We start from the raw sequence: 72,089 nt of genomic DNA on the forward strand, positions 1-72,089 counted from the left end.
GTTATTCAACACCGAGCACACAGCAAATGTCAGCTGATTGGTATGACTAATGTCTGGCGTAGAATCAACACTGAAGGAAAAGTACTTAGTCAATTTTAGCTCATCCACAATGTCCTGCTTTACTTTGTCAGCCATGAATTTGATGAACTCTTCACAGATTGTTGATGATGGATATGAAGTTGTGCCATGACCAGCATTCCCATACTTGTCAATGTGGCAGGCCAGGAAAGGGTCATACTCTGCTAAGAACTCTAAGCACCCAAGGAAGGTGCTATTATTAAGATTGCCAAAGGTTTCATTAGTCCCTTTAAACGCCAGACTTCATGTTGTCAGAAATTTTATTGCTGATATGACTCACTTCAATACTTCTGTCCAGTAATTTTTTTCTTTAATATATCCATCTGCTATATGTTGATCAAGGGTTTGAATCTTCGATAAACACATTATGTAAGTGGTGAGAGCTTGTCGGTGCTCAGTAGAACTTTCATGGTCACCAAGTCTGCCAATGTGATCCCATGAATCAAATCTTCTCTTGGCTAGTGCAGATGTGCTGTTCGGAGAAAACACTTTGCACACAAAACAGAAGACATAGCCAGTCGATGGTGAGTGTATGAGCGAGGGCCTTTCAATAGTTTCACCATTTGGGGACACTTGATTGAAGGCTGTATCACAGAGTTTCCTAAAATAACAATACTTTTTAATATTAACGCATACACTTTGTGATGAATATAGGCACACTTGTGGCACATTAAGAGAGTAAGCAGCTCATAGTGTAGTAGTGAACAACCTAGAATGCACATTTTTACATTTAGACAATAAAAATATGTTTATTTCAATTGTCTCACAAAATTAATAGTTGTCAACTCTTGCTGGAAAAAGTTGATCTTCTAAAACTCAAGTAATGTATAAAGAAAAAGCGTAAAAAAGTTATGATTACCTTGTTCTGTCCTTATCTTGTCTTGATGACATTGCATATTTTCCATCACGATTTTGTCAGAAATTGGGGCCCATGTCTACGTAGTACTGTTGGGTGAGCGCATCAACAGTCCACAGGGCAGCATCGAAGCAAGGTAATGGTACTGGTGTGTTTTGCGGCAGCAGGTTATCACTGTGTTCTTTATTTGGCAAAAGGATTTCATCAGAAGAATCAGCATGTTCTTCAGAGCCATGATCAATGTAGACTGGACCTGCTGCCATACTAGTATCATCAACTACACGCTCATCATCATTACTAATACTACTGGTAGTATTAGTAGTATCACCAGGAGTCTCTCTATGGTTATTAATGAAGTAACTGCTCAAGCGACGCAGTTTTGCATTCTGATCTTTAACTTCTGCTTTATGCCTCTGTTTCTGAGTGCCACTTCAGTGTTTTTACATCATTATTTTCTTTACCACTTGGACTTCTTCGTTCTCCTGTGTTTATAGTCTCTCGCTCTGCACCTCACCCGTGCCTTCAGTAGACTGCAGTGCGTGCACACACACACGCCACTGACAGTGTGACACCATGAGTCTTACTGTCAATGACTTCAGTGCAGAAATAAAATGAAAGGGCTGGGCTGGCAAGGGGCTACGGGTTGGGAGTGGGGGCACTGGCAAAGTGTTGGGGGAGCTCAGGGCTGGGCTAGCAGGGGGATGTGGGTCTGCAGTGAGGGGCACCGGCAGCACTGCATGGGAGCCCAAGGCTGGGTTTTAAGGGGGCTGCGCAAATCAGTCCCCGGAGTGTGGCAGGGCCAGGGAGAAGCACAGTGGGGTGGGGGGAGGATTGGTCCCCAGCTGGAGAGAGGCAGGGGCCAGGGACAAGAACACAGCAGGTTGGGGCGGTCAGCCCCATAGCAGTGCCACTGACAGCACCTCCTTTGTCAGCCTTTGTCCTAAGGAACAACTCTGACATCATAATCAAAAAGGCGGACAAAGGAGGTGCTGTCGTCATCATGAATAAGTTGGAATATGAACAAGAGGCTGTCAGGCAGCTCTCTAACTCCACATTCTACAGGCCATTATCCTCTGATCCCACTGACGATTACCAAAAGAAACTACACCATCTGCTCCAGAAACTCCCTGAAAAAGCACAGGAACAGATCTGTACAGACACATGCCTAGAACCCCGACCAGGGGTATTCTATTTGCTACCCAAGGTCCATAAACCTGGAAATCCTGGACGCCCCATCATCTCAGGCATCGGCACCCTAACAGCAGGATTGTCTGTCTATGTGGACTCTCTCCTCAGGCCCTACGCTACCAGCACTCCTAGCTATCTTCGAGACACCACTGACTTCCTGAGGAAACTTCAATCCATCGGTGACCTTCCTGATAACACCATCCTGGCCACTATGGATGTAGAAGCCCTCTACACCAACATTCCACACAAAGATGGACTACAAGCCATCAGGAACAGTATCCCCGATAATGTCACGGCAAACCTGATGGCTGAACTTTGTGACTGTGTCCCCACCCACAACTATTTCACATTTGGGGACAATATATACCTTCAAGTCAGCGGCACTGCTATGGGTACCCGCATGGCCCCACACTATGCCAACATTTTTATGGCTGACTTAGAACAACGCTTCTTTAGCTCTCGTCCCCTAATGCCCCTACTCTACCTGCGCTACACACTGATGACATCTGCATCCTCTGGACCCATGGAAAAGAAGCCCTTGAGGAATTCCACCATGATTTCAACAATTTCCATCCCACCATCAACCTCAGCCGAGACCAGTCCACACAAGCGGTCAATTTCCTGGACACTACTGAGCTAATAAGCGACTGTCCCATAACCACCACCCTATACTGGAAACCTACTGACTGCTATACTTACCTACATGCCTCCAGCTTCCATCCAGGACACACCACACGATCCATTGTCTACAGCCAAGCTCTAAGATACAACTGCATTTGCCCCAATCCCTCAGACAGAGACAAATACCTACAAGACCTCTATCAAGCATTCTTAAAACTACAATACCCACCTGCTGAAGTGAAAAAACAGTTTGACAGAGCCAGAAGAGTACCCAGAAGTCACCTACTACAGGACAGGCCCAACAAAGAAAATAACAGAACGCCACTAGCCGTCACCTTCAGCCCCCAACTAAATCCTCTCCAGCACATCAAAGATCTACAACCTATCCTGAAAGATGATCCCTCACTCTCACAGATCTTGGGAGACAGACCAGTCCCCACTTACAGACAGCTCCCCAACCTGAAGCAAATACTCACCAGCAACCACACAACAAAAACACTAACCCAGGAACCTATCCTTGCAACAAAGCCCTATGCCAGCTCTGTCCACATATCTATTCAAGTGACACCACCATAGGACCAATCACATCAGCCACACCATCAGGGGCTCGTTCACCTGTACATCTACCAATGTGAAATATGCCATCATGTGCCAGCAATGCCCCTCTGCCATGTACATTGGCCAAACTGGACAGTCTCTATGCAAAAGAATAAACGGACACAAATCTGACATCAGGAATCATAACATCCAAAAACCAGTAGAACACTTCAACCTCTCTAATCACTCAGTGACAGACTTAAAGGTGGCAATTTTGCAACAGAAAAGCTTCAAAAACAGACTCCAACAAGAAGCTGCTGAACTGGAATTAATATGCAAACTAGATACCATTAACTTAGGTTTGAACAGAGACTGGCCATGGCTCAGTCATTACACTAATTGAATCTATTTCCCCATGTTAAGTATCCTCACACCTTTGTGACAACTGTGCGAAATGGGCCATCTTGATTATCACTTCAAAAGTTTTTTTCCCCCCTGCTGATAATAGCTCCTCTTAATTAATTAGCCTCTTACAGCTGGTATGGGTACTTCCTCCTTTTCATGTTCTCTGTATGTATAAATATCTTCTTACTATATGTTCTACTGCATGCATCTGATGAAGTGGGCTGTAGCCCACGAAAGCTTATGCTCAAATAAATTTGTTAGTCTCTAAGATGCCACAAGTACTCCTGTTCTTTTTATAAACAGAGGCGGGGTAATTAAGATAACAAAAGGCTTGTCATTAAATTAAATTAAGGATCTTTAGATGATCCTGAAAGCATTCCCAGGCACCCCAGTTACATGATAGGAAACAAAGGGTAGGAATAAATGGTCCATTTTCAGAATGAAGAGAAGTAAATGGTATTGTTCCCCAGGGGTCTGTACTGGGACCAGTGCTGTTCAACATATTCATAAATGATCTGCAAAAAGGGGTAAACAGTGAGGTGCCAAAATTTGCAGATGATACAAAATTACTCAAGGTAGTTAAGTCCAAAGCAGACTGCAAAGAGCTACAAAGGGATCTCACAAAACTGGGTGACTTGGCAAAAAAATGGCAGACGAAATTCAATGTTAAATGCAAAGTAATGCACATGGCAAACTATAATCCCAACTATACGTGTAAAATGATGGGGCCTAAACTAGCTGTTACCCATCAAGAAACAGATCTTGGAGTGCTTGCCCCTGCCTCACTCCAGGGACCGACCCCCGCTCCCACCCTACTGTGCTCTTGCCACCTCGGGCCCCTGACTTGCTCTGGCCAAGTTTCCTACAGCAGTGGGAGAAACAAGGCAGCTCTGCCAAGGAACCTACAGCGGAGGATTGCAGAACACCTACAGGAAAGTTTCCTAGAGATCTCTATGGAGGGCTCTCGAGACATCCTCATGTACATTAACAAACTTTTCTGCTGGACCCTCACTATGTAGCTGCACAGGCTCTGTTGTTAATTTCTGTCCCTTATCCCGCCTCTACCATATAACAAAGTACATGAGAGCTCAATCTCTTCTCACTATGCAGTATCAAAGAAAAATGAGCACTCACCAGAGCTCCCCTCTCCTGCTTCATACTGTTATACCAATAAAATAAAAACCAGCAGGATCTTATTAAACGGGAAAAGGCAAAATACCACATTTATTGTGAATACAGAAAGAATCATAGTAAGCAGTTAGTTATAGTTATAACATTCCATTCATTCATACAAACACACACACACACAGGTTCTGCAAGGTTGTTATCATAGTTACCAGCCTTAGAGTTGCTCATGCCAAGCCACTGGCCAGGTGGCCTGGACATGAGGAGGGAGCAGGGCCTTGTCAGATGCTCATCTGATGCTCCTGGAAGTTGGTTTGCAGAATCAGACCCCAAAGTTCTCACTTTTTAGAGTCTATTTTTATAGGAATTTCTTCCTATGCCAGTCTATGGGAATTGCTTCATCATGCTGTTGCTGAATCAATCAGCAGATAGCACATTCCTGACGGCTCCAAGATGTTATCTTGTTCTTTGGTTCTTTGGTTTGGTTTATTTCCACTTGACGCCTTCTTCAGTCGATGGACACTGGATTCTTAGGCTGGCACCTCCCTGATCATTCACTTATTATCCACACCAAGCATCCACCCACATACATCCTCTATCTCTATTTTAATCACAATTGTTAATACAACAAAAGGGCATGAAAGTCTCTGCGTGCTGTTTCTGTTGTTAGAGTATTGCTTTGAGTCTCTCTCTCTGTGAATTGCTTTGAGAACAGACTCTGTCTTAGAATGTACTAACACAATTAGCAGCTTGCAAGTTTCACACATAGAGGGAGAGAAACAGTACCAAAAACCAAGAGACCTCTTAATTAGTAATACCCTGGAATTTAAACTCTGGGGAATCAAACTCATTTGTGATTTTAATACAGAACTTCTTTAATATGATCCAACAATACGTGCTGGAGCTGAAGGGCTGGGACCGGCTAGACTCCTCTGGAGTCAAAAAGAGGTCCTAACTTGCTGTGCCACTGGACGATCCTGTCGTGTGTGCCACATCGTCCTCCAGCTCCACTTCCTCATCCACCACTTCGCCCTCGGGGTTGAGTCTGCTGCCTCCAGCCCACTGAAGTAGCCATGGGTCTCTTGGTGGTGTAGGTGGGGTCACCACCGAGGATGGCATGCAGCTCCTTATAGAAGCAGCATGTCTTTGGCATTACACCAGAGCGATGACTGGCCTCCCTTGCCTTCTGGTACACCTGCCTCAGCTCATTGATCTTAGCATGGCACTGCTGTGTGTCCCTTTCATGCCCCTCCAAGCCACTAACAATCTGCTCGTGGGCATCAAAGTTCCTACCCTGGAGTGAAGCTGCAACTGCACAGCCTCCTCTCCCCACAGACCCAGCAGATCCAACAGCTCCAGTATACTCTGTGCAGGAGTGCGTCTGCTGCAGAAAAAAGGCATGGTCAGCTGGGAAGATGCTGTGTGAACTCTGCAAGCTGAGCAAACAGGAAGAGGAATTTCAAAAATTCCCAGGCCTTTAAATGGGGGAGAGGCGCATACCTGTGTACCTTCAAGGCAGCAGAGTTCAAATGGCTGACCAGAGTGGTCAGGATGGGCATTGTGGGACATCTCCCAGAGGCGAATTAGCACAACATAACCGAGCGCCGTGTCTACACTGATGCTGCGTTGCTCTGACTACGTTGCAAAAAGCCCTATGCCTCTCGTCAAGGTGGTTTTATTATATCAGAGTAGCAGGGGAGTTACACCGGAGGGAGGAGCATTTCAGTGTGTACATCTCCACTGCTGACTTTTGTTGACAAAAGTGTGTAGTGTAGACAAGGCCTAATGGTGCTGGGATTGCTGCCATACCCCCAGACTTGAAGTGGTTTCCATCACATACAGGGTTTAAAGTCTGGTTCAATGGCTCTCAGCACCCCCACAATGCACATTTTTCCAGCACTCCTAATGCTACCACAGCACCTGCACTCACAGTCCCTGCCAAGTATAACTATGAATACAGTAGAGAGCTTACAGTGGTGCAGCTGCATCGATGCAGCTGCACAGCTGTAAGGTCTCTAATGTAGCCACTCTAAGCTGACAGGAGAGAGTTCTCCCATCAGCTTAGTTACTCCAGCCCCCTGAGCAGTGGTAGCTATGTCAGCAGGAGAACCTCTCCCGCCAACATAGCACTGTCCACACTGGCACTTAGGTCAGTGTAACATATGTCGCTAAGGTGGGTGGCTTTTTCACACCCCTGAGCGACACAAGTTATACCAACATAAGCAGTAGTGTAGACATACTTACCACCTGCCCTTTCTATATTAGGATGGGTGGCTTTATCTTGTGTCCTGATAAAGCACCAGGGGGTATTACCTATTCAGTAAACGATCTGGAATGGAAATAAAAGGCATCATATTGTTTCACAACATGACACGATTTCAGAATGCCATCACATGGCATAGTAAGGGTGAGATGTTACATCACACTGTCAGATTTGCATTTCAGGACAAACTGAAGTTGGTGGCAGCCTCAAGACCTGACCCACGTAGAGAGATGCCAAGCAGGAGAAATGGTGCTAGGTCCAATGACTGAGCATGTTGATCTTTTAGTATCAACACCTACAAGCACTCTGTAAACTTGGCGAGGAGAAAAACCCATTTGGAAATGTTCAAGACTTCTTTAGTATGGTAGATACTTGAGAAAGAATTACAATATTTTTCATCATCATCATCATCATCATCACCACCACCTCCCCACTTACCTGATTTTTCTTCCAGAAACAGTTGTTGTTTCTTTCACTTTCAAGTTCAGCACTCATTTCACTTCTGTCGAGCAGAGAATGATGCAAAGGGATTAGATTTAATAAAATATCCATAAAGTAATAACATCTACAAAAGTTAAAGCCCCTTCCAAAATTCTTAGTCAGCCTTCCAGAAAAAAAAACCTAAACAGCCAAGATTTATATGGCTAAAAACATATCTGCTTGCCCTGATGGCTCAGAGATCACTGCTCTGCCGTGCCATGTGGGAGACCTGTGATGATCTTAGCCACCCTCTCTCTGTCCCTTTCTGTAGGACTCAGGAATGGTGCCAAGGCAGAGCACTGAGCCTCTGGAGACAAAGAGGGCCACATATTGTCCCTCTAGCCAAAGAAGGGGCTGGTGTCTCAATAAAGGGCAAGGAGGACAAATGACAAGAATGATGTGAACCTCAGGGATCCATTAGGAACACGAACAACTGTTTGGCCCCAGAGGTAGGGTGTGAAATGGAATAAAATTTCATATCACCAAACTTATCTGAGTTTGTCTTCCACAGCTTTCACCTGTTGTTCCATCTTGGTTCCATCCAAATTTGTGAGCTTGCCCTGTGCAGCCTCACTTTCAATGGCACAGAGCTATTGGGGATGACCGATAACTCATTAGAAGTCTTTCCAACGTAAGAGTGACAACACTGACACCACCTTCTACCCAATAAACCAGTGGTCCCCAAACTGATGCACAGCGGTGCCAGGGCAAGCCCCCACAGGGAACAGGGAGGGAGCACCATGCTTTCAGCCCCTCTCTGCCCCCAGACCAGCTCCGTCCCCAGCCTCGCTCCTCCTCCAACCCCATTCAGCGCCCCATCCTGCTCTGCCTCCAGGCCAAGCTCTGCCCTCACTCTGTCTCCACCCCCACACCAGCTCCCACCCCATCTACAGCTTCACACCATCCCCTGCTCTGAACCCAGCCCAGCCCTCATTCCCTCACCATCCCCAGACCAGCTCCGCTGCTAGCCCCAGCTCCTCCCCTATCCCCAGTTCTGCCCCCAGTCCAAGCTCCACTGCTGAGGAATTCTTAGCTGAGCAGCTGGGGCGGGGAGAAGGGGGGATTGGACAGATTCTATTAATGGTAAGGTGGGGGGGCATAACTGAAAAAGTTGGAGCACCACTGCAATAAACCCATACCATCAAAGAAAAAAAAACAAACAGGACATTAATAAAAACTAATTAAATCAAATCAAAAAAACCTATCGTAAGCAGAGCTTTTATCCCAAAAAGAAAGAAGTGCCAGAGACTCCATGAATCCACATGAGACTTCACTATTGCTACTGATTTTATGTGGAAGGTGCTCAGATATTACTGTATATAAAACCCTAAGATTGAAAGATAAATGATAGCAATAATCACTGGGGAACTGAGCAAGATAAAATAAGAACTCACTACACAAAACTTAAACTGAATCTAAAAACATTTCAGATGTTGGGAAAAAAATCTAGCTAGTTATTTTACTTAAAGCAGATTCATTTTTTAAACATACTTTTATTATGAAGAGTCCCAGTTAGAGAAGGAGAAAGAAGGAAATAGGTTGTAGCATCATAAAGATGTTTTTTCAGTTTCATGGATACTTCAGTGTTTCCCAAACCTCCTGATCCGAACACCCCCGAATTTTAGGGAAGTCCAGCTTTGGAGCTAAACTGCGCAGCTCCGCTCCATCCATAGTTAAGACTTACTGCACAAACACATGTGCTGGCCAAGCTTTTGCAGCTGACCATGAGATGATTCAGGATGCACATGTGTGACACTGCGGGTGAACTTGAATGAGCAGAAAAGGTCAAGTTCAGCAGTGGTCAGTAAAAAAGCAAATACTATTCTCCCCTTGCAGTATGTGGGGGGGAGAAGGGCGGATTTTTTTTTTTTTTGCAGTGAAACCACTTTACACAAAAATGGAAGAACTCTGCATGAGAGTTTCACAACTATTTTTAAACAGAAGCTTAGGGCTTGTCATAAATATAAAGGGAAGGGTAAATCCCTTTGAAATCCCTCCTGGCCAGGGGAAAGCTCCTCTCACCTGTAAAGGGTTAAGAAGCTAAAGGTAACCTCGCTGGCACCTGACCAAAATGACCAATGAGGAGACAAGATACTTTCAAAAGCTGGGAGGAGGGAGAGAAACAAAGGGTCTGTGTGTCTGTCTCTATGCTGGTTTCTGCCGGGGATAGACCAGGAATGGAGTCTTAGAACTTTTAGTAAGTAATCTAGCTAGGTATGTGTTAGATTATGATTTCTTTAAATGGCTGAGAAAAGAATTGTGCTGAATAGAATAACTATTTCTGTCTGTGTATCTTTTTTGTAACTTATGGTTTTGCCTAGAGGGGTTCTCTATGTTTTTGAATCTAATTACCCTGTAAGATATCTACCATCTTAATTTTACAGGGGGGATTTCTTTATTTCTATTTACTTCTATTTTTATTAAAAGTCTTCTTGTAAGAAAACTGAATGCTTTTTCATTGTTCTCAGATCCAAGGGTTTGGGTCTGTGGTCACCTATGCAAATTGGTGAGGCTTTTTATCCAACATTTCCCAGAAAAGTGTGGGGGTGCAAGTGTTGGGAGGATTGTTCATTGTTCTTAAGATCCAAGGGTCTGGGTCTGTAGTCACCTAGGCAAATTGGTGAGGCTTTTTACCAAACCTTGTCCAGGAAGTGGGGTGCAAGGTTTTGGGAAGTATTTTGGGGGGCGTCCAAACAGCTCTTCCCCAGTAACCAGTATTAGTTTGGTGGTGGTAGCGGCCAGTCCAAGGACAACGGGTGGAATATTTTGTACCTTGGGGAAGTTTTGACCTAAGCTGGTAAAGATAAGCTTAGGAGGTTTTTCATGCAGGTCCCCACATCTGTACCCTAGAGTTCAGAGTGGGGGAGGAACCTTGACAGGGCTTGTCTACACTGGCAAGTTTTGTCGATGAAACTAATATCAACAAGGAAAAAAAATCTTAACTATGGATGGAACGGAGCTGCGCAGTTTAGCTCCAAAGCTGGACAACCTTACAAAATTCCAGGAGCTTGCAAGGGGGAGGGGCGGGTTGGCTGCAGGGCAGCGGAGTTCAAACCACTTACCAGAGTGGCAGCATGGGAATTGTGGGATACTTTCTGGAGGCCAATAAAATAAAAAAGCTGTGGTGTCTACACTGGCGGCTTGTCGACAATAAAGGAAGGGGCAAACACAAACGTCTCTTGCAGGCGTGGAAGGTTTTTTTTTGCCAAATCTAGGCATTTTTTTTCAAAAAAAGTCACATTGCAGTGTGTATGTTATTGCTGTTTTGTTGTCAAAAGGCAGTTTTTGGCAACAAAACTTGCCAGTGTAGACAAGCCCTTAGAGCTTCTACTAAACATGTTCTGATTACCCACTGACTTCCCATTGCCCAGCATACCTGCTGATGTCTTCTGAAGCCCTCCTTCTGTCACCTAGCTCCTTGCACTGTGAAACCTCTGGCCGAGCTGTGCCTGGCTTAAGCAAAGTGCTTTGCTCCATGCTTCTATTAAAGTAGCAAATGTTTCTTCCAAACTTTCCACACCGAATACAAAACTAATTTCTTTGACTTCACTTTCTTACGATAGTCTATTTGTACAGTGCCCTCCTGCACCCACTCACACTTCCCCACTCTATAAACAGTTTAATGCAGATCTCCTGCAGGCTGAAAAAGAGACCATTATTGCTATTTATAGTTTTAAATATGTGGGAGGTGTTTAAATGCATTGATGGTATCCAGAGAAGTGGACAGACCAAATCTATTTTCAAAAACAGAGTAGAAGGCCAAGAGATTTGCTGCCCTGGCAGTGGAACCTTGATTTCGGACACGATCCAATTTCCACTGAAGTAAATGGGAGTCTTCATAGTAGAGCCAGGTGAAAAATGCATTTTTTGGCTTGTGGGAAATTTCACAATTAAAAAAATTGTTCCAGTTCAAAATGAAATTCTTCAACATTTTCAGCAAATTGAAAATTCAAAGATAAACCAATAAAAAGTAAATTTCATTTTGGCTCCATTGAAATGTTTTGTTTCAACAAAATCAAAATGTTTTATTTTGATTTGAACTTTTACATTTAAAAATAAAATTAAATGAAACAAAGTTGTTTCAAACTAATCCATCAGAATTCTTTGGTTAGAAAATATTAATACACTCCATTTGGAATTTTTGAGCTTGATTTAAAAAATTCAAAATTAAAGTGGCAAAATTCACATGTATTCGCAAATGTTTGGCTGTTGCCAAATTTTTTTGTTTATTGCCCCTGTAGTGGGGTGGGACTCACCCCTACGGTGTCTCCTGCTGGATGTACAGGGAATTAGCTCACCAGCCATCGGAGCACCCTCTGCTGGTCGCCGTACCGCTTGCCACTGGCCCTGTGTCCCTTCCAGACCCCCGGTGCCTCTTTATCCTGGGGTTCTGCCCCAGCAGTATCCTCGCAGTCTCTGGGTCTCCCCTCCCCAGGGAACCTCCAACCCACTATCCCCACCTTGCTTCAGTCCACGGCTACTGCCAGTCAGCATCAAGCCCCCGCTCCCTGGGACAGACTGCAGTGTAAAAGCCAGTCATCATAGGCAAGGGAGGTTCTGGACCTGCTGCCTTACCCAGTACCTTTTTAGGCCTTGCTATCAGGCTGCAGCCTGGTAGGTCACCAGGCCTGAGCTCCATACCTCAGCCTGCTCCTTTCCCAGCATTGCTCTACCCTCAGCTTTCAGGCAGCAAGGACCATCTCCCTCCAGAGATGGAGGAGTCTCCCTCTAACTCCTGGCGGACAGCCCTTTCTAGGGCCCACTGTGGCCTGATTGGGGTGTGGCCAAGCTGCGGCTGCTTCCCCAATCAGCCATCCCCAGCCACAGCCCTCTCCAGGGCTGCTTTTAACCTCTTCTATTTTAGGAGTGGGGTTAGCCACCCCACTCCTAAAATAGAAGAGGTTAAAAAAAAAGTTTCCAAAAAAAAAAAAAAGTTTCCTGTGAAAATTTGCTCTGTTCCACATACAACACTGCTCCTCAGTCACACCCACCAACACAAGCAAGCCAACAAACACAAAGCCTACAAGATGATCTTGCTTTTTTCTCCTACAGCTAGGAAAAGAAGAGAGAGAGATTATTATTGCTATTTCTAGTTTACAATACTCAGGAAACACTCAGATACTATGGTGATAGGAGCTAGATAAGTAGTGACCCAGACAGAGGGCAAATCAACACTACAAATTAAATCGACCTAAGTTAGGTTGACATACAGCCACCACAGTAATTACTGTGGTTTTTCATGTCCACACTATGCCCCTTCTGTTGGTGGTGCATGTCTTCACCAGGAACACTTCCACTGACTTAACTGTGTGGGGCATTGTAGGGCACTGACAGCTGGAGACCCACAGCTCCTAGGCTGACAGGCAGAGCTGTCAATCTCATGCAGTGCTCACAGGTGGAGACCCCCCCACCCCCGTTGGTCTGACAGTCGACAACCTATGTAAGTAATGCAGTGTCTATACAGACACTGCCTTGCCCTAACTACATTGTGCTAAGCACTACGCCTCTCATGGAGATGGAGTTATTAAGTCGAGGTAGTGGGCAACTTACATTGGTGGGAACTACCTTTTAGAGGCTTACAGAGTTAGGTCAACATAAGCTGCCTTACATCGATGTAACTCTGTAGTGTAGACTAGGCCAGAATTTAGTTGTAATACTAGAGAAGTGGGCAGCCAAGAGTTTTGGTGATCTGGGCTCAGAATCTGTCCTGACTTCACCCACCGACAGACATGGGCCCATTATAGGGACAACTAATTTAGGGCCTGGTCTGTCTTGCATTTAAGTGTATGGAAATCTTCACACTGACGGCAATGGGAGCTGAATTGGGACCTTACAACCTTGGCCAGTGGTGACACTTACAGGGTTTAATGCAGTAAAAGATTTGGTTTTAATACTGCCTGTTTTTTTTACTTTAATAAACTTGGCAGAGTTTGGGTACCATGTAGAGGCCGTCCACAGTGAGCTATGGAAGCCAAGAGGAATGGGTATCTTGGTTACATGCACCCTGACAGATAGCCAGCCCCACCCAGACAATAACAATCCCAGTAGTAATTGGAAAGTGGGTTCATGGCATAGGTGGGAAACTTATCACAGGATGTCAAGCCTGTGTCATAGAATGGGGATTAATTTTGTCATGCTAGTTTGGAGAGAAGAAGTCATGGAGGAGCTTGGGATGGCAACACCCATCCTTACCTGCACAAGAACATTAGAGGCTCCAGAAGCCCAATTTATTTTCCCTCCCCTTCCAGCAAATAGAGTAAAATAATGAGCTAACACTGTGAACAACCACCACTGCACCTTGTGTGGAGAGTCCCTCCTCTCACAAATCCTCAGCTGGTTCAAGTCATCTCCTGGTCTTCATCCAGCTCCTCCATTAGGCTGCTGCTTCTAGGATTCCAGCTATGAGTGTTTATGCATCTGTGTAGGGGTTGACCTCCAAAATTACCTATGTTATGTTACTATCTACCCAGGTGCGAGCTCAGGACAGGGCTGCAGGCTAATTTACTCATATACTAATAGAAATCAAAGGCGTGTCAAAGGTATTGTAGTGTAATCAGGCCAGTTCACTTGTGTGTGACTATCAAAGAAATGTTACGTGTAATAGTATGTATAGACTAATTCACCATGTGTTAATAGGTTTTCCCAATCTATATCCTATTGTTTGCTCTTACATATACCCTGTAATTAGATAACTCTAGATCAAAGTGCATATAAATGAAGAGTGTATTCAGGTGGTGAGAACTTCATGAAAACTAATGGAATGTTACTTGTATTATTCTCACTTTATCTATTCCTATTATAATGTAATGGCAGGCATTTACATGATGTATATCCCTGAAATAAGAAATGCTAATTTCAAAGCAAGAGGCCAGCGCATGAGTAAAAATACTGGTCAGATTGTTATCTGAGGAAAGATGATATAAATACTGATTCAATGGAATGATCCTTCATCTCTGGACTTTTTGGATTCTAACAGGGTGGAATATCTGAACAAGAAGACTGAGTCGGAGATCCCCAGAGTCATTCTGGGTAACCTTGGAAAACTAGCAGATGACTACATCTCTGCTATCATTTTGGACTTACAAAATTTTACTCACCTGTTAATGTATTTTAGCTGCTTTAACCTCTCATTTCTTTTTCTTAGCTGATAAATCTTCAGTTAGTTTACTAGAAAATTGGCTGCCAGCATTCTTTTGGGTAAGATCCAGAGTACCAATTTGTCTGGGGTAAGTGACTGATCCTTTGGGATTGGGAATAAACTAATGTGATGTGATATTTGGTATAGTGACCATTATCACGAAGTCCAGTTTGTCTAGGTGGCAAGATAGGCTGGAGAGTCTAAGGGGATTTTCTATGACTCCGTGGTAAGATTAATATAGTGATCCAGGAGTTCACGTTTGTTACTGGATTAATGAAATCTGGTTATAAATAAACCACCAGTTTGGGGTGTCTGCCCTGTTTCTGACAGTCTGACCTGAGATTTGGCGCTCACAGTTGCTATGCCTTTGTATCGAGTTGGCCTCCCAAACTGCCTATGGACCATGTGATCTCAGGGGCCCAACAATTCCCAGAGGTCCCCCAATGGAAGGAGGATGTAGAGTGAAATAACGAAGTGTGCACAGCTTTATGGAAGGTGCCAAAGCCCCTGCTTTGACATTTTCTGGGTATGCTACCTTGCCTAAGTGGCTCCGTCATCCCCTTCCTCAAGCACTCATCCCAGCCATTAATGGTGAATTCAGAGAGCCAACATTTGAGTCTTGGCTCCTAACCATAAAATAGGTTAATCTGTCAAACTTAATCTGAACTCAAATTATGAATTTCCCCAGCAGTGGAAATTCCCCAAACTGTAAACATTAACATTTCCTCCTCTGGTGTTTTCTCTTCAGAAACACAGTTTCAGGGAAAAGGAAAGCAAAAGTAGTGCTGGGCTTTGGCAGAGGAGAGGGTTGGAAACTCCCATGTTTCGGGGCAAGGCAGTCAGTAAACTTCCATTTTAGGAAGAAACAAAGCAACTGTTTATTCAGCCTTCATTAAACACTGAAATGTCAAATTTCTGACATGTTTCATAGACATGTTTGGAAACGGACCCCCCTTCCCAGGCCTTGTACTTACTCACCAGACTTGTGGCTTGGCAAGAGTCTTCTCCATAGTTAAAATAGAGATTTTTAAGGTGATTCTTTCTCTCTCTTACAAACCCAGGGGCAGCTACAAACCAAACAAAAAACAAAACAGTCTGAGTTAGCCAACATGAAATGGGAATAATCCACTTCCGGATTATCGGCCTTGTTTGGGAGACAAATGTTTCCAAACAGTGATTGGGAAACTTCCAACTCCCAGGGATTGAGCAAATGCCCAGACTGGGGCATGGGGTTCGAAGGAGGTTTCTATCTCTTGTAAGTGCATTCCAGCCAGTCAATGACAGGATTAGTGTCTCTCAGTCATGTGACCTACCACACTACATATGACTCAGCCATTCTCCTGTCACACCAGATACAAACATAAAGGAATCACAGTTCTCCCCTCTGCTCTACCTGTCGCACACAGCTCACAATTTAGCTCAGATTATTTCCATTGTAGCTGCCTGTCTACGTTAGGGCTTCCAGCATCGCTCCCACTGGTGGAGCTGAAACAGCTTTTGCAACTGTGGGACACTTGAGATATTTCCCTCTTGTGCATAAGGCTGTAGAGAGGTGACGGATCAGAACAGGTTACCCAGCTTCCAAGTCCTACTGTGCTGTAATGTTAAATACCTGTTGGCTGTCAAAGAGGCTTGTGGTTTCCTTTGAAAATGAAATCTCAAGGAGTTCAAAAATTCGCTCCAGTCTTTGTGACAGCTCTTCTTCACATATGGAAAACACAGTCTGCAGTGCAAAGTAACAACAGAGCACTGTAAATTCTGATGAGGAACAAATTAGAAGCATGGTGCAATACATATAAGATGTATGCCTCATGTGCAATAGAGAGATCAATCAATGGTAACATCCCTCAACTGACAGAAATGCCCCTTGAATCCACCTGCAAAAATGCTTAAACAGTCAGGGATTGAAATTATCTCAGTAATTTCTAGAGATTAAACCCTCAAATCAGTGATTGCTAGGGTGGGCACCTCCCACTGCACAATCGGTGCAGACATTTCTGACAGCAGTCACTGCATTTCTGTGCACCTGTGCTGTCCTCTTAATTATAAATAGATGATTTTTTTCTCCAATACACCCAGACTCGGAGCAAAAATTAGAAATCAAAGCTAGATCTCCTATGTGGCACAGCAGAGCACTAGTCACAAGGAAACCAGACAAGATGCTGCAACACTCTCAGCTGATGCCTAGTTGGATTGAGAAATGGCAACGAGGAATTGAACCTGCTCATCTGAATGCCAGGACTGTGCAGCACCATTAGGTTAGTCTCCATGGCATTCCATAGGCCATGCTGGGCTGGAAGATAAGAGCTAACAACTGAGTAAAGCCGACCCAAGTGTGACACTCCCAAAGGTTACCCAGGCATCTCACTTACCACCTGCACTTAGTGTGAGGACGTCTTGTCTGTGCCTGCTGTGGGTCAGCTCCCCGACTCCACCAGACTCTGGCAACAGAAGCTCTGCCTTCCAGGCCTCCTTAGGCCTCGCTTCTCTGTACAGGTTAGCAAGAGGCAAATACCAACCCCCAAGTCTTCCAAGCATCCCTCTGGAGCGTCCAGCCTCTAATTCACTGAACACTCTTAGAATTCTCAATTCTCTGCTCCCAGGACACACCAGCTTACTAGAGTCAACTCAGGATCATCAATCTGCTGAACACACAGCGCTTAGATACATGGATAATGAAACAAGAATATGTATTTTTATCAAAACACAGACAAGTAAGAATATTGGAAACAAATAATTACATAGAAAACAAAAACATAACATGCCTGCTAGAGCCTAAATTAAACTCACTTTATATCTGACCTATCTGTCCTCAGCTTCACGGAAACCTGCACAACGCTTTCAAAAGATGAGCCTGGGAGCTTAAATTCATAACTTTGCTAGACAGTAAAAATCATGGACTGAATAGAGACACTGAATTTATGGCTTATTAGAACAACCTATAACCCATTAACAACTATCAACAGTTGCTTCCATCCCCTTTTCTCCCTTATGATTGAAGGGGTGTTAACGGGCCATTTTACCTTGAATGGTCCCTTGAAATATGTGTTAACTACTTATATTAAACAATCTGTTCCATTTTGTATTTAGAGGCGACACTCTGAATAAGTTTTCCTGATCTGAAGAAGAGCTCTGTGTAAGCTCAAAACCTCGTCTTACTCACCAGCAGAAGTTGGTCCAATAAAAGATATTACCTCACCCACCTTCTCTCTCTAATATACTGGAATCGTCTTGGCTACACAACACTGCAGAAGACATTCCCCTGTCTCTTACAGAATAGCTTCCTCCAAGTCCTTTTCCCAGCATTTTCAACCACGATGGCTGAGATCCCCCTTTCATAAGATCAAGCCAGCTGGCAGCTTCTCTTCACAGACTGAAGGATGCCAGAGCATCCCTCTGCACCTCCAGATATATCAGGCCAGACCTTTGATCTTCATGTGAAAACAGAGCTCTCCCCGCTGTTTCTCTCTGTCAATCTCCTTCTGACGTTTCTGCAAACTCTTAATGAGCATTTGACTCAGTATGTGAATAGAATTCTATTTTAAGACACACAATGGTCTACCAGAGAGATAAGTATCTCTCTCCACCCGTCTGGAGAGTTTGTCTCAAGGTGTACTGCCTTTGAGTGACCAGCCTTCAACTACAAGTTCTACAGAAACTAATTTTCAGCAGATATACTTAACTCCTCACATATTCTCCATACAGTCCTTTTACAATGATTATTATGAAAAGTGTGCCATAGGCTTTCATTAGAGACCATACATAATATTATTTTAATGAAGCAGGGGAGCCCTGTACCCAGATTCCCTCTCCCAGTTGGCATCAAGAGGTCCTTGGGTCACACCTAGTTTCCTGCTTGATCAAGTACTAAATGGCAGGTCATTAGATTGGCTCTGACAGTGCTACTATTTTTTCCATACTTTATATATTTGAGTTGTAGGATATGAATATGCCAAACCTTAATTATGGTGCTACTATTTTCATATGTCATTGGGAAGGCGAAGCTACGTGGAGTACATCTGAATTTCTCTCACTCATGTGTCCTGGGCCTGTCGTACATCTCCAGCACAGCTGATTCTTGATAGGGGTCATTCTCAGAGAACTTATGGCTTCTCACTGCATTGGCCAAGATATTCTCCAGTCTAGGGCCAGAAGAGGGGTTTAAAAAAGTTCATTTTAAAAGGGAAAGAGCTAGATACAAAGGAAAAACACAAAGAATAATGGGACTTTAGTTCATAAAGGGACAATCAATAATAACCCAGAAATACGTTACGAATTGCCATGCAGTTCACAAGCACACAACCTCCACTCTGCACTTCCCAACCCCAAACTGATTTCCCCCTGACCAGTAAGCATCTGGGTGTGCCAGCTTCTGTCTGGAAAAATATCACTTTCACAGCAATATTCCACAAGTAGCACCTTGTATGATCTAAACAGCACTTGGACTTTTCCTTAAGAGCTTGCCTCTTTCATCTGCACTTGGATACTGGGAAAGACACAGAGCTGCCATAGTTCCCTTCCTAGGATCACATTACCCAGCTCACAGTGGTCAGTAGTACACCTGCCCCATGGAGGCTGAGAATCTGGGAAGGGGATACTCCAGCTGCTGAGATGGCATAGAAGGGTTACAGTGTTGGGAGAAGGATCAGGCTCTTTGTAGAAAGATAAGCTCTATAGGAAATATTTACAAATACCCTACCTTTCCTCTAAGAGTCTTTTCTCTTTCTTCAGCTTTTCACACTCTTCTTTCTTCTGATGAATTTGTTCTGCCCTGACCAGTCTGGAAAGCTCCCTAAAACAGATTCATGAACAAAATAAATATCATCCACCATGCAAAGATGCACAATGCAAGACGAGGGTTAGCCACCCATTCCAGAAGTTATGAGACAGTCACAGCTTCTCACAGGTCTATTCTGCAAGCCCAACTCACAGGACAGTTATTGTCCCAGATGTATTTATGGTCTTGCAACATTGTGATGCTGCTGCTGCCAAATGCAGTGTTGTTGCATTGTGGTGGGAGGATGCAATGTGGTCATACAATGATGCAATGTCATGACATGATTATTTATCCCACAGGTTGAATACATAAAGGCACTAGACGGGATTCATTTAGATAGTGCAGAGATTCGCTAGCCCATATATATATACTTAGGAGAAAGATCATGTGTATTGCAAACTATGGTCTGATCCAGCATCCACTGACGTCAATATCAAAACTCCTGTTGACTTTAATAAGAGCAGGTTCAGGTCCCGTGTATCAAAATCTTAGGTAATAAACGTCTTTTGAAGGAGAAGCAACACTGCTTGTCCCTCTCTCCTGACAATCCCCTTTTCCCTCAGCACCGAAGCATGGGCTACTATCTTCACACACCTTTATGTTTTTTGCTAGAAATGTTGTGTCTGTAGAGTCCCAAAAAGTTCAAAGGTGACAGATGTACTGTATAGATGGCAGAAGGGTGACTGGCCCCAGGTGAAGAATAGCAACACAACAGCAACAAAAATACACAACACTCACTTCTGAGTGAAGCTCTGACTCTTGTTGGTGGCCTCCTGTGTTCTGGAACCACAGTACAGACAGCCCTCAGATTTATGACACAATTAGTTCCTTACAATTGCATCATAAATCGGAACATTGTATCTCAGAACCACAAATCTACTCCATTGTGGGACCGAGCATTGTAAACTCGAAACCTACAGTCGTAAGTCGAATCAGGGAGTCAATCTAGAAGCATCATAAGTGCCATTCGACTTAAGTGGAACATCATAAGTCTGAGGACTACCTGTAATTGATCCTGCTTGCTGCTTCCTGACTAGAGATGGGACAAACCAATTTGGATAAAAGAAACACAGATGGGAACAAATCAAAACCCAGAAATCTGAACTGTGGAGAAGTTCAGATCCAGATCTAGATCTGGCCTTTGCAGCTAGCCTATTGTACTTGGTTGAACAAAATCTCTGGATTCAAACTGACCTGCATTGGGGGTAAAATTTGGATCTAGCTCTAATCTCTGTATCATGGATCACTTTCTAGTCCTATATCACTTTGTCCTATATCAACCAAGTCTCGAGTTTGAAAAAAAAAATCTAAGAAAAACGTTTCAGGTTTGAAAAAGGTTGATTAGCTATTTCCAGTCATCCCCCCTCCTCTGCCCCCTCCCACCATCCTGGCTGCCTCTGTAATTCCTGTGTCTAGCTGGGATTGGAAGCTCCAAAATGCCACGGATACAGGCTGCTGTCATTGTAATCCCATTATGACCAGCAGCAGAAATTGCAGGAAATCTCACACTAAAGCCTGTTCTCATCGAATTTCCAGCCCAGTTATATGAAGTTCAGATGAGGCTGAAAAAAATAACTTTACTTTTGGAACCAAACTGTTTGAAATTTGCTCATCGCTATTCTTGATCTTTTAGGAGAATTCATTTTAGCGTTTATCCAGGTAAATTGCATCTTTAGGGTACTTCTTCTTTTGTCTCCCCCCACACTTTACCCCTTTCCATGCTCATCAGCATCCCAGCTGCCACCCTTCCCTGTCAGAGCTTGTCATTGCCACCCCTTAATTAGTTGTTAAGAGGTCACTGTTAAGAGAGGCAAGCTTCTCCCTTCCCTCTAGCTGCAGGAACAGAGTATGCTACCCTGGCAGCTGCACTCACAGTCTCTGCCAAATATAAGTTTACCACCTGCCCTTTCTGTATCAAGATGGGTGACTTTATCCTCTGTCCTGCTGATGTGCAAGGGGGTATTACCTATTCAGAAAATTATTTGGAAAGGAAAATAGAGTTATCATATTGTTTCACCTTACTTATATGGTTAAAAACATATCTGCTTTGCCTGGTGGCTTAGAGCCCACTGCTCTGCCCTGCCATATGGGAGACCTGTGATGATCTTAGTCACTCTCTCCTTCTCTTTTTCTAGGACTCAGGAATGGTGCAAAGGCAGACATCTGGAGACAAGGAGGGCCACACATTGTCCCTCTAGCCAAAAAAAGATGCTGGTGTCTGAATCAAAGGCAAGGAGGACAAAAGACAATAAGGTGCAATCCTCAGGGATCCGTTAGGAAAATGAACAACTGTTTGGTCTCAGGGGTAGGGGTCTAAAATGGAATAAAATTTCAGATCACCAAACTTACTCAAATTTGTCTTCCACATATTTCACCAATGGGTCCATATCGGTTCCATTCAAATTTGTGAGCTTGCCCTGTGGAGCCTCAATTTCACCTCTGTGGGGCACAGAGCTTTTAGGGAGGAGAGATAACTCATTAGAAGCTTTTCCAACATAACAGCAACAATACTGATACCTTCTTCTACCCAGTAAACCCATATCAAAGAAAAAAAGGAAATAAATAAAAACTAAAAAATTCAAAACAAAAATCCTACCCCAACCAGAGCTTTTACCCCAAAGAGAGTCATGTGCCAGAGACTCCATTAAATCCACTCAAGACTTCACTACTGCTACTGATTTTATGTGAAAGGTGCTCAGGCACAGCCATGATGGGTGGCAGTATAAAACCCTAAGACTGAAAGATAAATGATAGTAATAATCACTGGGGAAGGATGAACTAGGCAAGATAAAATAAGAACTCACTACACAAAACTCAAACTGAACCTAAAACCATTTCAGAGGCTGGAAAAAATCTAGCTAGTTATTTTGCTTAAACCAGCTTTCATTTTTTTTAAAAGACACTTTTATTTTGGAGCATCCCAGTTACAGAAGGAGAAAGAAGAAATCAGGCTGTAACATTATAAACATATTTTTCAGTTTCATGGGTGCTTCTGTATTTCCTGGTTCTTCCCGGGACCATACATGACAAATATTGTTCTGGAGAGACTTCCAGCTGAGTTGTGTAGGTTCAAGATGTTCAATTCAATTAATGACTGAGGAAGGATCTGACACCCCTTCCCCTCAGATGAAGGATGCAGGAGCCAAGGGCCAGTGGTAACCACAAGTCCATAATTCTCTTCTAGGGTCGGAGATGATGAAATAAACTACAAAGATGAAACCCATGATACCCTTCAGTGAGACTGTAGCTTCAACACCACCACTGGCTTATGAATTGCTGTTTAATATTAGCAGAAGGAGCAGTTCTCTGGCTCTTTACTGGGTATCACTACTGTTGAAAACCTCCCTTCTGAAACTGAAACAGGATCCAAACTGTGCAGCTTGAGCTTGCTCCATCTGTACAATGATCGGACCCAAAACTCCAGATCCAAATATCCCCAGATTTTAGGGAAGTCCAGCTATGGAGCCGAACTGTGCAGCTTCGCTCCATCTGTAGTTAACACTTACTGCACAAACACATACTGGCCAAGCTTTTACAGCTGACCATGGGATGATTCAGGGTGCATGTGTGTGTGGCTGCGGGTGAACTCAAATGAGCAGAAAAGGTCAAGTTCAGCAGTGGTCAGTGAAAAAGCAAACCCTGTTCTCCCCTCGCAGTATGTGCGGGAACAATCATTTTGCACTTGAAACAAAAACGGCAATTTTCCAACAGGGGCAAAATCAAGGAACTTTAAAATTTCATAAAGGGGGAGGGTAAGGGAAGTGCAGTATCTTGTCATTTTGGTTGCAAATATCAGCGTTAGTCATTCTGGACTGAAATTTGCAAATATTAGTAAAAAAAAAAAAAAGATGCAGTTTCTGGCTGCAAATACTGGCAACAGGAAGAACTCTGCATGAGAGTTTCACAACTATTTTTAAACAGAAACTTAGAGCTGCTATTAAACTGCTGTGATTACCCACTGAGTTCCCGCTACTCGTCGTATCTGCAGGTCTCTTCTGAGATCTAGTGAAGTGTTTGGCCAAGCTCTGCCAGGCTTAGGCAAAGTGCTTTGCTCCATGCTTTTATTAAAATAGCAAATGTCTCTTCCAAACAGGAGGGGACAGAAGAGAGAGGGGTTGAGTGGAAGCTGATCTACAGGACTTGTCTGGGGAACTGCTCCAAGTATCAAGCACTTTCTTGCTTGCACAAACAAGTAGGGAAAGCAGCCCTAACTATGGAGTTGGTGCCTTCAAGATCCATTGTAGCTCAAAACCTCAATAGAGTGAGGCTGTCCCCTCCTTGGAGAATTTATGCAGAGAGCCCTGGCTCTCCCCCTCCCCCACATCAGAGTCTGCAGTGATCACCCAGCCAATTAAGAAGGAGGGGCAGGTTTTCATCTGCAGAGTTAACTGTAAAACCGTTTCACTTTCAGTAGTCTGTTCTAACAAGCTGTGTAGAAGTCTCTCCCTCTCTCAAGTTCATGAGCATGGCAAGCAAGTCCTTGTTCATTGTTGCCATTGATTTCGGCACATCTTATAGTGGCTACTGCTTTTCTCTTGCGAAACACACAGATCAAATCCGGCAGGTGTTCTGGGGACATGAGCACGGGCTCAACACTGTGAAGACCCCAACGTGCATCCTCTTCAATGAAAAGCGTGAGTTTATGAAGTTTGGCTATGATGCTGTCATGAAGTACCACACGCTCCCCTCCAGACAAGCTCACAAATGGTACTACTTCCACCACTTCAAGATGAAGCTATACAACAAGGTAAATGAAATCTCTTGGTAAGAGCAGCCAATTCAGAAACGGGCAGGGAACGTGCTTAATAAGGTTGTCACCTTTCTAAGGGCCGGTAACCGGACCACTGAGATGCCACTCTCTGCCTTGCCTCTTCCCCCAAAGGCCCTGCCCTGTCTCTTCCCCCAAGACCCCACCCCTTCACTGTCTCTTCCCGAAGCCCCTGCATGCCCTGTGCCGCCATGAGCCGCCTGGCCCTGGAGGCAGCAGCAGCTATTGTTGCTGTGCTGCCTCCTTCCTTCCACTTAGAGTTGCCAAAGACCCAAAAACCAGCCATCAGGGCTTGTCAAATGGCCCCCGGACACACAAGCTGAAACCTCGACTGTCTGGGTGAAAACCGGATGGGTGGGAACCCTAGTGCTTAACGAGCTGGGGATTGATTTATGAGGGAGGATTAAGGAACGTGAGTAGGCTGGTTAAAGCAGTGGTTCTCAACCAGGGGTACGTGTACCCTGGGGAGTACGCACAGGTCTTCCAGGCGTATATCAACTCATCTAGATATTTGCCTAGTTTTACAACAGGCTACATAAAAAGCACAAGCAAAGTCAGTACAAACTAAAATTGCACACAGGCAATGACTTTATACTGCTCTATGTACTCTACACTGAAATGTAAGTACAAGATTTATATTCCAATCGATTTTATAATTATATGGTAAAAATGAAAAAGCAAAGAATTTTTCAGTAACAGTGTGGCTGTGACACTTTTGTATTTTTATGTCTGATTTTATAAGCAAGTAGATTTTAAGTGAGGTGAAACTTGGGAGTGCACAAAACAAATCAGACTCCTGAAAGGGGTACAGTAGTCTGGAAAGGTTGAGAGCCACTAGGTTAAAGGCAACTTAATAAATTACCTAGAAGTATCTGTGAAGACCAAGGAGGGAGGAGAGTTGCTTAGGATGGCTCAAGGGCTAAAACTAAAGCCTGGTCTGTATTAGGAAATTGAGTCAGCACTGAAAAATGTGCAGCAGGTCCCCTTCTGAGCTAGTATTGAAAGTATTTAAATGCTAATGTAGTCAGGACATGGGCATTTTCAACACCATTTCTGAAAGCATGACTGAGACTTACCAACAGTTATTGTGAAAACAGGCCTATACTGCAGCATTCAGTTTTTCTTGTTTTTTTTTAAGTATGAAGAATGAGCGAGAAGTAGGGTGACCAGATGTCCTGATTTTATATGGACAGTCCCGATATTTGGGGCTTTTGCTTATACAGTCACCTATTACCCCCTACCCCCGTCCCGATTTTTCACACTTGGTATCCGGTCACCCTAGCGAGAAGTCATGGAAGAGAGACATGGATTTTAGTTGAACCCCAGGCTCTGTCTCTGCACATGTGCTGAGAACAGGGCAGGGCAATTTTACATAGAAGGACTCAGAGACACCTAGAGGAGAGGCAGTTACTAGACATGTTCAGTAGCTGATTCGGAAGCTGTACAGAAAGTTTCCATTAAGGACCAGCTGTGTTGCAGGTTCCACACATTTACCATAGGAAAGCTGAGCCAAGAAACGGAGCTCAAAGGAAAGAGATTATAAATATGGGAGGCAACTCTGGGGATTCAGCAACTAATGATGCAGAACCAAGATATGTGTCTGATGTTAAGGCTGCATCGCAATACTTGCACCTCTTAGATATGGGCTATAGATTCCTCTTCTCACTAGAAATTCAGACAGTCAGCTATTGGCTCAGAGACTGGAACTGCTGCTGGCTGTAAGGAGCTTCAGAATCTCCTCAGAAAAATCAGTGGTCCCAAGAGTTTGGAGGGGAATGGAGAGGAGGCCATTCTCCTCAGGCTTTGCAGAATCTAAGTGACAAACTATGTACATTAAAAGGCCACACCGTAGAGCCTGAGAAATTATCTCTGAGAGAAGATTAGTGGTGAATGTTTGTGTATGTGCGTGCCAAAGTATAAAAGGGTATAAAAAGATATACTGTCTGTTAAAACCGGGCACTGAATTGTAAGTATGTAACAGCAACAAAGTGGGGAAGCCTGTACAAAGAATACCAATAGTTTTACTGCCTAACAGTTTTGTTTAAGATGTTATTCAAAAGTATGCATAATACAGGTTGCAAATGTTTGTGTATATATTAAATGTGTATTAACTAAGAAATAAATTGTATGCTGGTTCTCTCTCAGGCTGACTGGCACCAGTTCTCTTGCAGCGGGCTTTGGGAATTTTGGGGGTTTGTATAAAATGTGTGTAAAGTTGCCTTCAGTGATTCAAGAATGTGAGTACCAACCTCAGGACACTGTCCTGAAGCAGGGCATAAATCCCAAACTGGCTGTGAGTTCTACACTTCGATTTCACCGGCCTATTTTAACTAACACACCGGTGAGCCAGAGTGATTCAGCTGTGTGTCTGTCAGTGTTCAGTTGAGACATGTGGACCTTGGTATGAGCTGGCAACTGGTCTGCCAGCATCGCAGTTTGGCTCAGGGGAAACAGTTTGCTCTAATAGCCACGTTAATATTTGACTTACAAAGTCATTCACAGATTTGAGGCAGCTGGCAGTCATAGGCTTTTTGAGCCTCTGCACCTCCTAGACCTAGAGTGCAGTGATCTATGCTCCAGAGTTCTTCTGCCTGCTTACTTAGATTACTGCATCTTGGGGGGGTTGGGGGGGGGGTGAGCAGGGACCATCATTTTGTTCTGTTTGCACAGTACCAAGCACAAAGGAACCCTGGTCCATGACTATGGCTCCTAGGGCGCTACTGTACCCCACTGATGAGTGTGTTACAGGTTCTCCTCTGCACCAATCCCCAGAAGCTGAGTGGTTATCGACCCCAGTTACAGAGAAGCTGTTCTTGTGCTTTGGCTCTGGAGGTCCCCAGTTCAATTCTCAGTGAGCTGGCAGCAGGAAGGGGAACCTGTAACAAACCCAGCAGTGGGTTATGCTACCACAATAAAAATAATTCATTGTTTTTTCTCACTTCTAGAAAATCACTTCTAACATGGAACTGGAAACAGATAATGGAGAGAAGTTTCCAGCCCTAAAAGTATTCTCAGAAAGTCTGCGGTACATGAAGGACCATGCTCTGAACACTATACGGGAGGCCTCATACCAAACTGTCTATGTCACTGAGGATGTCACCTGGGTCATTACTGTTCCAGCCATATGGGATGCTTCTGCCAGGCAGTTCATGCGACTGGCTGCTAAAGAGGTAAAGTGAGTAATAGCTTGATTGCCTCTGAGATTCTCTCTAGAATTTTCACTGCACAACAGTGCAGAAGGATTGTTCAACATTTAAACAAACCTTATTTTAACACTTGCTCTACCATGGAGTGGGTTGGGGTTGAAGATTTTTTTTTTTTTTCTACATCCAGTGTTCTCAACCTGGGGGTCACAGCTGCTCTGCCCTTTCTATACCGCTAAATTAGAGGAGGATCCTGACTAGATCTTGCCTAGACTGGAGAAGTGTTACAGTACAGAAAAGGTTGAGGACCATTGTTTTGCTTGCTTCACATTACTACAAGAAGTGACAAAATTAACTACTGGCTGAGAGGCTTCTCTGAATGAGAATAGCATCTGCAGTGAGAGTAGTTGGAACAGAAATTACAGGGACTATGGATCTTCATAAGTCATGGCATACACTAATGCTGGCTGGAATCAGGTAGAAATTCCCCTCCCATCACACACACAGTTACAGTATTGCACATAAATTGTCCATGAGCGCAGGGTGGGGGTTTCACCTTCCTCTGACTCATCTGGCTCTAGTCAGAGCTGAAAACAGACTAGATGGAACAGACAGACCATTATTCCTGATAGGCCATCCCAACTGTGATACATGTTGGGGGGAGGGAGGGAGAGAGTAGCTCCCTTTGATGGGCACCCAGCCAGCCAGCTAGCTGTAAAATTCCTCTTGGTCTGTTCTCTGCTTGTGTTACCTGTAAAGGGTTAACAAGCCCACATGTAAAAGAAAAGGAGTGGGCACCTGACCAAAAGAGCCAATGGGAAGGTAGAACTTTTTAAAATTGGGAAAGAAACTTTCCCTTTGTCTGTTGTTTTCTGGGCTGGAGGGACACGGAGCAGCAATGCTATAAGCAGGCAATGCTATAAGCAGGAATGCTGTGTAAGGTTTGAACCAGGTATGAAAAAGTATCTTCCATACCCAGAAGAAATTAGGATAGGGAATGTTTAGTTACACACAATCAGGTTTATTTCTTATTTTGACTTGTGGATCTCCTTTGTGCTAACCTCTGATGCTTTTGTTTGCTTGTAACCTTTAAGCTGAACCCCCCAAAAAGCTAGTTTGGGTGCTTAATTTTTTGGAATTGTTTCTTTTAAGATCTAGCAAAAAGTCTAAGTTCCAGATATAATTTTTCCTTTTTGTTTTTAATAAAAATTACCTTTTTAAAGAACAAGTTTGGATTTTTGGTGTCCTAAGAGGTTTGTGCATGTTGTTTGATTAGCTGGTAGCCACAGCTAATTTCCTTTGTTTTCTTCTCAGCTCTCCCCCGGAGCAGGGGTGAAAGGGCTTGAGGGTACCCCACAGGGAGGAATTTCCAAGTGCTCCTTCCTGGGTTCAAAGGGGTGGGGTTTTTTTGCATTTGGGTGGTGGCAACGTTTACCAAGCCAAGGTCAGAGAAAAGCTGTAACCTTGGGAGTGTAATACAAGCCTGGAGTGGCCAGTGTTAATTTTTAAAATCCTTGCGGGCCCCCACCTTCTGCACTCAAAGTGACAGAGTTGGGATTCAGCCTTGACACCAACATTCCCAAGATTAAAAGAACCTGGCCAACATACTGTGCTCATGGTGCATCCCAGAGATGGGAAGCCAGGATCCCGTCACCACTCCTGTTACGATCACTTTCTCTTCTGATTTTAGGCAGGACTCATCAGTGACATGTTTTCTGAGAAGCTCATCATCGCCTTAGAACCAGAGGCTGCCTCAGTCTGGTGCAAGCAGCTCCCACAAGAAGGGTTTGTGGCAGAAGGTGGTGATAGACAAAAGTTTGAAGAGTCACCTGGGACCCAGTATGTTGTCGTTGACGTGGAGGTAACTTTCCCCCTTAAATAGGTATAATCTCTGCTACGTTCAGAGTTTGTCTATTCAGCAGCTGCAGACCCTTCTGGCATAGAGAGCAAGGGACTGAGCTCTATACTGAACTCGGATCCCCCAGGCTGTGCTTGCTCTGGGTTCTTTAATTTCTACCTGAAAGAGCAGGCACCTGACGGCTTGTCTACATGATGGGGGAAGGGGTTAGTCTGTACTAAGTTGAGTTAGTGTGGGTTAAAAAACCTTGGCACACGATGCAAACCCCTACAGCGCACTAACTCCCTACTTACAGCACATTCTGGAGTCCTCTTTCAAAGTGTACTAAGTTCGATGCAAATTGAGTTAGTTCAGTCCACAGCTCTGTGGTCAAGTTGACGAGATGTCCCCTCTGCTGTTTAAAAACTGATGCAGAGCCAGGATCAGCCCATTTGCTCCTGGATCCAAATATATCAGCTTTGCTGCAATATTAGTTCAGCAGCCTTACAACATGCTTCAAGCAGCCATGGTGAGATCCTTGATCTCGTCATCATCTGGGGAGAAGTGATGGTACAGGCAGCTCTTGTGGCCAGCTATCTCATAAGAAATTGTCCAAGGAGATCTCAAAGCAGATGACTGAAAAGGGTCACAACTGCATGCCTGGCAGTGCTGTACAAAAAGCAAATGACTAAAAAAATGTACGGAGGAACCGGGGACGACAGAAGAAAGTCTGGCACTGCCCATTTGACCTGTCCATTTTAGGAGCAGCTGGACAGGATTTTTAGTTGGCATGCCACTGCAGAAAGAGGAATGAAAGGAGAGCCCCTTTAAGGGCCTGATCCAAACCCCATTGAAGTCAATAGGATTCTGTTGTCTTCAATTGACTTTGATCAGATCCTAGCAGTGCAAGTTGCTGTCATCAGAGCCACGCCACTCCACTGTACACTGTCCTGCTACGTCAGCAATAGGTACACACCCATTTCCTGTTGTGTAGCTTGAATCCATAACCTCCTGCTGTAGAAGCAAGAGTGTTGCCACACAGCTTCTTTAGTTTCTTGCTATTGTTTTGGCATAACATGTGAACTTAGTGCTGAGGACAGACTGACATCCCTGGGAGACAGAAGTCTGTGTTTCTCGCAGAACAAATTCAGGATGGGCAGCAGCAGTGGAAGCTTCCTACAGACACCCTATGCTCAGCATTGTGCCCCAACTTGGCCAGAGAGTGTGGGTATCACAAGATGTCAGTTTTCACACACATTCAGTTCTGACATCTCAGCAGACTACTCAGAAGGGACTTAGCATCAACTGGGATGTGGACACTTGGCCATTGGGTACTAGACTGAGACCTACCAACTCATTTCCTACAGGCCGCTGAACTTCCAGCAGATAGTAATATCTCGCAGCTATTACCAACTTTGGACTGGGTTTGAGTAAACTATTTATTGGACACCAACAGTGTGCTTGGTATTGTATCAACTCATCTAGGCATTTGCCTAGTTTTACAACAGGCTACATCAAAAGCACTAGCAAAGTCAGTACAAACTAAAATTTCGTACAGACAAAATGAGAAAGGAAGCAATTTTTCAGTAACAGTGTGGCTGTGACACTTCTGTATTTGTGTGTCTGATTTTGTAAGCAAGTCATTTTTAAGTGAGAAGAAACTTGGGGTATGCAAGACAAATCTGACTCTTGAAAGGGGTACAGTAGTGTGGAAAGGCTGAGAACCACTGCTGCACAGCATGCAGAAATTAAGGCTGTGTCTACACTAGGGACCTTACAGCGGCACAGCTGTACCGCCACAACTGTGCTGCTCTAAGGTCTCCTGTGGAGCCACTCTTTGTCAGCAGGAGAGAGCTCTCCTGCCAGCATAATTAAACCACCCCCAAAGAGCAGCGTTAGCTATGCGGGCAGAAGAGCCTCTCCTGCTGACATAGTGCTGTCCCCACCAACACTTTTGCCAGTGAAACTTACGTCAGTCAGGGGGAGGTGTTGTTTTTCACATCCCTGACTGACAAAAAGTTTACCAACAAAAGTGGTAGTGTAGACAAAGACTAAGAATCTGTGGGCAAGGAAAGTTTATAAGCTAAAGAACGGGCAGCTCTGTATCCCAATTTGCAGAGCACATTTGCCAATTGTGAGATTTTTTTTTTACTTTTGTAAAGATAAGGACTCTCTTTAGAAAGCAGCCTTTTATTCAGCTAAAGTGAGGGCAATAACTTCTTTTTAAAAATTAACTAATTTTACTCATTTTGGGGGCTTAGGTGGTACCATAGACATCACAGTACATGAAATCCAAGAGAACCAATCCCTGAAAGAATTACATAAGGCATCAGGAGGAGGATGGGGAGGCGATACAGTGGATGAAAAGTTCAAAGAGTTCCTGAAGGAGATCTTCCAAGATGGAGTATGGGAGGAATATGCACAGAATCACCCAGCAGAATGCCATAAAATGATGTACGACTTTGGCCTTCAGAAATGCTCTTCCAGCAGAGAAGAGGTCTACATGCGTTGCTATCACAACCTAACAAAAGTGGTAGAACACAAGAAAAAGGACATCGCCCTCTTCTTTGACGGTATAAAGGGAGTTCTGTGGTGCGATGGGACTATCATGATTACATATGAGAAAATGAAGAGCTTTTTTGCCTACAGTGTCAGACAAACCATTGGTGCCTTGCAGGAAATCCTCAACAAGCCTGAGATGGCCAAAGTCCAATATATTTTACTGGTTGGGGGCTTTGCTTCCAGCATTATCCTGAGGGACGAGATCTATCAGACCTTTAGGAAGTACCGTATCCTGTGTCCACAGGAATCTCAGGCAGCTATTATAAAGGGAGCCATTTTATTTGGGCAGAATCCACAAATTGTTGCCTCGAGAATCAGCGCTCTGACATATGGAGTAAAGATATCTGAGGCATTTGATATTGCTGTCCATGATGTACAGAAAAAGAGAGTCTCAAAAGCTGATAATTATGTATATTGCACAGATCTCTTCAAGAAGTTGGTGGGAATTGGGGATTTGGTTGAGGTAGATGAGGTTGCCAGTTATACTTTCACTCCCACAGAACCAGATCAGACAAGTGTGATTTTTAGTTTCTCTTGCACAGAAAAGGATGATGCAAAATACATAGATGAGGAAGGACTGAAGATGCTCGGCTCCTGTACTGTGCCAACACCAAACACAGAGCTGGGGAAAAACCGCCAACTGAGACTGGATATTAAATTTGGGCTAACGGAATTTAAAGCCACAGGTACTGATGTTACGTCTGGTGAAAGTCGGACGGTTATGATAGATTTTTTAACCGCGTAAAGATTCCACAATTCAAGGACACGTAAGAAGAGCATCAGACTTGGATGATTCAAGGGACTATAGGGCTCAATTAGGAGAATATATGAGCTGTCACAATGGAATAGCCAAGTGGACCATACAGTCCAGTAACTCACTTCCTGCCACACTGGAACAAACCAATAGTCTGTCTAGTCTGATAATCCTGCCTCTTCCCAGACTAGTCACCCATTTAGTCTGATATTCTGCTACCTGCCATTCCTGACTGGACCAACACAATTTGTCTAGTTCAGTATTCCGCCCCCTCTCATGCTAGATTAGACCAATGGTGCAATATCTAGTCCAGCATCCTGCATGCTACACTACTGGATCTGAACACAGTGGTCCATGTAGTCCAGTATAATTATCTATATCCCACTAGATCAGATTTATCGCCATCTAGCCTGGTATCCTGTTTGCTGCCAGACCAGGCCAATGGTCTCTCTAGTCCAGTATTTTTCCTGCAGCTGTATTTTCTTATGCTATCATCTTGTCAGACATCATTTTCTAAAGACTGAAGTTAATTCTGCTTGCTGTGATTTTATTGTATTATGACAAATATTCAAATATATGATTTTATTTTTTTTTAAAAATCAGAGAAAGTGTAAACACGTAATATTTTGCAACAGTGAAATTATGTTAAAGAAATCATAGAATTGTAGGACTGGAAGGGATCTCGAGGTGTCATCTAGACCAGTCCCCTGCACTCCTGGCAGGACTAAGTATTATCTTGAATTAAATATCTTAAGTATTTAGACAGGTTGAAAGACAAAAAAAACCTCTGAACCATCGTACATGGACAATTACAAAACGTTATGAATTTTGGGGCGTTTAGATATGAAATTGTGAGAGTGTGGTGATAATTTAACTACATCATTTAAGCAAATTGGCATCATTAATTGAATAGATATTCATGTGCAGATTGTACCACACAGCTCTGAATAATAATGCTGCTGCAAACCCACTTTGGGGCACTAGCAGTCTCTGTTTAGGGGAGTACAGGGACTCTCAGCTGTCTCAGGCTCCTCTGTGCACAGGCCAAGCAGTCTGGCTCTAACTAATCTGGTTACTAAGAAAGAGTTGGTTACAATCTAAGGCTCTGATCCTGCTGTCTGATCTGTGTGAGAAGACCCCCTACACCAGTTTACTTTAATAGGGTTTTGCATGGACAGAAGGATCTGCCTACACAGATCCATTGCAGAATCAGGGCCTAATTAACTATTATTGAGGTCCTGTATTGTACATTTCTACACTCTCAGAAGTGAAAATTACCATGTCAAAATACAAACTGTTACCTAGGTTGATACACTGTATTAGAATTAGCTCTTGGGATATTTTACATTAGATTTCTGTCCCCTGCCCTAGAGTGATCACTTTAATTTTACTAGCTGTCCCTGGCATATGAAAAGTAGCATTCAAACAAATAAATTGTCACCTTTTTTGGTTGCCTTACCGCGTATAAAGGTTTGAAAGATTTTTTTTTTTAAAAGAAAAAATGTTGATGGTTTTTACATTCAAAATTGTGTCTACAACAAAAGGTTTTGCTGCAGGACTCTGGACAATTGGATTGTCTCTTATGCTGGTTGTTACAAATTACACCTGGTAGGACACGCACACAAGTGCTACGAATTACACCTGGTAGGACACGCACACAAGTGCTACGAATTACACCTGGTAGGACATGCACACAAATGCTGCTAATTATACCTGATAGGACACGCACACCAGTGCTGCGAATTATACCTGATAGGTCATGCACAGTTCGAATCTAGGCTGAGGCACAGAAACAAAGTCCACAACTGCAGAGTTCCCAAAAGACACTAAGTTTATTACGCTCGAGCGTGGTGCCCCCCTGCTAGCCAGGAGGGGACCCTGAATGCAGATTATACAAAGATTATATACCTTTTAGCAAAGCATGTTGCCCTCGTGCATCGGAAACCTTAGCCAATAAACAAACCCTTGTTTTATCTACCACCTATCCCTGCTTGGTGAATTCCTCGTGCTATACCAGTATGTTAATTACACAGCATGGTCCTAAAGCCATGCATCAGTAACTTTTATTATCAGGATGGGAGGCCTCACATCAAGGCCCAGAAACCGGGAGTTAAAGACTGACAGAAACCAGATACTGGGAGACAAGGCAGGCTGGAGACAAGGAGGAGGATTTTCACAGGGATTCAATATCTAAGGATTACTCCTCCTGGTGTATGATGTGCTGGCATTTAAACAATGGTGGGCCCCAAACCAAAATGGAGTCACATGTGCTAACTTTTCCTTAACATGGTTGACTGGAGCCAATGCAAGGGCCATTCTGGGAGCTTGGGATCAGCAAGGTGCAGCAGTAACCTGCTCATAGCTCCTTTTGTTTGCCATGCCCCCTACCCTGGGGGCTAGATAGGGGGTGGCATATAAACCCCTGTATAAAGCGATCTTCCACTGGCCAGGTATGCCAGCTTTTGTGTTTGTTTTGTGTCACTGGAGAGACAAGGCAGAGTCAATGGGTGTCACATAATCTCCCCTTTTTTATTCTTTAAGAAAGGAATTTGTATTTACACCCTTGCAAAGCACAACAGTTCCCCTGCCTCTACTGATCTGTATGTTGTTCTCTTACAATGAAGGAAGTCCAATCTGATCACAGGACTGGAAGCTAGGTACTCTCGAATTCTAACTCCAACTCTGCCACTGATTTGCTATTTGACCTTGGACAAGTCATTTAGGGTATGTCTACACGACGAAATTAGGTTGAATTTATAGAAGTCGGTTTTGTAGAAAGCGTTTTTATACAGTCGATTGTGTGCGTCCCCACACAAATGCTCTAAGTGCATGTAGTCGGCGGAGTGTGTCCACAGTACCGAGGCCACCGTCAACTTCCGGAGCATTGCACCATGGGTGGCTATCCCACAGTTCCCTCAGTCTCCGCCGCCCATTTGAATTCTGGGTAGAAATCCCAGTGCCTGATGGGGCTAAAACATTGTCATGGGTGGTTCTGGGTACATATCGTCAAGCCCCCGTTCCCTCCCTCCCTCCGTGAAAGCAAGGGCAGACAATCATTTTGCGCCTTTTTACTTGAGTTACCTGTGCAGACGCCATACCACGGCAAGCCTGGAGCCCGCTCAGCTCACCGTCACCGTATGTCTCCTGGGTGCTGGCAGACGTGGTACTGCATTGCTACACAGTAGCAGTTAATTGCCTTTTGGCAGCAGACAGTGCAGTATGACTGGTAGCCGTCATCGACGTAGTCCTGGGTGCTCTTTTAATTGGGCACCTGGGCAAACATAGGAGTGACTCAGCCAGGTCATTTCCCTTGTTTCGTCTCATGGCGATTCAGTCCTACTGGCAGTGCGCTGTCTTTTAACCTCCAGCCAGCAGAAGATGATGGCTAGTCGTCATACTGCACTGTCTTCTGCCAAGCACCCAGGAGATGATGATGGCTAGCAGTCGTACTGCACAGTCTGCTGCCAGCAAGATGTATAAAGATAGATGAAGTGGCTCAAAACAAGAAATAGACCAGATTTGTTTTATATTCATTTTCTCCTCCTTCCCTCTGTGAAATCAGCAGCCTGCTAAACCCAGTTTTGAGTTCTATCCTTGAGGTTTTGAGTTCTATCCTTGAGGGGGCCATTCAGTTTCTCACAAAGCCACCCCCTTTGTTGATTTTAATTCCCTGTAAGCCAACCCTGTAAGCCATGTCGTCAGTCGCCCCTCCCTCTGTCAGGGCAATGGCAGACAATCGTTCCGCGCCTTTTTTCTGTGCAGACGCCATACCACGGCAAGCATGGGGCATGCTCAGATCACTTATGCAATTAGGAGCACATTAAACACCACGCGCATTATCCAGCAGTATATGCAGCACCAGAACCTGGAAAAGCGATACCGGGTGAGTAGGCGACATCAGCGCAGTGACATGAGTGATGAGGACATGGACACAGACTTCTCTCAAAGCATGGGCCCTGGCAATGTGGGCATCATGGTGCTAATGGGGCAGGTTCATGTAGTGGAACGCCGATTCTGGGCTCGGGAAACAAGCACAGACGGGTGGGACCGCATAGTGTTGCAGGTCTGGGACGATTCCCAATGGTTGAGAAACTTTCGCATGTGTAAGGGCACTTTCATGGAACTTTGTGACTTGCTTTCCCCTGCCCTGAGGCGCAAGAATATCAAGATAAGAGCAGCCCTCACAGTTGAGAAGCGAGTGGCGATAGCCTTGTGGAAGCTTGTAACGCCAGACAGCTACTGGTCAGTCGGGAATCAATTTGGAGTGGGCAAATCTACTGTGGGGGCTGCTGTGATGCAAGTAGCCCACACAATCAAAGATCTGCTGATATCAAGGGTAATGACCCTGGGAAATGTGCAGGTCATAGTGGATGGCTTTGCTGTAATGGGATTGCCTAACTGTGGTGGGGCCATAGACGGAACCCATATCCCTATCTTGGCGCCGGCGAGTATATAAACCTTAAGGGGTACTTTTCAATAGTGCTGCAAGCACTGGTGGATCACAAGGGACGTTTCACCAACATAAACATGGGATGGCCGGGAAAGGTACATGATGCTCGTATCTTCAGGAACTCTGGTCTGTTTCAAAAGCTGCAGGAAGGGACTTTATTCCCAGACCAGAAAATAACTGTTGGGGATGTTGAAATGCCTATATGTATCCTTGGGGACCCAGCCTACCCCTTAATGCCCTGGCTCATGAAGCCGTACACAGGCAGCCTGGACAGTAGTCAGGAGCTGTTCAACTACAGGCTGAGCAAGTGCAGAATGGTGGTAGAATGTGCATTTGGACGTTTAAAGGCGCGCTGGCGAATTTTACTGACTCTGTCAGACCTCAGCGAAACCAATATTCCCACTGTTATTACTGCTTGCTGTGCACTCTACAATATCTGTGAGAGTAAGTGGGAGACGTTTATGGCGGGGTGGGAGGTTGAGGCAAATCGCCTGGCTGCTGGTTTCGCACAGCTAGACACCAGCGCGGTTAGAAGAGCACAGGAGGGCGCGGTGCGCATCAGAGAAGCTTTGAAAATGAGTTTCATGACTGGACTAGGCTACGGTATGAAAGTTCTGTTTGTTTCTCCTTGATGAAACCCACCGTCCCTTGGTTCACTCTACTTCCCTGTAAGCTAACCACCCTCCCCTCCTCCCTTCAATCACCGCTTGCAGAGGCAATAAAGTCATTGTTGCTTCACATTCATGCATTCTTTACTCATTCATCACACAAATAGGGGGATAACTACCAAGGTAGCCCAGGAGGGGTGGTGGAGGAGAGAAGCACCAGGAGGGGTGGTGGAGGAGGGAAGGAAAAGGCCACACAGCACTTTAAAAGTTTAAAACTTATTGAATGCCAGCCTTCTGTTGCTTGGGAAATCCTCTGGAATGGAGTAGCCGGGTGGCCGGAGGCCCCCCCACCGCGTTCTTGGGCGTCTGGGTGAGGAAGCTATGGAACTTGGGGAGGAGGGCGGTTGGTTACAGAGGGGCTGTAGCGGCGATCTGTGCTCCTGCTGCCTTTCCTGCAGCTCAACCATACGCTGGAGCATACTGGTTTGATCCTCCAGCAGCCTCAGCATTGAATCCTGCCTCCTCTCACGCTGCCGCCACCTTTCAGCTTCAGCCCTCTCTTCAGCCCGCCATCTCTCCTCCCGGTTATATTGTGCTTTCCTGCACTCTGACATTGTCTGCCTCCACGCATTTGTCTGTGCTATGTCAGTGTGGGAGGACAGCATGAGCTCAGAGAACATTTCATCACGAGTGCGTTTTTTTTGCCTTCTAATCTTCATTAGCCTCTGGGAAGGAGAAGATTCTGTGATCCTTGAAACACATGCAGCTGGTGGAGGAAAAAAAAGAGGCAGTGGTATTTAAAAAGACACATTTTCTAGAACAATGGCTATACTCTTTCACGGTAAACCTTGCTGTTAACATTACATACACAGCACATGTGCTTTTGTTCCAAGGTCGCGTTTTGCCTCCCCCCCCACGTGGCTAGCCCCTCACCCCCCCAACCCCCATGGCTAACAGCGGGGAACGTTTCTGTTCAGCCACAGGCAAACAGCCCAGCAGGAATGGGCACTTCTGAATGTCCCCTTAAGAAAAGCACACTATTTCAACCAGGTGACCATGAATGATATCACTCTCCTGAGGATAACACAGAGAGATAAAGAACGGATGTTGTTTGAATGCCAGCAAACATACACTGCAATGCTTTGCTTTACAATGATTCCCGAGTACGTGCTACTGGCCTGGTGTGGTAAAGTGTCCTACCATGGTGAGTGGAATAAGGCTGCCCTCCCCAGAAACCTTTTGCAAAGGCTTTGGGAGTACATCCAGGAGAGCCGCAAATGCCAGGGCAAATTAATCATTAAATATGCTTGCTTTTAAACCATGTATAGTATTTTAAAAGGTACACTCATCAGAGGTCCCTTCTCCACCTGGCCCCAATGTAATTTTAGCCCAGACGGACTCTGTCTTATCCATTCCATCACTTCTTATTTCTTTACATTCTACCTCATCATTGATATACAATGCTACTCCACCACCTTTACTTCGGTCTTTCCTAAACAGCACATACCCTTCAATACCTGTAGTCCAGTCATGACTACTATTCCACCATGTTTCTGTTATCCCTATAATATCTGGTTTCACTTCCTACACCAGTAGCTCTAGTTCCTCCATTTTATTACCTAGGCTCCTTGCATTGGTGTACAAACATCTTAATTTGTGCTGTTTGGCCTCGCTCACATTCTGTACCCTATTAGGCACAGTCATTCTACAGCCAGTATAACCTATTAGACTGGTATCCACACTGCCCTTCCTCCTTATATACATTCTCCTACTCACGGCTGTATCCTTTCTTACTTCGTTTTCTTCCCTCTCAATGCTAAAATCTGGCATGGAGATTACCTGGACATCTCCCAATCATCTCCCCCAAATTCCTAGTTTAAAGCTCTCTTAATCAATTGTGCCAGCCTCCATCCTAGAAGTCTATTTCCTTCCCTACTCAGATGAAGTCCATCCCGAGAGAACTGTCCTCTGTCCATGAATGCCTCCCAGTGGCCATACATCCCAAAGCCCTCCTTATAGCACCACTGTCTAAGCCATCTGTTGATAGTCATAATCTTGTCACACCTTTGTTGTCCTTCTCTAGGAACAGGCAGAATCCCACTAAAGATTACCTGAGCCTCGATTTCCTTAAGCATCTTCCCCAGCCTAGCATAGTCTCCCTTTATTAATACTTTCCAGCGAGAATCTAGCCGTATAATTTGTTCCCACATAAAGGATAATTAGGGGATTCTTTCCTGCTCCCTTTAGGATCCTTTTCAACCTCAGGTCTACATCCCGTACCTTAGCACCTGGAAGACAGCATACCCTTCTATTCTCTGGATCAGCTCTGGTTACAGGCCTGTCTATTCTTCTTAGTAAAGAGTCCCCGATCACAAAGACCTGCCTTTTCCTGGTGACGGTGCTATTCTCCAGTCTATCCCGTTCCCTCTGGCTGCAAGTTCTTTCCATTCCTATTCTCCCTTGTAATCCTCTTCAACCAATCCTGTATCCTCTGGGGCTCATATTTGGTGTAGTCTCCATTGACTCTTCCCCTTTTCCTATAGGACTAGCCGCTCTTCTCTTCTTCCTTGCCCTTCCACCTTCAGTGACTACCTGCTGAGCCCCTTCTTTATTTTCCAACTCTGCAAACCTGTTCTTGAGCTCTATTTCTCCTTCACTAGCCTCTCTTTTCCTCTGCCTGGTTCTTTTAGTCACATGCTTCCACTGACCACTTTCCTCACCCAGTCTCCCCTCTCCTCAGTCCTGCTTCCATCTGCAAGTCTGAGCTTTCCCCTTCAGATACCTCATGTCTTTGCTCCATAATCTGCTCAAACCCCTTCCTAAACTTAACCGGACTTTCCACCTGCATCTCCAAACCTCGGATCTTTTCCTCCATCAACTCTATCAGACGGCATTTCATGCAGACAAAACTCTTACCAGGTATCCCCTCCAGGATCATGTACATACAACAGCTTCCACATCCAGTCATCTTCATTGTGTCTTCCACTATATGAGTCACTCCCACTGCTGCCTCTGTATCTGTCATAGCCTTCCCACCTAAATCCTGTTAATCTGGGAAACACAAACCACACCAAAACACCACCCCCCACAGCAAACACAAACCCCAAACAAGCACCACAAGACAAACTCCCCTTCCAAACTCCCACTCAAACTCCCCCGTTTACAGCTCTGTTTGCTGGCTCCTGTGCCACTGCAGCTGTCTGCAATCTCCCCAAGATTTTTCCAGTCCAGTTTCAAATAACCCAAGTGATATAGGAGACTATTCCACAATCCACTAAATCTCACTGTTAGGAAATATTGGTTTACATTCAGCAGAAATTATCCTTTGCTCAATTTCCTCAACAAACATGCTGTTAGATAAAGACACAGAAGTGAAAGTTTCTATTTCTCAGAAACCCAAGACGAGGAGGGAAGTCAGCAACAAAGAGGATGTGTCTACGATTAAGCAAGAAACACTTACTGGCTATTCAGTTTTAACACCCCTTGAGTGCCAGGCTCTCAGCACTTTTCTCTTTTAACCTCTGGAGACTCGGTAAGCTATCCAAGGTACTACGAGGGGCTGCCTGCCTTTCAGTAGATATGAGTTCCCTCTAAATGTCAGGGTGAGGGATCTCAGGAAAGAAGGGAAAGTTCCAAAGTCCCTGTGTGTGTCATACCAATTATAGGTTTCCTTTCCATGATCGTCCAGAAGAGGGCAGCAACAGGGATCAGTATTTCTCTCTCAGTGGAGAGTCAACAGATGCAAACCAGTTATCTAACCATGAGAGATCACCCAGGAAGCTAACAGCCTTCCCAGTGCTCCCACCCCTTTACTGGCATGGGAGTGAGGGAACTGAATTTAGATACCCCGTTACACCCACAGGGAGAATGCCTGGCTGGCCTTCCTATAGCTTAGCGTTAATCATAGGAATTGCCACACCAGAACAAGCCAATGGCCCAGTGAAGTCCAGTATCCCTTCTCAGGCAATAATTAACATATGCTACTTCAGAGGAAGGTGCAATAAACTCTCCATAATGCACTTACTCTATACTGTGATAGATTAAGTGGGAGAGGGGAGATATTCTCCTGATCCCAGTTGATCAATGCTACCATAAAACAGGATTGTTGGATCATATTAAAGAAGTTCTGTATTAAAATCACATATGAGTTTGATTCCCCATAGTTTAAATTCCAGGGTATTACTAATTAAGAGGTCTCCTGGTTTTTGGTACTGTTTCTCTCCCTCTATGTGTGAAACTTGCAAGCTGCAAAATTGCGTTAGTATATTCTAAGACAGAGTCTGTTCTCAAAGCAATTCACACAGAGAGAGACTCAAAGCAATACTCTGTAACAACAGAAACAGCACCCAGATACTCCCCGCCCTTTTGTTGTATTAACAATTGTGATTAAAATAGAGATAGAGGATGTATGTGGATGGATGCTTGGTGTGGATAATAACTGAATGATCAGGGAGGTGCCAGCCTAAGAATCAAGTGTCCATCGGCTGAAGAAGGCGTCAAGTGGAAATAACCAGAGGACCCCCGGAGGGCAGACTGGAATCCACCCAACAGCCTCAAGAATGGGAGAATCAAAGAACAAAATAACATCTAGCAGCACGGAGCCATCAGGAATGTGCTATCTGCTGATTGATTCAGCAACAGCATGATGAAGCAATTCCCATAGACTGGCATAAGAAGAAACTCCTATAAAAATGGACTCTAGAAAGTGAGAACTTTGGGGTCTGATTCTGCAACCCAACTTCCAGGAGCATCAGATGTGCATCTGACAAGGCCCTGCTCCCTCCTCATGTCCAAGCCACCTGGCCAGTGGCTTGGCGTGAGCAACTCTAAGGCTGGTAACTATGATAACTACCTTGCAGTGTGTGTGTGTGGGTGTGTGTGTGTGTGAATGTATGAATAAATATGAGATTGAATGGAATGTTATAGCTATAACTAACTGCTTACTATGATTCTTTCTGTATTCACAATAAATGTGGCATTTTGCCTTTTCCCCTTTAATAAGATCCTGCTGGTTTTTATTTTATTGGTATAACAGGATGAGCACCAGTACGATTAAGTGTCATCCTAGCTAGAGTAATGGCAGAAGTTATTTTTTTTCATAAACGTGTCTAGCGTATATGAGATACCATTATCTCAGAAATCTCAGCTTCTGACCTCCCAGTAGTATAGGGTTGCCAGGTGTCTGGTTTTTGACCGGAACGCCTGGTCAAAAAGGGTCCCTGGCGGCTCCTGTCTGCACAGCTGACCAGGCCGTTAAAAGTCCAGCTGGTGGTGCAACAGGTCTAAGGCAAGCTCCCTGCCTCCTGTGGCTCTACACAGCTCCCAGAAGCAGTGGCATGTCCCTGCTACGGCTCCTAGGCATAAGGGCAGTCATGGGGCTCTGCGTGCTGCCCCTGCCCCAAACACCAGCTCTGCAGCTGCCATTGGCTGGGAACCACAGCCAATGGGAGCTGCAGGGGTGGTGCATGCAGACAGGGCAGGATGCAGAGCCACCTGGCCACGCCTCCGCTTAGGAGCCGGAGAGGGGACATGCCGCTGCTTCCAGGAGCTGCCAGAGGTAAGTGCTGCCCGGAGCCTGCATCCCAACCCCCTCCCATGCCCCAACCCTTATCCCCCTCCCACCCTCCGAACCCCTCGGGCCCAGCCCAGAGCACCCTCCTACACCTCAAACCCTTCACCCCCAGCCCCACCTCAGAGTCCGCACCCCCAGCTGCAGCCCTTACCCCCCACACCCTGATCCCCCTCCCACCGTCCAAACCCCTTGGTCCCAGCCTGGACCCCTCTCCTGCACCCCAAACCAGAGCCTGCACATCCAGCCAGAGCCCTCACCTCAACCCCCTGCCACAGCCTGGAGTCCCCTCCCGCACTTCAAACCCCTCAGTACCAGCCCAGAGCCCCCTCCTGCACCCCAAATCCCTCAGCCCCAGCCCCAAACCAGATCTTGCACCCCCAGCTGGAGCCCAACCTCCCCCCACACCCTAACACCCTGTCCCAGCCCAGAGCCCCCTCCCATACTCCAAACCCCTCGGCTTCACCCCCCAACCCAGAGCCCCCTCCTGCACACCAAGCCCCTCATCCCCGGCCCCACCCCAGAGCCCTCACCCCCTCCCACATCCCAACCCACTGCCTCAGCCTGGAGCCCCCTCCCACACCCTGAACTCATTTCTGTCCCCACCTTGGAGCCCCTCACCCCCAGCTGGAGCCCCTCACCCTCTCCCCAACCCCCTGAGCCAGCCTGGTGACAATGAGCGAGTGAGTGAGGGTGGGGAGAGAGAGCAACGGGGGGGGGGGGTGGAGTGAGTGGGGGGGCCTCAGAGAAGGGGTGGGGCCTTGGAGGAAGGGCAGGGCAAGGGTGTTCGGTTTTGTGCGAGTAGAAAGTTGGCAACCCTACAGTAGTACCTCTCACTCCCCACCATGGGGAGCCATTACACTAACAGGGACAGCTCCCTTGGATAATTTTAGTGTCATTAAGAGGGCAGCTGAAGAGCACCTGAGACAAGCAGCACAGGTTGCCTCTGATCTGCCCATGACTCTCATTCAATATAAAGTGATATAAATTTAAGAGGGAATTACAAGGGAAAAGTTAGCCTGGTCACTTTAAAGGTTTGCCAAGCCAGCTTCGGGCAAACACTTCCAACCAGGACCAACATAAGGAAAAAGCCTGTTTGTTAGGACAAAAGGCAGGTGGGCATTCTGAAGTCTGGCCATGGGAGGCGGGTGCGGGGTGAGATCTTTATTTGGAAATAAGGCGCAAAACTGGGCTGGGAGACAACTATTCTCCTTAGAAAGACTTTTTAAATTGTGCAGGAAAATCAAAAATAGTTTGTCCAAAGCAATAAATACAATAGTTAATGGATTGAAGAGACATACAAAGGATGTTTCAACAGAGGTAGTGATAATCTCTTCAGATCTTCAGTGTCTAATATCTCTGTGGGACGTGTCATGTCTGACAGTATAATTAGGGCTCCGTGTCTGTCACAGAAGTTGTGGAAGTCCATGACTTTCTGTGACCTTTGTGACTTCTGCAGCGGCCAGCGTGGCTGACCCCAGGGCTCGGGGGACTGCCTGAGTAGTGGCTGCTGTGGCTGGCCCAGGGGACCTCCCAAGCAGCTGCTGCTCTGGCAGCCCATGCCGCTGCCCCCCCCCGCCCCAAGCTGGTGCCACTGCCCAGCCCTGCAGCAGCCCTGCAGCAGCAGCCCCCCCCAGGGCAGCCAGAGCAGCCGCTGCTCTGGCGGCTCCCGGCAGCGGTCCCTGGGGCGCACTCCACAGCAGCGGCTGCCCCAAGATTTAGTCAGGTGTATTTATAGTAAAAGTCATGAACAGGTCATGGGCCATGAATTTTTGTTTATTGCCTGGGACCTGTCCATGACTTTGCTAAAAATACCAGTGACTAAATTGTAGCCTTAATTATAATATACAGACTAATACTTTAGAAATTAAAAGGACCACAGGCTGTAACTAGGAAGACTGAGGGAGAAGGGGAAAAGACCGCTATCTATGGAACCAAGATTTGTCTCTGACATGCTGCCTACAAAAAGGAGATAGAGAAGAACAGGACAAGCTGGAGAAAAGAGAATGTACCCTCAAAGCAATGGGTATTGTTACTGCAAGTGCCCCGAGGGTACCCATCTAGATGAGCTGTTGCAGAGTTTCAGGTAAATGTATTATGCACTCACCACTTCTGTGGCCTGCCCCACTGGAAGAAATTATCTGGGACTGAGTGCTGCTCCCTGGGTCTCCCCTTCCCTAGAGGTAATCACAGCTAGACAGAACAGTCTAAGTTCTAACCAAGAGAAAAATTTAATACTTCTAGTGTGAAGAAAATACAGAGAGCTGAGAACAGGGCATCTCACAACACAAAAGAACATTCCAATGGAAAGGAAATTCTACCTCCGTGCCCTGAGCAGGTCTAATCCTTTAACATAAGGAAAATGAATGTTCCCATTCTCTTCTTTAGAAGTCCTTCCTCTCAGGGCACCTTGAAAAAGAAAACCTCTCTGTAATCAGGGAGGACTGTGGCCCTCAAGACCCTCACTGCACCTTCACTTGGTAGTTCTCCCATTCCCGGCTCCTAACAGGACGTTATAGCTCTAAGGCATGGGAGGCCCCAACACCTCATGTCATCTTAACGTTACTCCTCCCTTCGAGTTTCTGTGACTACTTGCTGGTCTGTGTTGGTCAGAATTTCCCTGACCCAGTTTTGCAGTTACCTTCAAAGACCTATTTGTGCAGAAATTCCAACAACACAGCTGCTCCCTCCCAACCTTCAGGAGCTTTCCTGAAATCCAGGACATTTTGCTAAGGATTTAGTACAAGAAAACAGAAGTCCCCATTCTTAAGGCTCTACCTCAATCTGCTCTTTGTTGGAGCGGGAACAGGAGAGGGCTTTCACTTTCAATGCAGTCATTTGAGATCATCTACAGTGTGCTGGAGCCCTCCGTCATTACTTACCCAACACAACAGTATCCCCTCCCATCCTTTAGACATAGCATACTCCCACACCTTTCCACTCCCTCCCTACCTCCACTATACACACAGCCTCTAAATCCACTTGTCTGTACCCCCATACAGACACAAAGCACTCCCCACTCCTCTCTGTACAGAAACACAACTCCTGTCTACACAGACCTCTCAGACATCACCCAGAGATCCCCACTCCTACACACACCAACTCCCTTCGCTTTGTGCACAAATTTCCACACATGCTCCCTTCCACACCATATACACATACTACCAGAGAGACTTGAGGGCCAGAGGAGGTCTTCACCTCACAGTGTAGCTGACATCTGCTGATATAGATGGACAAGTCTGGAGGAGTGCTGAAGTGATCTTTGCCCCATCCAATGAAATTAAGCTGGCATGAATTTACCAGGCAGGTGCTGAAGATGCCTTGCAGCAGGGCTGAGATGGAGAAAGACTCTTAGAAAGTGCAACATGTGAAACGAAGGCGCCCCAGAGCTGGGCTGTAACAGCCTCAGTGCTGGTGCCCTGGTTCATTGCTTGGTTAAGCACCTTTCCTTTGTCTCTGTTGGTATTACTAATGCACCCATCTCTGCAGTATCTAGACCCGTCTACATGAAGGCTTCTGGCTGTGTCTTTGGAACTACTGTTTCTTTTTGTTTATGATGCCAGATCCATATCAGTGTATTACACCAGACACACTGAAACACCTTGCTTGCTATCATGGTAGGATCAGTTCCTTTCCTCCCCCTAAATCATCCCTTATACGTGGGATTTTGTCCCTCATTTGAATAGTTCCAGAAACACTGCTTCCTCCACCTCCCGCTGCAGTGTTTTTGTGTCCTGAACTTTTCTTCATTAAAAAAATTCTCCTAGTGTTTAACCTGAATTACTCATGCAGCAGCTTAAGCCCCTTTGCTTCCTATTCTGCCCTAAGTGACTAATAAGAATAATTAGCCTCTGTTCTCTTTCTACAACCTTTTTATACCACCTCATGTTAGGTTTCTATCAGACACTTGTCTCTCTCTCCATCAGTTGTCTCCCCCTTACCCTGAGCAGGTTGTGCTGTAGTGTGCTCATCAGTTTTTTCTTTCTTTTAAACCTCTTAGGGAGCCATGTGAGGAGGATCATAACTGTAAACCAATAGGATTAGGGTAATGAAAGGGAAAGAAACACGTACGCTCTGGATCTTCAGTGCTGTTGATTTCCTATTGTGCTAGAATTACGTGGTCCACTGGGGGTGCAGTGAGCTCAGGTAGTGGTGGCTTGAACTTCTAAGGACGTGCCTTCAAAGATAGAACTAAGGTCATAAATGAAAAGGGTCAGGTGATTTCAGTCTGGGCAACACGTCTGCTGGAGCCTATATTGCCAACCTATGACATGGTAGAACATAATTCTATATTTGCTCAGATCAGGAGCTGCCAAGGACTGGAATAGCAGGAAAGTTAGAAGATAAGGTGGAAGTGTATTGAGGGGCAGGCCTGGAAAAGCAGCGTTCCTGCAAGGCAGGAGTAAGGTGAATTACTAGAGCTGAGTGAGGGACCTGAGCACTGGAACAGCAGAAATGCTGGAAAGTCAGGACTGTGATGAACTGTGGTGCTTAGGATAGCAGTAGCCCTCTCTGATTAAACAAACAGCAGCAGCAAAGGGCTCCAGAGCTCTGTGTACAACTCTCCCACTGATAATGGATGCTCATCACCATAAAAAGCCTTCAAAGGAGGTGGAGCAGCATAGGCAAAATAAATGTTCAGACCAGGACCACAGAGACTCTCCCAGCCCAAGCCCTCCAATTTGAGGGATACAAAGGCCAAGATGGGGAGTGGGCTGTGATGGCCAGATTAGTGGAGTTTGATTCAGATGCCAGTTCTCAGCAATGGATGAGTTGAAAAAAATCCCCTCGTCAGAGTTGCCAGCATGGAATGATCAAACCACGAAGAATTATAAAAGCATCTTGCCCACATCCCCGATGACACAGGGAGGTCACTGCTCTGACAGTGACAGACGCTGTGGAGTGGAGCTGGAAGGTCAGGGACACACTAGAAAGGGATCAGCGTAAACTCACTGGCACTCTGTGAAGAACGTGGGAGATGTCTATTATTCATTGATAGTATGTGTACCTCTGTCTATTTGAATGCTACCATGCTGTCTGCTGTATGGGTGCAAAGAGTTAACTCAGTCCTGGGTGGTTTTTGCAGGTCTGCAGATAGCCCAATCACCGATACTCATTACAGGTATCAATGAGTTTGCAGGTATGCCCCCACCAGGCTCTGCTCAGCAGGCTCGCTAGTAACCCCAAGTGGTGGTGGTGATAGTGAGAATCCAAGTGGAAAAAGGAAACAAAGCTAGGAAGGAGTTAAAAGCCTGAGCCCTGAAGCTGAGAGTGTCCAAAGGAGGAGTTACAGCTGGGGAAACACTGACCCTCCTCTCATGGCTCCCTAAGTTTGGGGGGAAGGCTAAGCTTAGGTAAGACATTATGTGGGTGCAGGGCTTTTTTCCTCCTGATTGCTACATTCCTGTAGATAAATAAATACTTTGTTTGAAGAAGCTGTTGGATGTCACTGTGTTTACCTAGTGTTCATGGCTCCTGAGGGGAAGTCTATTGCATAGGCCAATCCCAACTGGACCGTCTGAGGAAATGTGGTTGGTAACAGGTGTGCTGTAGCCTGGAGACCCAGTCTAAAGATGGGTGAATCTCAGGATTTCACTCAGAGACGTGTGGGCGCTGGGCCCGTCATTTGGAAAAATGGCCACAGAGACACTGAGTGAGGGGTCAAAGGTATAACTTACCCTGCAACTGTGATACCCACAGCAGTGTGGGGGTGTCTTTATGGAAGAAAATGGACACACTGCCATGGCTGAAAAGCCATTGGATAGGCCAGCCCAAACCGCATCCTTGCCCACTGAAACCCCAACCCCTCTTCTCTGTGTACTGTGGTCCCCTGCTCTCACAGTGAGAATTCTATCCCTCCCTCTCCACATGGTAACCTCCTTTCCTGATTAGAGGTGATTAGAGAGCACTAAAACCTGCAGAAATGTGACTGACTGAAGTGGAAACAAAGCACCCATTCAAAAGCCCTTAAATCCCTAGGGTAGTATATAGAGAGCTCTGAAACAGAGAGCAAGAGCACAAATCACACTACCTGCAACTCCCTACCCTTCCTCTCTCATCTCACTGCACTCTGATCTCAACATGGCATTTTCTGAAGCAGAAGTGCAGAGGGCTCGTGGGGCCTGGGAGAAGATGTATGCCAATGCTGAAGACAATGGGACAACTGTGCTGGTCAGGTAAGGAAAGATCCCATTCCATTGCTAGCCAAGAGGGGGAGGAAAAGAGACTGATAGAACTACATGCTAGGAACTTGTTCTGGTGCACTTCGCACAATTCCTTGCCTGGAAACATTAGCAGCTATAGATACCGCACCTCAGTGGGAAATAGATGAGACAAAAGAGGTTCAGAGAAGTAAAAGTAAAAGAGGAGTGTGAAGTGGGTTGGAAAAGATGAAAGAAACTAGAACGATTTCACTTGAAAAGAAGAGATATAACTGAGGTATATACAATAATGAACAGTAAAAAAGAAAAGGCCAGCTAGTCAGACACTCCTCTTCACTCTGTCCCATAAGCAGCTAACAATGGGACAGACAAAACAGAAAGTTAACTGACTTTCCTTAATCCACATACAAGTCTGTGATAGAACCAGGAACAGAATCCAGATCCTATGTCCCTCTAAACTCCTTTAATGAGTTGTTTACTTCTATGTCCTCAAAACTTCTCTTTCAATTCTCCTTGACCCTTTCCAATCTAGCTTTCACCTATTTCATTCCACAGAAATTGCTCTCGCTACTGATCTCCTCTTACATAACTAATAGCTTTGTTTCTAGTCTCATTCTCCTTGGATCTTTTCCTCTAGAGAATCTTAACACTGGCTTTCCTTCTACTTCCCAAAAATTCAAACTTCTTCTCTTCATCTTCAAAGCACCTAATAACTCAGCTGGCATTTACATCTCTGCCTTTACCCACTCTAACCCTGCCACAGATCTGCCCAGGTGCGATTCCTTACCGTTTCTGGTGTCTCTTTCACTCACTCCTTCCTCCTTTCACACCACTCCAAATGCCTGCATCAGCCTCAGTAAATGTACATAAAGCTCTTTCCCTCTCCATCCTAGGATATTGTAAAGTACAACTAAGGTCAGAAAAGAGATAATTTTAAAAATGGTGCTGTCTCATTCAACAGATCTGTTCCCTGTGGTATTTACTGTAAAAGATTTAGCACTTTTTATTACTGTTAGCTCTGAGCCAACACAGCTTGTGGAGAATGAGTTGGATTCTATTCCTTTCCATGCACTAACTGCACAATTGCTGACTAACATCTGATTGCAGAAGTTTTTTTTGTTTTTACTGGCAATGATGCCCAAGCCAGGAGTCCTGGCTTTAGTCTCAGATCCTGGGCTAAACTTGCAGAGCTGGAAGTTTTGGGGAAATAAAAAAACATCTTTACCTATAAAATGATATGATTGTCACTGAGTCGCAAACCTAGAACCACACAATGCAATTTTTAGAGTCACTTCTCATGTATATAGCCACTCTGAACCTTAGCTATTCTGTGAGGAATTTCAATTACAATTACCACCTTCCACTCCATTTCTGTATTTCATTCCTCTGTAGTGTATTAACTTGTGCCCCTTTAAACCATAAGCCCTTCTGCCCAGGTAATCTTAGTTGGAACTTTCTATGGCCAGACTAAATAAATTATTAGTTTGGTCCAGCGAGGGAAATATTGCGTTCTTACATGATTTGTCAAGGTGCCGCTAAACTTTGGATGGGATTATAGAAAGAAGCCTCATTTCCTTCACAGGTGACTTCAGTCTAAACCATCTTTTGAGTGAATGATGCCAGTGGTACCTAACACTTAACCATCTGAAGGCAGGCAGCAAACTGCAGTCTGGGCCTTCCCCAAACTAGGGGTTCCCTCCATCTATTCATGTATTTAGATAAGGGGAAGAGCCTACCACTTGGATTCCCTGTTTCCATCTTCTTGGGCTCTTGCAACATCCTTGGTGGGACTGAATTCCCAATTTCCAATGGATTTCGGCGTTTTATTTTTTGTAATTTGTTTTATAAAACATCCATTTAAGTGAGCAAACTGGACAAGGTAGGATTTTAATCCAGGTACAGAAGGTGAATGTGCTTCCTGGCCTCACACTCCGGAGGCATTTTCTGTTACATACTTTTGATAAATGAGGAGAGAAACTAGCTAAGAAGAGAAGACGACAGGTAGGCTGTGAGCATTTGGTATTAGCAAGCAAGCGTCATTGTGGTTACTGGGTTTCTGGCTGGCAGCAGCCTGAGCAAGTTTTAAGGTGTAATTAACAAGAAAAAATCCTGGAAGTGGATGAGCGGAGGGAATGGCAGACTACTACAGGACAGTGGTCTGGAGTTAGCAGGGTTCTGCTTTTGACTTGCTAGGAAAGAAGGCCAGAGAAAGCCAAAGGTGACACAGAAAAGGGAGCAAGTGATGACTATAGTTAAGGAGAGAAAAGTCAAGGAAGTACATGAGACAAGGTCTTGAACATGAAGCTACACCAGTGTCAATGCCTCAGTGCTCAGCTCTTTAGGAAAAACAAAAAGTAGCTCAACTGTCTTGTATTCCTCTCCCATTTCTTCTCTGACCCACTGCAGAATGTTTACAGAACACCCAGACACCAAGTCCTACTTCACCCACTTTAAAGGGATGGGCACAGCTGAAGAGATGGAACAGTCAGATCAGGTCAGGAGTCATGGCAAGAGGGTCCTCACCGCCATCAATGACTTGGTCCAACACCTTGACAGCACTGATGCTTTCCTTGGAATAGTGAACCCATTGGGCAAGAAACATGCCATGCAGCTCAAGGTTGACCCCAAGAACTTTAGGGTGAGTCAGCAGACTTCCCCCCTCAAATGTACCACATGTAATGGGATGCACATCTTTCCTGTGAGACAGAACAGGTGTCAATCGGCTTTGATGATGCTTATGCATTTGGGGCTGCTGAAAGGTCATAATTAGAACTGACAAATGTGCTGCCAGTAATGTCCTTTCCTCCACCCCTATATCCCCTTGCATCACATTACCCAGGCTTGTAATATAGTACTATATAGAATGTACATAGAAATTTTAACCTTCAAAGCATTCTGGTAGCATTAATTAAATCTCAAGACTTGCCTAGGAAGTAGGTTAGTATTGTAATGACATTACCGATATATTTAAAAAGAGATAAAGACCCTCATTGTTACAGAGCATAAGACACCTAGTAAATGAGGAGGATCAGGAGAAAGCTTACCTTACGGGCAGGCTAATCCATAATTGTTCAGTACATGGTTTCTTGCACCTTACGCTGAAACATCTAGGACCGTGTCTACACTGGAGAGCTTACAGTGGCACAGCTGTACTGATACAGCTGCGCTGCTGCAAGATCGCTCATCTAGCCACTCGATGCCCATGGGAGCGAGCTCTCCTGTCGGCATGATAAAACCACCTCCATGAGCGGCGATAGCTATATCAGTGGGAGAAGCTCTCTCAGTATAGCGCTGTCCACACCAGTGCTTCTCTTGGGCTAACGTACGTCGCTCAGAGGTGTGTTTTTTCACACCCCTGAGAGACAAATTATACCAACAAAAGTGGTAGTGTAGACATGGCCTAATACTGGTCAGAGACTGGTCAATCTCCTTCCTTAGAGGTTTTTAAGGCCCAGCTTGACAAAGCCCTGGCTTTAGTTGGGGATTGGCCCTGCTCTGAGCAGGGGGTTGGACTAGATGACCTCCTGAGGTCCCTTCCAACCCTGATAGTCTATGATTCTATGACAGGATAATGGACTAGATGGACCACTGATTTATCTTATATGGCAATTCATATGCTCTTATGACTACGTATATAAGTGTGGCCAAAATTAATCCATCAGATATGGGATAGATTTACACAAACAGTGGTAATGGTACAGAGTGGGTTTTGCACCAAGACTCATTTTCATTACCCATTTCCAGTTCTGAATGCCACACATTGCAAAGCTGTTTCTGTGTCCTTTCCCTTCTCCAAAGAGAGTCAGACAACTTTTTTCTTATTAGGAGGAACCCAATTGACAAACAGCAATTCTTATTCACAGATAGAATGGAGGGAGTTCACATGGTCTGCTTCTTTCCCTCCCTCCCTTCTCCTTTAGATAATCTGTGACATTATCTTGCAACTGATGGAGGAGAAATATGGTGGAGACTGCAAGGCTTCCTTTGAGAAGGTGACCAATGAAATCTGCACTCGCCTGAACAATGCCTACAAAGAAGCTGGCTGGTGAGGAAGTGCCATCTCTGGGCTCCTAAAACCTCTCACCAGCACCAAGACTCAGCACTGAATCACTGACTTTGAACTTCCAGCCACAGTTGAAAGTGAAGAAAAAACAGGAAAAGCTAACATGAACATAGGAACGTAAATACATATAGGAAAATAAAAACATATATATCAAAAGCAACCAACAAATCTTCATGCACTTTGCACCTAGAGATGTCCCAGTTTGATCCTTCTGTCAATATGTATGTAAGTTAGCAATAATCTTGAAAGCCCATGTAATACATTTTAAGGTAGATACTTCTGGATAGAAGACTCATCACTTCACCGGCTACTAGAATAGAAAGGAACCAACCTCTCTATCACTTCCCATCTTTCCATCCCTTGAGTGATGGAGCAGTATTCCCTTTCAGAGCATCTCATCCTCTGGTCAGCAACCTGAAGGGGTCATTTTTGAAGTGACATGAGAGGTGTTCCTTTCTCCAACTGCCCTGCTTGTGAAATACTGAGTGGAAGGCTCCAAGTGCGTTAGCAATTAACTACTGAGAAACCATGAGGGAAGTCACCAGATTGGCTTGTGCAAGGATGGTGAGATTTCCAGAAGCATGGGGTGATAGTCATCATCAGGCCAAACAAGGCCACCCACCCCTTCACGGTGGTAAACGAAGGCAGATCTCAAATGAAGTACAGGCTTTAGCAGCAGAGTTTAATGCTTAATCTGTCCACTAGATGGCAGTGGTATCACACATACTAGCTTGTATACTATGTAAACAATGTCTTAAAATTAATCCAGCTGAGAGAGTCTTTCCTTCATCAGCTGAGTGGGGCCTGGCAGGTTTGACTTTGGTGTAAATTCCTCCATAGTCCTTCCCCTCTTCCTTGTCAGCGTTCCTGTTTCATCACGATGCCTCAGCCTCTCTTCAGCAGTAAATGACCCAGTGTCTGCTTGATTGTTTTTCCTTGTGCTTAAAGGAAGTGGTGAAATCGTTAGTTACTTTATTTAACAGCATGTGTCCTTCTGCTTAAGTGTAACTGCAGATATCACCTGATTGTAATAAACAGAATTAAAGAAAGTGAATGTCTCTCCTCACTTGTAAAACCAGAGCGGAATATTTCATAACACAGAGGCCCTGTCAAGGGAGTGGGTAGTCAGCTGTGATGCCTGGTTATAAATGCACTATTACTGGTAGTTGTGTGGCATTTATATTAACCCATCTAGGGTGCAATTCCCAGGCACCTAACAAGTCTACAGGGCTTGGGCTCCTAAAGTGGTGGAAGGGGAGCTTCTATCTTGTCCAGGGTCACAACCATGGGATAAAAACAAACATTTAAAACCAAACAAAACCAGAACTTGAAGTTTCTCCCACATTCCACAGTTTCGTTCACAGATCGCATCCACTCAGCAGTAGACGCTGAATCACCAACATCCAGAAGCTAAACTGCTCCAGGAGAATGAGTACTGACTAGATTGTCTTTGCTTCAGTGCCCTATGCTGCCCACTGAATCCATTTATATTCTCGGCACTCAGACACCTAAAGTGGGTTATCCAGGAGGCAGGAGAGGAGAGTGATGAAGTGGTTTTGTCAGAGATCAAATCATTCCAGTTCTCACACCTAGCATGAACACACTTGATTATTTACACTTCAGATCAAAATGGAAGTGAGTAGGACTTTAAGATAACTCTGGGAAGGGGAAACAAAGGAAGTAACCAAGCTTTAGGGCACCTGGAGACTGGAAGAACTTGGTGACAAGATGCTTGCATCTGGGCAGGCTGCAGGGAGTGAAGCCAGGGTCTGGGAAGGGTAAGAGATAGGTTCAGATGCTTGTCTGTGGGTAGAATACAAGAAAGAGCATCAGGCATTTTTGTGGGGGTCAAATTACAAGCAAGTGTGCTCCACTGCAGTTTTAAGTGTTGAGGGAAGGAGCAAAACTTGTGAAAACTATTTATGGTCCCAAATGCATCACAGAGGTTATACACAGAGTCAAGTTAAACATGTTGAAACATTATAAATAAATTTCTCCTTTATTTACCCGCTACAACCCAAGTGAAGGGTTGGTCTATTTTCTCCAGGGCAAAATAAGATACACAGTCCCTGATTCACCTGACGTAGACAGAAAGACAAATACAGAGGCACAGAAGGGACTGGTACTTGAAAACGGTCGTTTGGGTTTTGAGGTTCTTGTCATCTCACCTGCTGCTGCTGCATTGGGAGGAGTACAGAAGAATTTACAAAGAACCCCGAATTCAAGTCTTGGCAGGGACGTAAAGCAGGAACTCATTTTCAACTTCTTTGTTTAAAAATGTTAATAGGTTTGTAATTTAAGATTTATGTATGTGATGTGAATGATTTGAGACCATAAAAACAGTTTAAGGTCTGCAGTTCATTTTTAAAAGGGTGCCAGGTGGCAGGTAACTACCACAAAACAGGGCCGAAGGATGGTGTTGTCGTCAAGATGCTGGACCGGGACACTGGAGATCTGGTTTCAATTCTCAGTTCTGTCTTTTGTAACCTCAGTTCTCCATCTGTAAAATGAGGATACTACTACTTCCCCACATATCCCAGTGTTTGGGAGGCAAACCATATAAAGTTATTGTTATCTAGGTGAACTAATATCAGTATACACACTTACAAATACTGTAATTACTGTGAAGAAAAGGTTACGGGAAAAAACTCAGATCTAAAGATGGCAGGGAGAGAACTTTATTTTCTGTGGAACTATTCCACAGCATGAACGAAGCCTTCATGTCTAGCTGCATGGCTTTCATATGACCCATGGCAGGAACACCTTTGGTGAAAGATTGCCATGCTGTTTAATATTATGGCTAGCACTACTTGTTTTTGTGCCTGTAGTAAAACGTTATACCAGCTTTGTGTCACATGATTGAGTTTGCATTTGATAAGCTTCTCTCCCCCAAGCCCATGGCCACAATGGGGAAAATAGAGCAGACCATGAAAACTATAGGGGAAACCGGAAGAAGACTCAAAGGACTCTCAATAAAGGAAAATCCTCACTTTACTCTAAAACAAAATGTTTTGCCAATAATATTTCTCTTCTTTTCAGGTAATATATAGAGGGACCCAGGAAGCAGAATTCATATTTAGACTTTTAGAGGAAAGTAGGTTATTTGCACTTTCCAAGATCTCAAAAATGATCACCTAAGCATCGTACAAACAACCTATACTCTCAAATGATCAGTCTCTCCACTAAACTCTGACCTTTCAGTGCTTTTCCTTTGGGCTTAGAAGGTGGGGAGCAAAGAAAGATAAAGAAACAGTTGCAAGCAGGATGAAGCAAATGTAATTGGAAACTATCTGGCCTCTACCATTGCCAAGCAGTAACTTACCAGATGAGAGTTGCATTGGTAAAGCCTTGCCACAGGAAGGTGCAAATTCCAAAACACCCAATCATCAGCAGGTGTGTTTCCACAAGCAGTGAGTGAAACATAACAAGAGGTTGCAGTGGGGTCTATGTCCATGGTGTTGCCAATTCTTATCTGTTTCTTCCTACAACACCCCCAAAAATTGAAAAATTACATATGCAGCAACATCACGATATTGGAAAGGTTAATTTCTACTACATCTCTAAGTGAGGATTACTTTGATCTTTACAGTACCTGTCATCTGGAAGGATCCCAAGTATTTCACACTACACAGGAATCATTTCTCCTCACTACTGACATGCAACCAACCTTGGGATGAAACATCAAAAAAGTCTAAAGGTGCACAGCAATGCTACAGAACAGTTTTGCACAAGAGGCGAAATATACCCAAACCATTTGAAACTGCAGAGTGAATTTCACACAGGTGAAGTAAGTACCCAACACATTTATACACCTGGGTTTAATATTTTCCAGGTGGCACAGGGGATACTCAGGGTCTTTATGAGGAAATGTTATCTCAAAGGGGAGCCAAAATAACTCTGAATGTGTAAAGTGGTGTAGGTATCGGAATAGAAACAAGCCCCTTCTTCTCAAAAGAGCAGATTTGCTCTCTGCCGTATCTGTCATGGGTGGACTGGGGCAGATCTCCTCCCCTCTCCCCTTGTGTGGTGCACAATAAATATAACTGACAAGACATAAGGTTAAAAACAAACAGGCAAATGTATTAGGGGATAGAATTACACAGATATGGAAGGGGTCAATGTAAATGACTAGTAGCTATATAACAAACCAACCCAGTGACACAGCAGCTCTTCCCTGCGAGCGTGAAGCTCAGGCCCAAGAATAAAACTAAACCCACCCTAGCATTCAAGAAATATGACCCCCAACTTAGAAACCCTAATTGCTTTCTCACTCAATACCCAGCACTTCAGTGGCGCTGGCGAAGTCCAGAACCTCTACTCCATAGGTAATTGAAACCCTGGAGGAGGAACACTGGAGAGTCCCTCGATGGATGTCAGGACAGAAGAAGCGGACCAGGAACTCTCTGGATGGTGATGTTCTCCAGGTGCAGGACAGATAAGATGGTAATGTGTCTTCTTTTCTTTTCACTCCGGGAACGAAGGGTTTCTTCGCTGATGCACAAGTGCCATGAAGACCCGAAACCGTGCACACAGTCGCTATGATGGACTGCCCCGTCAGCCTGTGATCACAGTTCTTTTATAGAATCTACGGCGGGAAAACATGGTACAATCTGTAGAAAGGCAGGAAACAGTCTGAGGTGATGGAACCTTGGGGATCGCCCAGTGGCGGGAAAAACCCGTTCAGTCCAGTTTCATCCAGACCAGGCTGACAGTGTACAGAGGTCACAAGATGGAGCACAAGATGACAGTTTTCAGACTCCATCTTGGATTGCCACAGTGTCCTTAAAATCACTGATCATTGGGTCTGATACTCACACAATAAACCATGTGTAATGAACCAGAGAACAATACAACAGTCCATACCCAACAGAAAGAACAGCCTGCAATTATAAATTTAATAAAAACATACTTAGAAGAGCGTAGGAGCTAGTGAGGAGAACTAATAAGGATGTTCTATCAGCTGTAGAAAGTTCTAGAAGAGCATGGAGCTGGTCAGAGTAGCAGTTAGTGAAATCACAAAGCATTTGGGGAAGCATCTATAACAGGGGTCTCAAAGTCCCGGCCTGTGGGCCATCCGTGGCCTGAGAACCTCCCCACTGCAGCCCGTGGAGGAGAGACACATACAGTCACCATGTTGCCAGCTCTGCCTGCTGTAGGCACCGCCCCCTGCAGCTCCCATTGGCTGGGGGAGAGGGACAGAGATATCATCGCTAGTCGCTGGGCAGAGTCAGCCATGGAGGCAGCATCACTTTTTTCCACAATGAATATAAACAAGTCAAAATACCGGTCATAAACATAGAGCTACGGGCAGCATAAAACCCCTCCTTTATCTGTAAGGGGTTAAGAAGCTCAAATAACCTGGTTGGCATCTGATCAAAAGGACCAAAAAGAAAAGAAGATACTTTCAAATCTGGGAGGGGAGGTTTTGTTTGTGCTCTTTGTTTGTTCTCTCTCTGGATGAGAGAGGGACCAGGCAGGAAAAAACATCTCCTAAAAACCTACCTGAAATGAGCATCTAAGATGACAAAAATTGTAAGTAAAGGCAAGGAAATGCATTAGAGTATCTTTTGTTTTAGCTTGTGAATTTTCCCGATGCTAATAGGGAGTTTTATTCCTGATTTTTGTAACTTTGAAGCTAAGCCTAGACAGGAATCCTCTGTGTTTTAAATCTTTTTATTTACCGTGTAAAGTTACCTTCCATCCCAATTTTGCAGGTGTTATTTTTTTTACCTTTTTTTTTTTTTTAAATAAAATTCTTCTTCTAAGAACCTGATTGATTTTCAGTGTCCTAAAAATCCAGGGGTTTGGTCTGTGCTCACTTGTAAGCAATTGGTTAGTATATTATTCTCAAGCCTCCCCAGGAAAGGGGGTGAAGGGGCTTGGGGGAATATTTTGGGGAAACAGGGACTCCAAGTGGCCCTTTTTCCTGGATTTTTATCTAAATCACTTGGTAGTGGCAGCAATACCATTCAAGGACAAGGAAAGGATTTGTGCCTTGGGAAAGTTTTAACCTAAGCGGGTAGAAATAAGCTTAGGGGGTCTTTCATGTGGATCCCCATATCTGCACCTCAGAGTTCAGAGTGGGGAGGGAACGCTGACAATACTGAACACAACTATCTGATGCACACCTTGCTGCAATCCTGAAGGTTTCAACTGCTCAGTCACTGAGGCCAAACATCAACAAACTGACGGAACTGAAGCGTTGCCAGGTGTCTGACAAACACTAAAAACTCTCTGGCAGGTGAAGAATTGTATAAAGTTGTATGACAGTTTTATTATTTCTAAGAAATTTGAAATAAAAAGTACAATATAAATGTTTTCTTTTCTGAACACGATCTTCAGTGACATTATTGGCCTGCTAGGAGGATTTGAGGATTGGCACTGGCCCAATAGTAAATTGAGGTTTGAGACCCTTGATCTATAAGAATGAGAGCTGGTCAGAGAGAAACTTGCCCTCAGGTGTGAAGGTAGAAGTAATGAATCTGTACTAGCCCATGGTAAACAAGTGAGAACTGACGCAGCAACCAAGCGCTAGTGAAATGCCACACCAGAAAATGATGCTCAGAAACTCCAAGGAAGTATATGCAAGGACCATGCTGCCAGCAGAGAAAAGAAAACCAACAACCCCCAGTTATTTAGTTCCAATCCCTGCCTTTTTGTCTCAACGTACCTACCAAGTTTGATAAATCTTTAATTACCACACCATTAAAAAAAGCTTGCAATGAAAATAGATAGCGACGGCCAGTTTGTTCAAGTGGAGAATGCAGATTTGTAGTCCACAAGTGAACTTCATTTGAACAGCCGTGCTGAAGCCCAGCAGACAGTCCCAGTTTAATGGCTTTATTTTGTTGTGTTGACTTCAATATTCTGAGCATTGGGTATTACTCTTTATCTCCTTGTGAGGCAGCAGAAGCCGATCAGGATCCCTTTAATGGTTGCCAGGAGTGAGCAAGCCACCAGCCTCAGACATCAAGGCCAATGTCACACTAAGCTGGCCAGCAGGAACTATTCAGATAAGCAGCTCATACTGTTTCTTCCCCCTAAGAATCACCTGTTTAAGGGAGCTTGGTTCCATTACAGCTTGTGGAGAAGGGAGGGAGGGTCATCATTTGTAGGGTGCATCCATGCAGTCTCCCTACCGGCTAGAGTTTAGGTGATCCCAGTTCTGAAGGAGAGGAAGAATGGCCTTGTAGTGAAGGCACTGGTAATCAGACTTAGGTTGTACTCCTGTCTCTATCACAATCTTCCTGTTAGTCTGGTCTGCTGTGTTAGCTATCCGCGCAAAGCTGGAGCAGCACACAGAGGGAACACGCATGCAGCTGACTGTTATCATCGAACAAGAGCAGAGCACCAGATTGGTAGCATCTGACAACACGTACTTTGCAGGAAAAATACTCCAGCATGTAAAGAATTGCTCAAAGAATTTCATAGTCACATGGCATAATAAAACAGGTGCCTCGCACTGTTCAGTGGAAATACTTTATAGTCACCATGAGGAGGCTGACAAAAAATTATCTCGCATGCCATAAATGCCACAGGGAGACTACTGAACTTGAAATTTTTGTGCTAGACACAGATGTTCTAGTACTTTCTGTGAGATGCTACCCAAGACTTCCACCGGATTCTGGTTTTGTGCCTGCTGGGGAACAGAATTACTGTACATCCATCAGAGATGTGTTCCTATCACTCAGGCCATTAAAAGCCACTCCACTGCCAGGTTTCCATACCCTTTCAAAATGTGACACTACTGGAAGGTTGGCTAGAAAGACCAAGTTTTCTTACCGGAAGGCATTTGATTCAGCCTCCAAAGATTCTCTCCTCACTCGTAAGGAGCTCGGAATGGCTGAGACAATCACTGATGAGGTCATAAATGCCCGGGAGGCTTTCATATGCCAAGTTTACCATTTGAAGATCAACATTATGACACTTGCAGAACTACATTGGTGGATGTTTTCCTAAAAGTAGACAAATGGAGACAGAATGGCCACTGACAAGGGATGTATTTATACCTACTATCAAGAGGGTAAATTATCAAGCAATGGAGTGGCTCTAGGATGATCAAGCACTTCCAAAATTACCCTCCCCTATTGGGCATGGATGGGCCTTGGAAGATGGACTGATCACACTAGTTGTGTGTGAAATACCATGTGATCGTGAATCAATCCTTCGGTTAATCAAATGCTCATTTGCAAAGACCAGATGTTCACCACCTTGCAAATGTTTGGCCAGCAGCCTTCTTTGTTTGGAAGTGTGAGTGCTGCGTGGACGAGGATCAGTGTGACAACATGTCTAGCAGTGGTGCCCGAGATGGACATGACACTGATGATGACTTGATGAATAAATGTTTTCAGTCCTACATATCAAAGCTAACTTTCCTAGGATTACCAAAGATCAATGACCTTTTTTATGTAAGCAATGTACCCCTGTGTTAAAGTTGATTTTTAAACATTTTCTCAAATATATCTACGTAATTGTTCTAGGCTGTTCACATTGGATACCACTGTGTTTGTGGCAGAAAGGGCTTTCAAACGATTCCCACCTCAACCCATTTCTGATGACACTATATTATCAATTTTTCCACCAACTGAAGGAGCTGGCACTGGGGAGGTAGTGAGTCCCTGCTGCTACGCCAGATGACACCACTGAAATTATGATTCTGTAGATTTTTATGAATCAAATTACATCAATAACTTGCCTGCGGAATGAGATTTCATTACATTATGCTCCCAGATGTGAGACACCCTGGAGAAGTCATGAAACCTCCCTTTACCTCAAGCTCCTTAGCAGTAAAATGGAGATACTTACCCTACCTCACAGGGTGGTTGCAAGACAAATCCTTTAGTATCTGTGCACCTCACAGACACTACAGTCACAAGCTCCATAGTAAAGCCTATAATAAATAAATAAATATAAGGAAGAGGCCCAAGTTCAAACATCCCCTCACCCAACCATCAGGATCTTTTGCATAATTTAATGTAATTTTTCCCCTTGGTCTCTACTACTGATGAATCTAAGCAGATAAAGTGTTTTGTTACATTAAACAGAAATAAAAATTTTATTAAAGCTAATGTTAAAAAATTATATAATACACAGGTTGAGAAGAGTGTGTCTGTACATCTGGGTATAGTGCTTAAATTATCCACAAATACACAGTTTTTTGTAAAAGTCATAAGATACATATAGTGCATAATCAGCAATAACCCACATTTAGGTGAATAAATTTAATACAGTTTAGATATTTGCATTCAAGTATTTGGATACATCACTCATGGAAATTTATACAGAGAGTTGGCTGTGGAAAGAAAAATGTACCAATGAGTGAAGACTGCCCCTCAGTAATTGAGAATTTAGGGTAGGCTGTCTATTTAGAAAATCCATCAAGAAAGCATTTCAGTTACTTTCCTGACTACACTTCTCATCAGCACTCCAGCTCATCCCTCTTGGTATTGCCGATATCCCATGATGTGTTCTATGTAGGTGACCCTTGACCACCAGATGACAGCTGACACCATGAGTTGCTGCATCAGCCGGGCACAGCACTGACCGAGTCCGCATTCTCACAACACTCGTGCGTTACTGGGATCCCATGCACCCAGGGCTCCGACAATCAGCGCATGTCTGAACCTGGTAACCCTTAGCTCTCAAGGTTTCGGCCAGAGGGGCATATTTCTCCACCTTTCAAGCTCTGGCGTTGTAGAAGGCCGGGGTCCCGTTCTCAAAGGGCACTGTGATGTCCACCACCATGATCTTCTTCTGGTCCTCTTTGGTGATGATGATGTCGTCCGGTTGCAGTTGGCTGTCAGTTCTGGGGATGGTGGAGTTCATGGTCACCTTCCCTATGGGTGGCGGGATGGCTTTGACTAGTCGATCTTGGATGGCATTGTGTCGCAACTGCCAAGCTCTGGAATGGGGCTTGCAGCTACATAGGATGTGGGGTAGGGTCTTGTTGGCATAGCAGCACTTCCTGCATGGCTTGTTCCGATTTCCATGATGGACTGCTCCATTTAGTGGAACACAGTTGAGCCGGGCCCGGTGGATGAACCTCCAGTCAGCAAATCGGGTTAAACTGCCCCAAGGGAGAAAGTGGTTGCTGGCATACCACTTGCACGTCCCCTTGAATGCCTTGCCCTGGTCTGGCTTCCGTTTCAGGTTTTCCACGTATTGGCAGTGGATGGCATCCTTCAGGGTCCTTTCCGGCATGGTTCTAGCTTTCAGAGTGAGGATTGTGTGCTCTGCATTCTTCACCTGTTGCACCAGGACTCCCTAATACTGCAAGCTAAAATCAGCGAGATAAGAATGAAGTCATTCTCTATAAGCCATAAAGCCAAACAAGTCCTCCTTACCCTTGTAAGAAAACATCTCAGAAGCTAAAGGACATTCTACTAAAGTGGAGTGTTCCTGTACAAGATGCAATTCAAACTGACTATCTTATTTGGGTGATTGATATGCCATTACCAAATTTAAGGATTTAAGGACATGTAGGTGTGATGGGTTCCCCCCGGGTGCCACCTGGAACTGGGGTACCACTGAGCCCTCTGACCTACCAGCCTGGGCTTCCTTTCACACTGTACTGCTGTGACAAGCTTCAAAGCCCTCCAGCCTGCATTTTCATTACCATTCACACAGGTAGGGATACACTCAGATGCAGTGACACACAGACTCTCTAACCACCAGCTTTCCTAGCCTAGGACCCCAGAGCAGTACCATCCTGCCATGGTCAAATCTGGTCAGTATATGGGTTTAATGCCCGGTCCACCTCTCCTTCAATGTGAAGAGGACAATGCACACTTGTGGTGACCAAGCAGAGATTTTCCCCAAGCACTCCAGTCAAAACTCAGATCCAGCACTTCCCCCAGTTCAGTCTTTATTCCTCAGATGTTTCCAAGAGCCTTCTTTTGTGGGGAGTGACCCCACCAGATGATGTCACTCCCTGCTTTATATAGCTTTAGCACATGGTGGAAACCCTTTGTTTCAAAACTTGGTTCCCCAACCAGTTTGTGGAAAAATACAGACATCCCAAGATGGAGTCCACAATCATGTGGCCTGGTCACATGCCCTTGTAGAGTCATATCAGCCATTACTTACAGCATTCTCAGGAAGGCTCATCAGGTGGGAGATAAGCTTCTCCTAAGGCCTATTTCTTTCGCTAAAGGCTCATTGCCCTGAATAGGTCCTTCCCAACCAGCTATCTAGACTGAAAGTATCTAATCTAGTGGGTGTTACCCAAGTGTAACTACATTTGACGTACAGATTCATAGTCCGTGTTTATACCTTCAGATACAAAAATGATGCATGCATACAAGTAGGATAATCATATTCAGCAAATCATAACCTTTTCAATGACACCTTACATGACCCATCTTGCACACAATGCACAGAATTATGCCATAATCGTATCATAAACATATCACATCCCCCCCTTAGATTACTGCCAGAGAATTAGTCACTGACTAATACGTAGGCAGTGAGCCCAATTTCTTCTTTCCTAGACAGGGCATCTGCTACCATGTCCTCCTCCCCCTTTATGTGCACAATCTCCATGTCAAACTCTTGCAGGATTAGGCTTCAGTGTAGCAGTTTGGAAATTGAGCCCTTGGTTCTGTTTAGCCATATTAAGGTCGAGTGGTCTGATAAAATCTTGAACTTTCTATTGAAGAGGTAAGGTTTCAGTTGCTTAACAGCCCACTCTATGGCATAGCACTCCTTTTCTATGACAGAATAATTCTGTTCAGTGGGGGACAGCTTTTTACTTAAGACGACAATAGGGTGCTTCTTGTTGTCCTCCCCTGCTTGCATCAGTACAGCACCCAAGCAAGTGTCAGATGCATCAGTATATAGGCGACTAGTAAATGCTGATAGTAAGGGGGCACAATTTAAAGCTTATGGTAGTGCAAATTAGACAATAGAATGGGGACTTAGAAGCAAATTAGCAAGGTCTTTGCTCAGATGGTGCACAGAAATGTGTCACTGATTTGCTATCTAGCTGGCTTTGAACTCTGCTAAAGTGAATGAGAATTTTATGCCCTTGAACTGCTATATCCCCATCAAACCAGTGAGACAGCTGATCCATCTTTACTTCTGTATTACTTATTTTAAAAGACCAGCCATGGGCTAAAATGTAAGAGACCGTTTTCCTGTAACAATAGCTATATAAATGGGGATACCAGGCCAAGATGCTTATTTCAGTGATCAATTACTCTGGTCTATTTCAGAGATTTGGGCTTAATTCTCCACTGTGCCCAAATGGAAGCATCCCCAAGGACCTTAAGCCAGCTGAGAACTGGGTATATTAGAGCCTAGCTCTGCCTCCTCCCCTTCCCTCACATGCTCTGTCTCGTCCTTGCCTCCGAGAAGCCTTTGCTTTCCGTTATGCCACACAGTGGGTTCCCAGCACAGTAGATGGCAGATGCAGAAGGCAGCAGAACCATCACGGCCACTAGGGAGATTCTTTTGGCTGTTTCAAGTTCACCCTGTGTTGCATACGCAGAGAGCTGTCCCTTTAGTTTGTAATACCAGGGACGGATAATGGTGTGATTATCTTAGACCACTGACCCGCTACCTTCTGTTCGGCTTTGGGAGCAGAGCAGATCTATTTCATCTCTCCACCAGACACCACATTCTCCTTAGCAGTTCAGCTTTTGGACACCTATTGCATTGCTCAGTCACTTGAATTATACAGTTGACCTTCTTGCTTTATGGCTTAAGCCTTAAATTTCTCTTTTCATTTTAGTTTTCATTACACTAAAGTGCAGGGAACAAACAATAACTAACTAGGTTTGCTGAGGAATTCTGAAACAATGTAAGCCATAAGATATTTTTGCAGCAGTACCGAAAAAGAATTAAATCTACTAGGCCAATTTTACTCCCGTGTAATTTCACTGGAGTCAGTGAAATTACAACAGATTAATTATACCCCTGGCTTTCAAAGTGCAACAATATACTTTACCTTTCAATACCCCACTGTATACAATACAGTATATCATACCTTCCAATACCCCACTGTACACAATATGCCATACCTTCCAACCCACCACTGTATACAATACAGCATACCTTCTAATACCCTACTCTGCATATAGTATTTTCAGAGCTTGTAATTTATAAGCCCCATGAGGTATCCACGTATTGTAATAGAAATAATATTGAAGTATGTATCTTTGTGACACTCAGCCACTGCAAGGATAGATCCAGTAAGGTGACACTGAGGATCGCTGCACATCTGTTGTATACTTTGCAGCTGGTGGGCAAGAGCAGCTAACTGTACTTTGTCCGTATCCTTTCTTGGCAAACTCTTTGCAATGAAAACATTGCCATCAATGCTACTTTCTGTATTTCCAGTGTGAGCTGGCCGTGGCTCTCTTGTTACATAGCAAGACCACCAAAATGCTACTATGGGAATAGGGCGCATACACTGTAGACCTACAGAAACCGGAGTGCTAATGCAAACAAACCACCTGACCCGTCCAAACTTCTTCAATCAAAAGACTTTACATATGAAATGAGGGGCCACCTCGGAATGTGCTGCTAAGGGCATAGTGTGAAAGGAGGCCATCAGCTAAATATGCTGTACAGCTCAGATACAAATCACACTCCCAGCAAAAACAGGAGAGAGGTTTGTGGCTCTCAGAGGAGCTAAGAGTCAGAAACTGCTTCTCTCTCAAGGCTAGGAGAGAGGGTGAATAATGAAAACCAAAAGACACATTGCTGGAAAACACACCCACAGCCCTGCTTACTATACAATAGAGCAATTTCTCTCTTAAAGTCTGTACCTGAGAGAAGAATGGAATGTGGGGATATGACATTGACCCATCCGGTCTAGACTAGGAAATAGGTTGTACTGAAAAATATGATCGTTTAAAAACATGTTTGCTAACATGCTTGAACACTGCCTATTTTCCCAGTTTAGACCCGCCCATTCAGAAGAGGGACAATGAAACAAGGAAGGGGCACTGGGCACGTTAGAAGTCCCAGTTCAAACCACTTGAGCATCCAACCAGAGAGCTCAAGCAATTACACCCCAGCCCAGAGAACTCAGCTGGCCCATGGCCTTGAGCTGCTCGTCAACCCCAATAGCAGGGGCCTTAGCAAGGTGAAGTTCACTTGTCTGCAGACACGATGTCATGAACATAAAATCCCTGGGAATCGTGGTCCTACCATAATTAATCTTAAGGGATTCAACATGTGAGGGAGGAAGTCCAGGATATTTTAATTCTGACTTGGGATTCATAGATATTTAGGTCAGAAGGGACCATTATGATCATCTAGTCTGACCTCCTGCACAACGCAGGCCACAGAATTTCACCCACCACTCCTGCAAAAAACCTCACACCTATATCTGTGCTATTGAAGTCCTCAAATTGTAGTTTAAAGACTTCAAGGAGCAGAGAATCCTCCAGCAAGTGACCCATGCCCCATGCTACAGAGGAAGGCGAAAAACCTCCAGGGCCTCCTCCAATCTGCCCTGGAGGAAAATTCCTTCCCGACCCCAAATATGGCAATCAGCTAAACCCTGAGCATATGGGCAAGATTCATCAGCCAGATACTACAGAAAATTCTTTCCTGGGTAACTCGGATCCCACCCCATCTAATATCCCATCACAGGCCATTGGGCCTATTTACCATGAATATTTAATTACCAAAACCATGTTATCCCATCATACCATCTCCTCCATAAACTTATCGCGTTTAATCTTGAAGCCAGATAGATCTTTTGCCCCCACTGCTTCCCTTGGAAGGCTATTCCAAAACTTCACTCCTCTGATGGTTAGAAACCTTCATCTAATTTCTAGTCTAAATTTCCTGGTGGCCAGTTTATATCCATTTGTTCTTGCGTCCACATTGGTACTGAGCTTAAATAATTCCTCTCCCTCTCCGGTATTTATCCCTCTGATATATTTATAGAGAGCAATCATATCTCCCCTCAACCTTCTTTTAGTTAGGCTAAACAAGCCAAGCTCCCTGAGTCTCCTTTCATAAGACAAGTTTTCCATTCCTCGGATCATCCTAGTAGCCCTTCTCTGTACCTGTTCCAGTTTGAATTCATTCTTCTTAAACATGGGAGACCAGAACTGCACACAGTATTCCAGGTGAGGTCTCACCAGTGCCTTGATTAAAGGTACTAACACCTCCTTATCCCTACTGGAAATACCTCTCCTGATGCATCCCAAGACCGCATTAGCTTTTTTCACACCACATCACATTGGCAGCTCATAGTCATCCTATGATCAACCAATACTCCAAGGTCCTTTTCCTCCTCCGTTACTTCTAATTGATGCGTCCCTAGCTTATAACTAAAATTCTTGTTATTAATCCCTAAATGCATGACCTTACACTTCTCACAATTAAATTTCATCCTATTACTATTACTCCAGTTTACAAGGTTATCCAGATCCTCCTGTAGGATATCCCTGTCCTTCTCTAAATTGGCAATACCTCCCAGCTTTGTATCATCCACAAACTTTATTAGCACACTCCCACTTTTAGTGCCGAGGTCAGTAATAAAAAGATTAAATAAGATTGGTCCAAAAACCGATCCTTGAGGAACTCCACTGGTAACCTCCCTCCAGCCTGACAGTTCACCTTTCAGTAGGACCCGTTGTAGTCTCCCCTTTAACCAATTCCTTATCCACCTTTCAATTTTCCTACTGATCCCCATCTTATCCAATTTAACTAATAATTTCCCATGTGGCACGGTATCAAATGCCTTACTAAAATCTAGGTAAATTAGATCCACTGTATTTTCTTTGTCTAAAAAATCTGTTACTTTCTCAAAGAAGATCAGGTTGGTTTGGCACGATCTACCTTTTGTAAAACCATGTTGTATTTTGGGAGGGCAATGAAGTGAGTAAGCAAGCTACACACACAGATTCTACTCCGCTCTTTTCCTACAAGCCAGAGAGGTGCTCAGCGCTTCTCTTTGTTTCAATCTTAAAAAAAAAAACAGACGTCCATCCAGGCAGGCCACATGGCTGTTTCCTTGCCGTGGCCACCCCTCTGACACCAGACTCCCACTCTGGCTAGCACAGGCTTTGCAGACAAGAGTGCCTTAACCTTATCAAAATCTTTGTTGCACACCCCTGACCAAATCACCTTATTAGGTTGGTGCTTTTTATACAAATCTATGATTGGGGATACGTAGCTGAACCACACCACAAACCTTCTTTAGTTGTTTGCCAGGCCTATGAAGGATTGGACCTGTCTTTTAGTTTGGGGCACAGGCCAATTTACAATGGCTTCCACTTTAAGAGGGTCAGGGGATATTTGCCCCGCTCCAACCCAATGCCCTAAATAAAGGACTTTGGCTGCTCCTATTTTGCACGTAGAGGGTTTTATCGCGTGCTTTTTATGGTTGTCTCGTGTTGAACACCACTATATCACCTATGTATTCCCTTGCAAAATTATGTAAACCATTTAACACTTTGTTGACCAGTCTCTGGACGGTTGCACCAGCATTGACCAAACCAAAACGTAACACTGTGAATTTGTAGAGCCCAGTATCAGTTATAAAAGTGGATTTTTGCTGTGCCTCCTCCTCCACAGGGATCTTCCAGTAATCTCTAGTTAAATCAAAAGTACTGAGGTAGCTGGCTTGGCTCAGTACATCCAGCATATCGTCAGTTCTTGGCATGCAGTACATATCTGTTACAGCAACAGCACTAAGTATTCTATAGTCCACACAAAATCTTACAGTGCGATCCTTTTTGGGGACCAAGACCACAGGGAATGCTCATGAGCTGTCAGATTCCTTAATTACTCCCAGGTCCAACATGCTTTGTATATCTATATGAATTTGCTCTTGAACCTTGCCAGTGGCTCTGTAAGGCCTGGAAAGGGGAGGTTGTGTCCCTTTGATGAGGCTTTTATGGATTAGTAAGTGTTCTTCCCGGCATCTTGTAAAATACCTCACTGTATCCTTGCAGCACAGCTAACACCTCCCCCCTTTCACTGGTGTTAGCGCTCTGCAGATCTCAATGCTTTCCAGAGTTGAACCACCTTGGCATTCAGCCATCAAATCAATGAGTGGGTGTGCCTCAGTTTCCCCTTCCACACAACAGATCATGTTTACTACAGTCTCCCTGCTGTGACAGGCTTTGAGACGGTTCACATGTACAAGCTGTGGGAATAGCATCCTCATGGGGCTGCCTAATTTGATGTGTCTTCATTTGCCACTTACAGCACCTTGAAGGGCCCCTCCCAGCAGTACTGCATTTCGAATTTTTTCATGGGGCTACGTACCATCACCAAATCTCTTGTTAAAAAGCGCATTTACACGTATTTTTGTTATACCGGGCCTTTTGTTTGGCCTGTCTTGGAGGTTGGCTTGGACGACTTCCATCATGTCCTTTAACTCCTTCCTGAACCACCCAACATATTCAGATATTGGTTATTCCCTCACCTCATTGCTCCCTTCCCATGCGTCTTTAATGAGATCAGGCGGTCCCCTTACTTTTCTCCCATCTAAAAGATCAAATGGAGAAAACGCGGTGGACGCCTGGGGTTACCTCTTTGTAAACATACAACAGCAATGGCAATAACTTGTCCCAGTTTTGGCCCCTTTTCTTGGCATACATTACCAGCATGGATTTTAGGGTCCCATTCAACCTTTCCACCAACCCATGGGCCTAGGGGCTATAGGGGGCAGCCTTAAGTTGTTTCACACCACACACCTTCCATAGCTCGTTGAATATCTGCGACATAAAATTAGCCCCCCAGTCAGACAAAATCTCCTTAGGGAAGCCCACTCTGCTGAATAGTGGGAAGGGCTCTTGCCAGCGTCTCAGCTTCTGTATTAGACAGAACAGCTGCCTCAGAATAACTAGTGGCGAAATCCATCAGCACTAAGAAATACTTGTTCCCCCTCCGAGCTGGGCATGGAATAGGCCTCACAATGTCCATTGGCACATTGAAAAATGTCCCCTGTACGACAGTTAAGGGAATCTGGGGAGCTTTCTGGAGTCCTATGCGTCTTTCCCTCTCTTGACACACTACAAAAGACATGCAATAATCTCTCATGTCGGTAGAAATTCCTCTTTATCCTGTCCTAAGTCCTCTGTATCCCCAAGTGACCCGCAAAAGGACCATCATGTGCTACCAGCATCAGTTCTCCACAGTGCTGGTGGCTAAAACCAACTGCTTATAGGGCTGCCCAGGGCCTCTGTTTCTTCCCATAGAAGCCTCTCTATACAGCTTCCCATCCTCTTTTTTTTTTGAAAACTTCTCCCCCACTCCTTTCCTGGAGTTCCCTCCAGGACACATTTCCTTATGTTCTCTAGAGTGGGGTCTTGCCTTTTGCTTAGCTGCAAATTCCTGACACTTAACACTTGGGACAATGTCCTCAGTTACTGATATCTCTCCTGCCCTTGGGGATGTGTTGCTTTCATAGAATCATAGAATATCAGGGTTGGAAGGGACCCCTGAAGGTCATCTAGTCCAACCCCCTGCTCGAAGCAGGACCAATTCCCAGTTAAATCATCCCAGCCAGGGCTTTGTCAAGCCTGACCTTAAAAACCGCTAAGGAAGGAGATTCTACCACCTCCCTAGGTAACGCATTCCAGTGTTTCACCACCCTCTTAGTGAAAAAGTTTTTCCTAATATCCAATCTAAACCTCCCCCACTGCAACTTGAGACCATTACTCTTCGTTCTGTCATCTGCTACCATTGAGAACAGTCTAGAGCCATCCTCTTTGGAACCCCCTTTCAGGTAGTT

The 72,089-nt window shown here is 44.8% G+C and overlaps 2 protein-coding genes across 2 annotated transcripts; both read left to right on the forward strand.

Annotated features, from left to right (window-relative positions):
* Positions 1 to 23,916: 23,916 nt before the first annotated feature.
* Positions 23,917 to 34,493, forward strand: LOC144275760 (heat shock 70 kDa protein 12A-like). Its single transcript, XM_077835326.1, has 5 exons — positions 23,917 to 24,215; positions 27,182 to 27,406; positions 29,070 to 29,240; positions 29,652 to 29,745; positions 31,478 to 34,493. The coding sequence occupies exons 1-5, from the start codon at positions 23,928 to 23,930 to the stop codon at positions 32,521 to 32,523; spliced, it is 1,824 nt and encodes a 607-aa protein (XP_077691452.1). The 5' UTR covers positions 23,917 to 23,927; the 3' UTR covers positions 32,524 to 34,493.
* Positions 34,494 to 49,240: 14,747 nt separating this feature from the next.
* Positions 49,241 to 53,369, forward strand: LOC144259395 (cytoglobin-1-like). The gene is made up of 3 exons (XM_077807611.1): positions 49,241 to 49,335; positions 51,727 to 51,958; positions 53,241 to 53,369. The coding sequence occupies exons 1-3, from the start codon at positions 49,241 to 49,243 to the stop codon at positions 53,367 to 53,369; spliced, it is 456 nt and encodes a 151-aa protein (XP_077663737.1).
* The last annotated feature ends 18,720 nt before the right edge of the window (positions 53,370 to 72,089 follow it).

Source organism: Eretmochelys imbricata, chromosome 1 (genome assembly GCF_965152235.1).
Source record: "Eretmochelys imbricata isolate rEreImb1 chromosome 1, rEreImb1.hap1, whole genome shotgun sequence".
NCBI classification, from domain to species: domain Eukaryota; kingdom Metazoa; phylum Chordata; order Testudines; family Cheloniidae; genus Eretmochelys; species Eretmochelys imbricata.

Coding starts and splice junctions, on each gene's coding strand:
- LOC144259395 (XM_077807611.1), top strand. CDS start 49,241: ATGGCATTTTCTGAAGCAGAAGTGCAGAGGGCTCGTGGGGCCTGGGAG. Junction 49,336..51,726: donor GGGACAACTGTGCTGGTCAG/GTAAGGAAAGAT, acceptor GACCCACTGCAG/AATGTTTACAGAACACCCAG. Junction 51,959..53,240: donor TTGACCCCAAGAACTTTAGG/GTGAGTCAGCAG, acceptor CTTCTCCTTTAG/ATAATCTGTGACATTATCTT.
- LOC144275760 (XM_077835326.1), top strand. CDS start 23,928: ATGAGCATGGCAAGCAAGTCCTTGTTCATTGTTGCCATTGATTTCGGC. Junction 24,216..27,181: donor AGATGAAGCTATACAACAAG/GTAAATGAAATC, acceptor TCTCACTTCTAG/AAAATCACTTCTAACATGGA. Junction 27,407..29,069: donor TGCGACTGGCTGCTAAAGAG/GTAAAGTGAGTA, acceptor TTCTGATTTTAG/GCAGGACTCATCAGTGACAT.